General features: G+C 51.6%; 18 protein-coding genes across 18 annotated transcripts; 9 read left to right on the top strand and 9 right to left on the bottom strand.

Annotated features, from left to right (window-relative positions):
• Positions 1–292: 292 nt before the first annotated feature.
• T310_1996 (uncharacterized protein) lies at positions 293–1,795 on the top strand (the record flags this gene model as incomplete). The annotated part of the gene is made up of 4 exons (XM_013475113.1): positions 293–568; positions 610–996; positions 1,258–1,367; positions 1,477–1,795. 4 exons carry the CDS (start codon positions 293–295, stop codon positions 1,793–1,795), a joined length of 1,092 nt encoding a protein of 363 aa, XP_013330567.1.
• Positions 1,796–2,516: 721 nt separating this feature from the next.
• T310_1997 (PUA RNA binding domain protein) lies at positions 2,517–3,246 on the bottom strand (the record flags this gene model as incomplete). The annotated part of the gene is made up of 3 exons (XM_013475114.1): positions 2,517–2,880; positions 2,973–3,113; positions 3,233–3,246. The coding sequence occupies 3 exons, from the start codon at positions 3,244–3,246 to the stop codon at positions 2,517–2,519; spliced, it is 519 nt and encodes a 172-aa protein (XP_013330568.1).
• Positions 3,247–3,933: 687 nt separating this feature from the next.
• On the bottom strand, positions 3,934–5,537 carry T310_1998 (GTP-binding protein YchF; the record flags this gene model as incomplete). Its single annotated transcript, XM_013475115.1, has 4 exons — positions 3,934–4,103; positions 4,164–4,542; positions 4,781–5,338; positions 5,463–5,537. 4 exons carry the CDS (start codon positions 5,535–5,537, stop codon positions 3,934–3,936), a joined length of 1,182 nt encoding a protein of 393 aa, XP_013330569.1.
• A 1,782-nt stretch (positions 5,538–7,319) lies between these two features.
• On the top strand, positions 7,320–8,980 carry T310_1999 (Uncharacterized protein; the record flags this gene model as incomplete). Its single annotated transcript, XM_013475116.1, has 3 exons — positions 7,320–7,518; positions 7,578–7,760; positions 7,821–8,980. The coding sequence occupies 3 exons, from the start codon at positions 7,320–7,322 to the stop codon at positions 8,978–8,980; spliced, it is 1,542 nt and encodes a 513-aa protein (XP_013330570.1).
• A 466-nt stretch (positions 8,981–9,446) lies between these two features.
• T310_2000 (Thioesterase domain protein) lies at positions 9,447–10,676 on the top strand (the record flags this gene model as incomplete). The annotated part of the gene is made up of 1 exon (XM_013475117.1): positions 9,447–10,676. The coding sequence occupies one exon, from the start codon at positions 9,447–9,449 to the stop codon at positions 10,674–10,676; it is 1,230 nt and encodes a 409-aa protein (XP_013330571.1).
• A 681-nt stretch (positions 10,677–11,357) lies between these two features.
• T310_2001 (Histone transcription regulator Hir1) lies at positions 11,358–17,432 on the bottom strand (the record flags this gene model as incomplete). The annotated part of the gene is made up of 12 exons (XM_013475118.1): positions 11,358–12,689; positions 12,879–12,956; positions 13,008–13,119; positions 13,150–13,248; positions 13,319–13,356; positions 13,462–13,478; positions 13,558–13,566; positions 13,631–13,645; positions 13,982–16,765; positions 16,828–17,049; positions 17,215–17,289; positions 17,396–17,432. The coding sequence occupies 12 exons, from the start codon at positions 17,430–17,432 to the stop codon at positions 11,358–11,360; spliced, it is 4,818 nt and encodes a 1,605-aa protein (XP_013330572.1).
• Positions 17,433–18,227: 795 nt separating this feature from the next.
• T310_2002 (Stomatin family protein) lies at positions 18,228–19,707 on the bottom strand (the record flags this gene model as incomplete). The annotated part of the gene is made up of 2 exons (XM_013475119.1): positions 18,228–19,059; positions 19,196–19,707. 2 exons carry the CDS (start codon positions 19,705–19,707, stop codon positions 18,228–18,230), a joined length of 1,344 nt encoding a protein of 447 aa, XP_013330573.1.
• A 1,457-nt stretch (positions 19,708–21,164) lies between these two features.
• T310_2003 (uncharacterized protein) lies at positions 21,165–24,638 on the bottom strand (the record flags this gene model as incomplete). The annotated part of the gene is made up of 5 exons (XM_013475120.1): positions 21,165–21,738; positions 21,791–22,076; positions 22,122–22,522; positions 22,575–23,826; positions 23,882–24,638. 5 exons carry the CDS (start codon positions 24,636–24,638, stop codon positions 21,165–21,167), a joined length of 3,270 nt encoding a protein of 1,089 aa, XP_013330574.1.
• Positions 24,639–24,991: 353 nt separating this feature from the next.
• T310_2004 (uncharacterized protein) lies at positions 24,992–26,516 on the top strand (the record flags this gene model as incomplete). Its single annotated transcript, XM_013475121.1, has 7 exons — positions 24,992–25,063; positions 25,128–25,403; positions 25,527–25,585; positions 25,801–25,950; positions 25,996–26,124; positions 26,253–26,334; positions 26,439–26,516. 7 exons carry the CDS (start codon positions 24,992–24,994, stop codon positions 26,514–26,516), a joined length of 846 nt encoding a protein of 281 aa, XP_013330575.1.
• A 1,088-nt stretch (positions 26,517–27,604) lies between these two features.
• On the bottom strand, positions 27,605–31,227 carry T310_2005 (UPF0171 domain protein; the record flags this gene model as incomplete). Its single annotated transcript, XM_013475122.1, has 7 exons — positions 27,605–28,989; positions 29,051–30,200; positions 30,299–30,314; positions 30,475–30,588; positions 30,796–30,910; positions 31,046–31,080; positions 31,178–31,227. 7 exons carry the CDS (start codon positions 31,225–31,227, stop codon positions 27,605–27,607), a joined length of 2,865 nt encoding a protein of 954 aa, XP_013330576.1.
• An 827-nt stretch (positions 31,228–32,054) lies between these two features.
• On the top strand, positions 32,055–32,773 carry T310_2006 (DUF636 domain protein; the record flags this gene model as incomplete). Its single annotated transcript, XM_013475123.1, has 3 exons — positions 32,055–32,062; positions 32,143–32,322; positions 32,470–32,773. The coding sequence occupies 3 exons, from the start codon at positions 32,055–32,057 to the stop codon at positions 32,771–32,773; spliced, it is 492 nt and encodes a 163-aa protein (XP_013330577.1).
• Positions 32,774–35,166: 2,393 nt separating this feature from the next.
• On the top strand, positions 35,167–36,415 carry T310_2007 (uncharacterized protein; the record flags this gene model as incomplete). The annotated part of the gene is made up of 2 exons (XM_013475124.1): positions 35,167–35,662; positions 35,736–36,415. 2 exons carry the CDS (start codon positions 35,167–35,169, stop codon positions 36,413–36,415), a joined length of 1,176 nt encoding a protein of 391 aa, XP_013330578.1.
• Positions 36,416–36,727: 312 nt separating this feature from the next.
• T310_2008 (uncharacterized protein) lies at positions 36,728–37,491 on the bottom strand (the record flags this gene model as incomplete). The annotated part of the gene is made up of 2 exons (XM_013475125.1): positions 36,728–36,815; positions 37,004–37,491. The coding sequence occupies 2 exons, from the start codon at positions 37,489–37,491 to the stop codon at positions 36,728–36,730; spliced, it is 576 nt and encodes a 191-aa protein (XP_013330579.1).
• Positions 37,492–38,280: 789 nt separating this feature from the next.
• On the top strand, positions 38,281–42,939 carry T310_2009 (PAP2 domain protein; the record flags this gene model as incomplete). Its single annotated transcript, XM_013475126.1, has 11 exons — positions 38,281–39,074; positions 39,271–39,399; positions 39,483–39,635; positions 39,697–39,970; positions 40,046–40,373; positions 40,745–40,870; positions 40,996–41,055; positions 41,151–41,237; positions 41,590–41,743; positions 41,777–42,291; positions 42,365–42,939. The coding sequence occupies 11 exons, from the start codon at positions 38,281–38,283 to the stop codon at positions 42,937–42,939; spliced, it is 3,195 nt and encodes a 1,064-aa protein (XP_013330580.1).
• Positions 42,940–43,526: 587 nt separating this feature from the next.
• Positions 43,527–44,445, bottom strand: T310_2010 (uncharacterized protein; the record flags this gene model as incomplete). The annotated part of the gene is made up of 2 exons (XM_013475127.1): positions 43,527–44,016; positions 44,096–44,445. 2 exons carry the CDS (start codon positions 44,443–44,445, stop codon positions 43,527–43,529), a joined length of 840 nt encoding a protein of 279 aa, XP_013330581.1.
• Positions 44,446–45,151: 706 nt separating this feature from the next.
• Positions 45,152–45,811, bottom strand: T310_2011 (Ankyrin repeat protein; the record flags this gene model as incomplete). Its single annotated transcript, XM_013475128.1, has 1 exon — positions 45,152–45,811. One exon carries the CDS (start codon positions 45,809–45,811, stop codon positions 45,152–45,154), a length of 660 nt encoding a protein of 219 aa, XP_013330582.1.
• Positions 45,812–46,286: 475 nt separating this feature from the next.
• On the top strand, positions 46,287–49,288 carry T310_2012 (RNA ligase (ATP); the record flags this gene model as incomplete). The annotated part of the gene is made up of 3 exons (XM_013475129.1): positions 46,287–48,763; positions 48,978–49,119; positions 49,226–49,288. 3 exons carry the CDS (start codon positions 46,287–46,289, stop codon positions 49,286–49,288), a joined length of 2,682 nt encoding a protein of 893 aa, XP_013330583.1.
• A 5,810-nt stretch (positions 49,289–55,098) lies between these two features.
• T310_2013 (HLH transcription factor (GlcD gamma)) lies at positions 55,099–58,186 on the top strand (the record flags this gene model as incomplete). The annotated part of the gene is made up of 3 exons (XM_013475130.1): positions 55,099–56,039; positions 56,125–56,182; positions 56,507–58,186. The coding sequence occupies 3 exons, from the start codon at positions 55,099–55,101 to the stop codon at positions 58,184–58,186; spliced, it is 2,679 nt and encodes an 892-aa protein (XP_013330584.1).
• Between the last annotated feature and the right edge of the window lie 586 nt (positions 58,187–58,772).

A 58,772-nucleotide genomic window follows, 5' to 3' on the forward strand; every position in this document is an offset into this window, starting at 1 on the left:
TTCCATGGGGCCTGCATTGGTCCGAGCCCTTGCCCGGGGGTTCCATACAGGGCTATGTGCTTGAAATCCGCCTAGTAGTAGGCACCTTCCCTCGATAATCTGGTCCCAATTGGCATCTTCAATGGCACATCTGCGCCTGGGGTTTTCCCCTTGCCAGCAATGTTCAACGCCAAGCCAGTTATCATAGCAGTTTACTACCCGGGTCCTCCGAATCCTTTCCCGGGCCCTACCTAGCTCCCAGACATCTAATGCCATTAGATATGGGTGATCTAGGAGGTCAGTACGGGCCTCTATGGCCATCTTATTAAGTAGGTCCCTACAGACAGCAATAACCACCCGTGAGTCCCTGTATGCCTCCAAGCAGGCCCTGCGCGAGGATGAACTGGTAGTATTCCTTGCAGAGGCTGGTCATCATGACGGAGAAGACGTAGACGATGGCGGCCGGCGGGATGACGACGCCGCCATAGCGATCGAACAGCGGGCCGCCAAACAGGCTGCCGATGAAGATGAAGAAGAGTTGCAGCGAGCCGATCCATGCGATGCTGGAGTCGCTGTGGTTCTTGAGCTGGTGTGTCTCGTAGTACGACTGGTAGACCCTGCTGTCGTCAGCATCGCATCTCATCTCATTTTCAAGGCTTCTCAGCAGACAAACCCAAAAGAATTGATGTAGCCAAACGTGCAGAACATGGCCCCGGCATGGCCTGCCGCCACCGACCAGGCGCGAAGGCCGCCCTCAGGGAAGTCGAGCGGAGCAGCCTTTTCGAGACTGCTGTCGGAAGGGACCTTCTCGGTGTCTGCCGACACTCGGGGGGTGCTTTCGCCGTGAAGCAGCCCAGCTGGCTGACTGGGATGGGCGTCAGTGTACGATTCAGAAGCCATGGCAGTCTCGTATTGAAGAATGCTCGAGTGGACAAGCTGGTGAAGACCCCCGACGAGGACGCTCGCAGGCGGTTTTTAGGGCTAATTTCCTTCCCGGGATATCGGTCTATTCGGGGGGTAAGTTCGGGCAGAACAGGTTGTCTGATTGGTGGGAAGTTCGGTGATAAACAGAGCTGTGATTGGCCCGGAGATCGACACAGGACCTAGCCATCTCCGCGATGGGCTGCACGATGCCCGATCTCCGGACATGACAAGACCGAGGACGCGGGTTTTCCCAACTAGATCTAAGTCAGCCCTAAACCTTCAATTGCACCGTCAAGGATAGGTTGATTCGGGGTTCATACTAGGGCACTCCCAGGACTTGCGACAAACAAGCAGAACTGGACTTTCCAGGATGTGAGAAGAGGACTGCAGAATCCAGTGACTGGAATTGAATATCGAATAAAAATTGCAACCGAACCCAATGCCATTTTCAAATCTGGACCCTGGTATGAATGTGCAGGATAGTACGAGGCCATCCTGTTGATTCTCATTCTTTCGAAGAAGAAATTTTTTGTTTATCGTTTTCTCTCTCTCTCTCTCTCTTTCGAACTGTAGGTATGTACTTAAGCAGGCAGAAGATTCTCTGCTTCACGCTAGCTGGGCTGTGATCATCACTATTATTGTATTCAGTATTAGATTATCAGTCTTTTGCGTTTGCGAGGAGGCAGGCCGATGGACTCAGGGCCTCCTGCAGGTCCACGAGCGCCAAGCATTGTTGCGGCGGAAGTCAGTCGGGACTCAATTTGCATCTGATAGAGAGACGCCGTGGCATGATAATGAAATGAGCTCGCAGTCTCGCGTGTTTGTTATTGCTAGACCACCTGACTTGGCTAAAAGAATACCTGACATTCGCTCTGCTACTACAAGCACATAATCTCTGCAGTCTGTAAGCCTTTCCCTACCGACTAGAGCATAGAAAATCTCCTTTTGTATGTACGCCGTCTACCGGTTCAGGGATAGTGATCTGCCGCGTATCAATTTCTGCTGTACTGTGTCTTAAGATATCTAGTCCAATAATCATCACAATGTATCCTGGAATAAGAAGAGCCAAAGAGGATTGGATTGCTCTAACGCTGATAGGTATATATTCCTCGCCAGGGGAAGAGGACAGACACCTAGTGCATGCAATGGTAGAATGCAAGAGCAGTTAAGAGGCCATGGCAAGGAATACTCAACACGCAAAGTAATTATAAAATTCAGAGATTAGGACTGGCCATGTTAGAGGATAAGGAAATAGAGAGGATGCAAGGGAGCCATTTTTGCTGTACTTCCATCGTGGGTCAAGATGAGGTGGGGCAGGGTGAGCAGGACAGCAATAGAATGCACTTGGACGCTCAAGTGATTATGGCTTAGCAGGTAAGGGAAGTGCTCAGTCATATGTACCGTACTGTAGGATCCTTAGAGCAGCAAAACATTGCTGAGCTGGGTGCAAAAAGTGGCCGCAATACCCTTCCTGGCATCGTTTTCATCGTCAACTCACATCCTCTATATAAATTAGAAGGTATATATACTGTGCATGCTTAGAAATGGAAGAAGAATAAAAAGTAATTCCGGTATTGTTATTCAATCAATCTAGATGTAACCTCCACAACCCATCACCCAGGTAATGCCCTTCGTCCATGACCACTCCCTTCTTCTTCTCCTTCATCTCCTCCGTGCCCATCTTCAGCGGTCCCACAAGGCAGATCGTCCTCTTTCCCCTCAGCCCCGACGGCCACCACCTGGCCCGCTTCCAGCGCGTGTTCCTTGTCGGGCAGCCACCCTCCGGGGGACGTCAGGCCGGGCGCCATCAGCGCCGCACCGGAAAGGACGAAGCGGATGGCGCCTCTGTCGACGCGGAGTCGGGGAAGGGCATCAGGGAAGGCGTGGAGAAGTCGGAGGTGGGGGATCAGAGGGCCGTCGAACGGTTGGAAGAAGAGCGGGTTGGTGTCGATTGTGTAGAGGGTGGCGCGATCGGGGCTGTTTCGCATATAATATTAGCATATCATCCGGACATTGAATGGAATCCGCGATGTGAGTGGGTGTGGATTGAGGATCGCCATCGTACGTACAGCTTCACAGCGTCCAGCTGCGCCTTTTTGGGAATGATCTCATCGATGTACGGCTCGAAACCCGGATACGTCTCGACGAGCTTGCTGCGGAGACTTCGTTGGACGGACGACTTGACCTTCGATCGCGCACCGGCTTGTATGCTGGTAATCTCGCGTGTTAGATGGAATCGACGCGGCTGAGCTTAGAAAACTTGAAATCTCGAGAGAAAGAAAAACAACGAGAGAATGCTAGAGAAAATACACTTAAGACCATCACTCACTCTTTTTTGAACATTTTTGCTTGTCAAATCTGAACGTTTGTTTATATCCGAAGAAATATTGCAGCTCTAGCTCCGGTACAGTATAGAATTGATCTCACTCCGAGACGCAACAGACGAATTCCGGTTCCTGTTGGAGAGGTCGCGCGGGGAGGTGGGAGGTGATGCAATGCAGGCGATTAGATGCAGCTATGTAGCTCTCTCCTAACCTAAAGAAAAGATATGACAAAGGGTATCATCACAAATTGTTAGATATTGTAGCAAGATGCAATGAGAAGAAAATAAGTCTATGATATGCAGCGACAGTATCTCTGCAAACTCCGTGACGCCGGATGGCTTTGGCAATGAGGGGCATGTGACAAGAGGCAGCCTGCGCACTTGGCTCGTTTCGGTCAACGCGGGGAAGGGCTAGGGCTGCACGTGTCCGCTAGTACAGAGATGGAAATACAGTGCTCCCATCATCCATCTAGTTGACACCAACAGGATATGCATCTAATCACAAGTACACAAATTACAAATCTCTTAGACAAACTCACTCAGGATTACAATAGGCAGTGGCCAGATCATGAACATTATTAGGACAATCGGTCTATCTACCTTCCATTCATCACAGCTATGGCATTAAATTCATTACACCATAGACTATAGTCTAAAGGATATAAGACATCCTCATTGGGATCAGGGTGAAATGCCTGACATGTCATTTAATGCTTGGCAGCCCCTGCCTTGATCAGGAGGATATCGCCGTCCTCCACAACATAATCCTTGCCCTTGGTCATGACTTTTCCTGCAGCCCTGACTGCATTTTCGTCACCGTACTCCTTGAGCGTATTATAGTTGTAGACGATGGCCTGAATGAACGTCTTCTCGAAATCTATAGAATGGGGTTAGCCCATACACCACGGAGAAATAGCCAAAAGACATTGCTACTCACCCGAATGGATGACACCAGCCGCTTGTGGTGCTTTAGTACCCTTCCGGATCGTCCATTGTCGGACTTCATCGGAACCAGTGGTGAAGAAGCTGTACAGGTTCAGAGCTTGACGCATGGTCACAATGACCTTAGGCAGAGCCGACTTGGTTCCCAGTCTCTTGCACTCCTCTTCAGCCTCAGCCTCAGACATCTTTGTCAACCGTTCCTCGAAGGAAACGGAGATGGGGATGACAGGGTCACCCGGTGAGTGCTCCTTGATCCACTCAACAACCTTGGGCAGATACTTGTTCTTCTGACGAATATAGTCCTTCTCGCTGAGGTTAATCAGGTATACGACGGGCTTGGCCGTCAAGAGGAACAAAGGATTGATCACTTCAACCTATTGAACGGATCATTGTCAGCGTGGAGCCACTCTCACCGACTCACGTTGAAAGAAGACTGGTAACAGGATTAAAAGGGTTCAGGCGGGACTTGATCTCAATACGACCTCAACGTTGGAATTTAAACGAGGCCGTTCGACGAGCTGGGATTATATCGAGCAATTGCTCTTGTTCATCATGGAATGCAGCAAATTGAAGAGGAAAAAAAAATAATAAAAGAAACAATCGTCAACATACCTCCTTCGGGTTCCAGTCACCTTGCCGGACATCCTTGCCGTCCTTCAGCCACTGGAGAACCTTGGCCACGGTGGCCTCATCCTCTCTCAGCTTCTTCATTTCCAAGGTCTGACCTCCCCTCTTGGTCTGCTTTTGGAGATTCTCCAATGCTTTCTCCACGAACTCAATGTCCTTGAGGCGCAGCTCCTCGCTGATGATGTTGAGGTCACGAACCGGGTCGACATCACCCTCGACGTGAATGATCTCCGCATCATCGAAGCATCGCACGACCTCGAAGATGGCGTCGACCGCGCGGATGTGAGACAAGAAAGCATTGCCCAAACCAGCACCGGTGGAGGCGCCACGCGTCAGACCAGCAATATCATAGACCGTCAGGTTAGCAGGCACCTGCGACCTGGGCTTGTAGTGTTCGCATAGCCAGTCGAACCGCGCATCGGGGACAATGACACGGGCTTCTTCCGGTTCGATGGTCGCGTATGGAAAGTTGGCAGGGTTACCCAGCGAGGATTTCGTAATGGCCTGGAAGAGGGTTGATTTTCCCACGTTTGCCAGACCGACCTGATCATCAAAGTCAATAAAGATGAAGAGAGGGGGGGAAAAAATTTTAACGAGGCTTAAGACACTCGCAAAGACACTAGGTGCAGTATAAAAGAAAGGCGGGGAATGGCAAGTCCTCACATACGATACCACTCTTCAAGTTGTTTCCCGGGCGCCCCAGGAGGACCTTCTCCTGCTGAACCTCCTTCTTAGGCGGCATCTTCTTACTTTTCTTTTTGCTGGCGTAAGTGCGGGCGACAAGGGAAGAGGTTAGAGAGAGGGGGGGCGCGGTCTGCCTGGTGCAATGTCTAAGGTGGGGGGCAAATGCAGAGCCAGCTGCAAATCGATCAAAACGGAGGGAGAAAGAAAAGAAAAAAAGCGCGGGGGAGGTGAGGGACGCCGTGGTGGCGGTTGGCCGGCGGGCCGTCAGAATCACGGGCACAGAACGAGCGGCTTGGGTAGGGACAAAGACTGGCAGGCCGAGTGAGGGGCAGCTTGGGCGGCTCTGCCTGACAGCTGTTCCTTGGGCGGGGATTCTGAATCGACGTTCGTGGCACAGAAGTGTGTGTGTCGGGTGTGGACGAATGAACAGGTTGCTTTGCCGCGCTTAGAGTTTTTCCTTCGGTGATGGTCACGTGTTGGAATGCCCTAGCCCTGATTTCCAAGACGGGACAAAACATATCCAGCTTGGTCAGAGCCAACCAGATAGTTAATCGCTGTTGCAACAGCCGGGTAATGATTTACCCGAATTGGCTGAAGACTTAGCCATTCCAGCTGTCACAGGGACCTCCTTATTGTTGAGGAAATGTAAAAAGAAAAAAGAAAAGAGAAATTGAACTCGAATAATAAGGGTGCGAATGAGTCATTGTCGCGATAGTCAACGAGTTGGTAAAAGAAAAATAGCTAGATTTTCTCAACCCGTCAAATCCCTAAGGAGCTTGTAGGTCTCGTGGGCTTATAAGCTCTATAACAAGCTTTGTAAATTAAGACAAGTAGAATTGCATCATGTTCGAGAGCAGGATCAGGAAGTCGACGCTGTTCGACACTCTTAAAGCTGTCCAGTCAAGTAAATGACAGAACCGATCTGGTAAGGTTCTTGCGGGAATAATACCCCGTGCAATCAACCCTAGCACAGCGTAATCAGAACGATATAATTCGCTCGGGGGTTCCCCGATCGGCTCTCCAGGTTTACCCCACCTGCGGGTGGCAAAGTTCTACTTGCGCGTCACACAGGAAGGAGCGATGGAAGCCAACTGGCAGCTGCGGAGAGATCGCGTGGGTGCCTTACCCAACTAAGAAGGCGCTCACGACAACCTGAAGTTGGAAGGCAGTGCAGCTCAACCTAAGTTACGGAATCTCGTCAAAAGGACTCATCGTTCTGCTTTCATCCCTTGCAGCAGTGGTCCGCTTCTGATGGTGTCGGCGTCCTCGATCTGGGCAGTCGTGGTCCAAGACCGAACGCACCGGCTCCTTCCTTGAAGCTACAGGAACCGTTTTCACTCCCATTCCAGCCAGCCTCAGCAGCAACAGCAACATGCCTGTGGGCGCGACATCATTGGCGGGAAATTCCGAAGACAGCCTGCATGCCATGGATATATTTGCAGAACACGCACGCTAACCATGGGCATTCCAGTGCGAAATGCCCGCTATCTCCACCAAGCTAGCTCTCTGTCAGCTCGCTGCGCGGGTCCCCCAGATTCAGAAAGGCCTGGAGCTGGCTCGGCCGCCGCCAGATGGGCCATCGTCCGTCGTTTCGGCCATTTTCCGTGGTGTTGGTTGGAGCCATGAGGACCGGGGCAGACTGAGTCTGGGGTTATTTCCGGGCCTTTAAAAGGAAGCCTCCGCCACCTGCCGCATCTGCGGTCTGTTTGTCATGCTTTTTGACTGGCGTCGGGATATTATCTCGGCGGCTTCAATTCAGATACGATCCAAATCGCTGAGCGGCAGAGGCGTGCTTGGCATCGCTTGCTTGGCAGAAGCTTAGCTTTCCCCAGGCTACGCCATGGCCCTCGCCAAGCTCCGGGGCAGGTCGCTGTCCCTCGTCATCGGCATTGTCGGCGCATTGGCCTTTATGCTCCAGGGCTACGATCAGGCTGTCGCCAATGGGCTGCTGACTGTCGATTCCTTCATCCAAACGTTCCCCCAGACAGACACTGTCAACACGAGCGGAGCCCAAAAATCCCACAATGCCACCATCCAAGGTCGGTGATGCAGATCAGTCCCACCTCATCAATAGGATATTATCTGACAATCAGTTCAGGGACGACCGTCGCCATCTACGAGGTGGGCTGCGCTCTCGGCGCGCTTGCTTGCGCCATCCTGGGTGACAAGCTCGGCAGACGCAAGACCATCTTCCTTGCCGGATGTATAGTTCTCGTTGGAGTGGCCATTCAGGCGAGCCCTTTCTCCCTGGGCCAGCTCATCGCGGGGAGAGTCATCACCGGTAAGGACGGGAATGCAGACTCATGCGAATCCTTCAACTAATTGCTTGCCCAATATGCAGGTCTAGGAGTTGGTGGATTCACAGCCACGGTGCCCATGTACATCTCTGAGGTGTCGAGAGCAGAGGCTCGTGGTCGTATGGTCCTTCTGGAGGGTTGGTTCGCCATCGGGGGTATTGTTATCGCAACCTGGCTGGAGTTTGGCCTCTACTACGTGAGAAACAGCTCGGTCAGCTGGCGTTTTCCGATTGCGTTTCAAGCTGTGTTTGCCCTCGTCGTCGTGTCTTGTATCATGCTCCTGCCAGAATCGCCCCGTTGGCTGGTCCGCCGTGACCGGCTGGAAGAAGCCTCGAAAGTATTGGGGCGGCTGGATGATGTGCCGGTGGAGTCGGAGACCGTCGCACAAAATATGGAGATTATCCGACACGCGCTGATGACGGATGAGCGCCCTGGCGGAGGTGCGTCGAGCTCGCCCTTTGCGCTGACGGAGAACCGCCATTTGCACAGGACGATCCTAGCGGTGGGCATCAATATCCTCGCGCAGATGACAGGAGTCAATATCATCACCTTCTACTCAGACACCATCTTCCAGGGCGACCTGCATTACTCGGGTACCATTTCCCGTATCATCTCAGGCTGCCTGCAGATCTGGCAGTTCTTCGCCGCCGGATTGGCCGTTCTCCTGATCGACCGATTTGGTCGTCGGCGCCTGCTCATAACTGCGGCGGCAGGGATGGCCATCGCCCAGGCTTGTCTGGCTGGTCTGTCGTCCGACCTGACCAACAAGGGAGCGGCGGGGGCGTCGCTGTTCTTTTATTTCATGGCGCTCTTCTGTTTCCCGATCGGACTGTTCCTGGTCCCGTTCATGTACGCGGCCGAGATCGCGCCTCTGCGCATCCGTGCCAAGGTCACCGCCATGTCGGCATCGGCCAACTGGCTCTTCAACTTCCTCCTGGCAGAGGTGACGCCGGTGGGGTTCGCCAATATCGGGTGGCGGTACTACATCGTGTATGCGTGCATTAGCACATTTGCCTGTCTCAGCGTCACCCTCTTTTACCCCGAGACCAAAGGTCGCACGCTGGAGGAGATTGACGAGATCTTCATCCAGTCGCACTCGGTGTTCGACCCGGTGCGGATCGCGAGGGAGATGCCGTTTCAGACGGATATTTTGGCTCAGGTGGAGGACCCTGAAAAGGGTGTGAAAGAGAGGGAAAATGTGTAGCCAGTTACCACTGTAACATTCTAGCACTTGGTGAGCTTAAATGATGATAGATTTATGATGAGTAGACCCGTCGATTTATTAATGGTTCTTTGCCATGCACTTAATTACCAATCATAGGCATCTTAACTAAGTAACCTCTGATCCCCACCTTTAGATTGAACCAATTTTAAACTCTTTTATATATCTACCGGATATCTTTGGCGCGGTTTAATACCCCGGATTTATTGGTAATTCGAACTTCAGCCACTATCAATCGGGAATAATTCACACGAGTTCTCCCTGTCGTTTCCTATATATTCTCTGAAATATAAATACTATACTGGCTTGCTTTTGAAAAAAAAATTATCTCTTCTCTTTGATTTAAAAGAAAAAGAGAGATAGCCTTGTGGAGATTATATATTCCTTAGTACATACATATATAATTTACATTATTGTCTATATTCAAGACCTTCCTCCTACGACAGCCATGGCCGCTACAGCAGAAGCTGCTAACAATAACAATATCAATATCAATATTAATAACCCCCATCTCTACGAAGGAGAGAGACTGGAGACCATCGCCGGATACCCGACTCTGTTCAAGTTCCTCCCTGCTCGCGACCATTCAGCCAGCAACAACAAGAATAGACCTCCTCTGATGGTCTTCATCCCCGGCGCCTCTCATCTCGCCCGGATCGCCTACGGCGGACACAAGGGCTACGACCCCAGAAACTTCCTCGCCTACTGGCTCAACGCCGCTGGGTACGACGTCCTGGCCATCTCGTACCCGCTGGAGACAACCATCATGGCCCCGCATCATCCCGACTTCCGCGTCCCCGCCTGGGGCCAGCAAGCGGCGATGACGACGCGGAAGGTCGTCGACGAGAATGCCCTGTCCGGCGAAGTGGTCCTCCTCGGATGGAGCATGGGCGGCAAGATCCTCAAGCCGTTTATGGCGTCTGCGCGCGAGTGCGGGTTGCGTGTGAAGCTGTTTGTTGCGCTGGCGGCCACGCCGGGTGGGATTACGGGCTTGCGCGCGTATCCCGCTGGCATTCGGCGCACGGCGGCTGGGTATGCGACCTGTGCGGGGTTTGCGGAGGCGTTTCTGAGGCAGATCCATGAGCAGCAGAGACAAGAGGGTGAGAATGCGCCCGCCATCATCGACGACGACGTCTTCCTTAGGGAGTATTTCGGCCATACCCCCGTGCGTCTGACCTCATGGGGGTTGACCTATCCGGACAGCAGCAACGGTAAGAACAATAACAACAATAATATTGACGACTCAGGCTTCATCCCCGATGAATGGGAAGCTCTGCGCGACGCAGGTCCCACCGATCAAGATATCAGGGGATATCCCTTCATCGGATCGATTCGACCGACGTCCATGCTGGACACGCGGCATACCCTCTGCGACAGCGCCAACTGGGGGATGAACCTGACGCTGAAGCTCACCGCGGACGTGACGAAGGCGCTTAGCAGTAGCCATCGTAGCTCCTCATCCTCATCTCAGGATGAAAAAGAGCATTGGTGGAACAAACTTACAGACCTGGTCTACTCTGCTCCGGCGCAGATGACGACAGAAACGGTCAAGGGGACGCATTTCTTTTTTCTTGGAAAGACGGGCGCAAGAGCGACGGCTGAAGCGATTGTGCGGTTGATTGAGAAGATGGAGCGGATTCAGAGGGAGATGGTGGAGTTATTGGCGAAGTTGAGCTGAAAGAAATTTTCTATATAGAGAGAGATATACACATGAATGTACTGTACTGTATATATAATATATGAATGGAAGGTATATCCAGGAAGATGATTTTATAATCTATAAAGAACTTCCATACGTCAGGAAAGGAGAATAGACCAAGGATTTCCTTGAATTACGACATTTCTTTTCATCAATAATAAGATATTTAGAATTAGTTCGACTTCGTTAAAGTGACAATGACCTTCCCCCCCCCCCCCCCCCCCACCCCTTCGCTCGCCGTAGAAAGGATCTAATAATATAACCTACTGCGTAAACCGTAATGAATTAAGAATCCATAACCCGGACCAGACGCCCATGCGAAATCAAATGTTCACCCCCCATTTCTTTCTTTTTTGTTTTATCCTCGAACGCCAGCCTCCATATCTAGGTACCTAGCCATGTAATCCGTCCTTTTCTCCCCCATAACCTGATCGATACGCAGTTGCAGATAGATAGGTAATTGCTTCTGTATGCTCCGCCCTAACCCTAATGTAGCTTCCGATTCCGACGCGAAAAGAAAAAGGGTGAATATGCCGATTGATAATATGCTGTGAGCAACATTCTCAATCTGAGTCTGGAGATTCGATCGTTAGTATGCACATATGTAAACCTCGATGCTGTCAGGGAGGCAAGGGTTGTGGTCACAGGAACAGGCTTACTTCAGTTCACTTCGATAGGTATCCCACCGGTCTCTTCTCGAAAATGCAGTTCTGCATCCACATCTGGATTTGGATCTGAGTGTGGATTCGGATGCGCATGTGTATCGATCAGAGAAGCAGTAACAGTAGCCGCAGCTGCAGCGGCATTTTCTTGAGGAGATGATGATGATTTGTGAGGGCCAGCTTCTGGTTCTTCCGCTTCGACATGGGTCTCATGTTCTTGTCCTTGTCCACCCTGATCTGTATCTGTGTTTGTATCTTTGTACACGACGGAATGGAATTGTCCTTTATGATCATCGTCATTTCGGTCATTTCGACCAGCTAAAGATTTTCCGTTCTTTTTGACAGTTGGCAAGATACATTTGCAGGAGCAGGGTTCATGTGCGGTGGCATTAGATGAGGTTATAGCTGCAGTTGCTTCGAAGTCTGGGTGTTGTCCAATGTCGTCAATGAGAGTGGTAGCTGCTCGAATCGTCACCTCAAAACGCAGAACATGCTCGTCTTTATCCGGGATCATGTTCTTGTCTGGGATCATGCTGTCATCTGAAGAGTTGTCATGCTGACTGCTTGATGAGTATTCAGGGCTTGACGATGGCAACGGTTGCGATTCCAGAAGACGGTCATCTCTCTTGTCCTCTGTCGCTGTTGAAGACATCGCAGGAGTGTCGTCATGATCCTGGAGAAGAAGCCAGTCAAAGGAATCAAGCCGATTTCCCTCGTCATATGCACAACGAGCATGAACAGCTGATCCCTGATACAGGTCTCCTTCCTTGCTGAACAAGTTGCCAACTAGCATTGAGAACAGCAGAGTCAAGACAACAAAGACACTGACGACAGCCACCATTCTGGTCCGTGAGTACTGATCCACAGGTGGAGCGTACTTTGGTGCCTTGCACGATGTTTCATGGTGATGATTATCGTTGTCCTCATTGTCGTCCTCCTTGTTATCGTCATCCTTGTTGCCATAGTCATGCGCAGTTTCAGCTTCGACACTTGATCCAGAACAGCCTTCTACAGGCCCTTCACCTTCATCTTCATCTTCAGGAAGAGAAGGCCTATACATGAGAAACTCACGCTGACCCACCTCCAGACGAGTGGATCGAGATCGAGAACCTGAACGAGACGGATAGGTAAACCATTCTTTCGGATATGGGCTTCCATCACTGAGAGTTGGCCAGGGCAGCTGCAGGAAATCTGCCGAGAAATCCAAACTCTGCAGCACAGACGCTGCAAAGCGACGCGTCTGATGCCACAGGGACACGACCATGGTGGATGGATGATAGGTGGGCTGGTTAGACAGATACCATGCAGCTAGCTGTAGCTGTAGAAGTAGCTGTAGCTTGCGTGCAGACTTGTTATTGTGTAGAGGATGATGAAGGTAGGTTTCAGAATGATACTAGTAATGAGAGATGAGTTTGAGTGAGCGAGTGATGAGTGAGTGAAAGAAAGAAAGCACAAGAACAGAAAAAGAAGCAGAAATATTTGCTTGACAAAGACATCAACCAAATAAATCACTACTAACTAGGTCACTGGACGGGACATTCCAAATAAAGTCACACTTCCTGCCGCCATCGACCAGCATAATAATAGTAAATGGTATCTGAAAGAAATCTCATGTCTTCTATCATCTAATCACATCAGCCTTACTTACCTGTTTGAATAAAGGCGCTTGTGGTAAACATGCACAGGGAAATTCAGACTCAGTTTCAGACTCAGGCTTAGTCTGATTGACAGGAAGAAATTCACCTAACCAGGTAGCATAGCTACAGTAACATGTACTATATCAGACAGACAAAATCTCACAAAGAATCAATTCCTCAAAATAATCAATCAAGGGGGAGGGAGGCAAAAATCCTTCGTCTTTAACCACGCTATGGCTTCCCTGCGGCTGACTGGTTTTTTATTCAAATTTTTTTCTTTATATAAACCAACTTGCTTTGTTCTATTTACGTAGTTAGTTACTTTTGTGGGATGTCTTCTCTATCTATTTCCGGAAGTAACTACTACCATATAAAAATTTTCCTTTTTATATAAATAAGTACAGAAGAATTCTTTGACTTGGACTCTACATCTTGATCCTTTACGTCTGAGAAGCTCGTTCTTACATCTGTCTGGCCCTGGCCTATACGGTGAATGCACTGTATTGCAAGATGTCCACCCGCCAAAGGTGTAGTACATATTGCATAGCAAGGATAACATACCAAACCATGCTAAATTACATAAGATAGCGTGGGATATGAACTGCTGCTGCTGCTGCTCTCTGCTATATCATACCTGCCTGAACCCCGGCTGCAGAGCAATAATAATAATAGTATAAAATAAAACTACAGTAGCAAGAAGACCCAGACCCAGCCCAAGCCTGTTCCTCTTCCCTTCCCTTTCCTTCCCCAAATACATTGCCGAATAAACGCCCAGAAATCGAAATTTGAAAAGACATACTATATGGACCATCAAGTCTCCATGGCTTCTCCCTCGCCCTCTTCTCCGTCTACAACACCCAGGAGTTTGGCATAAGGTACTGTCACACGTTGGAGATCCCGATATTTGCCTGTGATGGCAGATTAGCAAGGACAATTCTGGCAGTCGACAACATTTCTGAGAGTAAGAAAAAAGGAGAGCACTTACCAAGAGCGACGATAACCTCTTTCAATAGAACACTACGTGGCCAGCCACAAAGAGTATCCGACTCCAGCCAATTCCTGCCCTCCTTCTCATTGGGTTGAAGTTTTCGTGCTGGGCCAGCCTCGTTCTCATCCTCAAAGATTCCACCGACCAGCGACTTTAGCAATTCCTCAACCTTCCCCCGTAGACCTTCCGCTCCGATGCGTTTGGCATACATGGAAAGGTATAACCGGAATTCTTCCTTGGCGCCGAGGGACAGTGCTGCGGCCACCCGGTTCTCGAGATGAGCAATCGACACGCTGGATTCGAAAGTCTCGTATCCTTCGCGCGAAAGCAGCATTTTGATGAGGCGTTGCAGGAAATATGCTCGTCCACGAAGCAGCGTCTCGCTGGTGGTGTTCTTCTCCAGGAACGGTATGATACCGGCAGAGACATTCTTCGACTCGTCGCCCTTCTGGGTCTCCATTGTTTGAAGGTTCCCCACCGAAGCATCGGTCGTGTTCCAGTATTGACTGCCCACAGCCCACCACGCTTCTGAGATTCGTTGCCATGTGTACATGGCCTGGGAGTATGCATAGCCTTCACCATTAGAAAGAGCTACCACGATCCTCCCTTCTGAGTTCAGACGGGCACCAGTGATGGACGGTGCGGCAGTTGGTTGGGACGTTTGCGCATGTATTGCAGCGTCTAAAACCGGCTGAAGAGAGACGGGCGGATGAGGCGAAGAGAGCGTCTTCACGTTCCACACATAGCACATGCCAACAGCCGAAATGCACAAAATCCACGGCCCATTACTCTCTAGTATGACAGGCTGGGCTTCGAGAACCAGCGCGCTAACTAGACGACGCCCGGCAGGTGTCCAAATATATACTGAACCGTCCTCGCAAGCTGCAGCCCACATCCCATTGTTTCCAGTTACAAGGAGGACCGTCCTTGGAAGGAAATCCTGCCACAAAGGTTGGTCGCCACGACTCAATGTGATCCGGGCTGGTTCTCGATCGGCCGCCCTTCCAGTTAGAGTTGCAGCCGGTGGGTTTCGTGCTTCGAAAACAACATCTGCTCGCGACTTGCTCGCGTCGCCCGATGAGCTGGGCGGCTCGGTGGGATTCCCACTTTTATCAATGGCGTGCACTATCACATTGCGAACCTTTGGCACAGCCAGTCGAAGCTGGCTAATCGCCATACACGGGTTCGTGACGGCTGGACGGATGAATTCTGGGGTCGGTTGCTGGCCAGTGACTGGCGGCAGCGTTGGAGCAGGCAATAAGCCATCCGCGGTGTTCGCAAGTATGGGCGTCGCGCCATTCTGGCTCGCCATTGCTATCCGTTTCTCAACATGTCCCTCCTCATCTCCCTCAATCTGCGCTAGTTTGCGTTTGTTGCCGAACAGCATTGCCGCAAGGCCACCCTTGGGCAGGCCGTCGAACGGCTTCGAAAGATCGAGGACCGACTGAGGCGCATCAGGCTTAGCACCTTGATTCACTGTGGCTGACGCCATCAGTCGAGACTGCGGAAGAGACGATTCGGCACCGCCAGCTCCTGAGACCAGAAGAGGAGCGATACGTTTCTTGCCATCCTTGGTATAGGTTGGGCGTTGTTTCAATCTTTCCAGTTTTGCCTGGTAAGGATCAGGCTTGTCCTTATCCTTCTCCTGCTCCGACGGTGTCGCGGCCGTGGTGCCGTTTGTCTGAGTTTTCTGTGTATCGGAGACTGCGGCTGTACTAGCAGCCGCAGCAGCAGTGGTTGCGCCGTTGGTAGCAAGCGGTGCTGCAGAGGTTCCATTGACGGGCTGATCGGTCGAAACATGGCCATCTCCCATCAAGGCGCCCATTCTACCCTCCACGCCTTTGATCTCCCCGGCCTTGCTTTTCTCTTCAAGCAGCAGCCCGTCGGGGGTTTCTGCAATGCCAGCACCTCTCCTGTTCGTCCCAAATTTCGTCAAAGATCTTTCATTTTCCTCCATCGACATCGGGTAACCCAGCTCGTCCTCTTCGAACCGGATCGCGAGAATGGTTCCATCCAAAGCCGTCGCGAAAAGACATTTACCATCCGGACTCCAGGCCAGGTCAGAAATTGACTTGGCAGAAATGTCCTGGGTGACAACGATGGGCCGTGGATTGCTCGTGATCCAGACGCTGAGCGACTTGTCCCCTCCTGCACATGCGATGACCGTGACAAGGTTGTGCGTTGTATGACCCTGGCTATCAATCGCAGGCTTATTACTGATGGGCTGCGAAGAATACAGCCTGGGAGAGAACGCGCACACTTCTACCGGAGCTTCGTGTCCTATAAGGTTGATGTCGCTGTCCCACGATCCACGGTTGATGATCGCAACTGAACTCACGGGTCCGTTGACGGCATTTGCAGCAGCGATATGCATACCATCTGGGGACCAGGAGCATCGACGGAAATAGGCCGTCAATGGAGAGCTCACAAACGGAGCGGAAATCGTCTGTTCCAAGACGAAATTGTTCATCTGGTCGTGGGCTGTCGAGTTGGGAGTGGGAGAGGTAAAGCGGAATATTCGGACCGTCCGGTCGTCACTGGCGGTAGCAAAATATTTATTGGCCGGATCGAATGTGATTCCCTTGACATGACTCTGATGGTTGGATAGTGTCTTCAGTTTCTCGAAAGTATGGCCTGACCAGACGACTACTTTCGAATCCAGTCCGACAGAGACAAGGATCGACGAGTCATATGACCATCCCAGATCTTGGACGTCGTTATCGTGTCCTATTAATCTCCGTATTGTGCGCCAGTTCTCGACAGGGGGTGCTTCATTCGATCCTAAATAGCACAAGCACGTCATCAGCCATGTCCTTTTTTCCCACCCCAGGAGCTCTACATACCGAAGGTGGACGCATGAGACGGCGGATTAGCCTCTAGGACGTAAACACAAACGATTTTGTCATCTGCGCCCGAGGCAAGGTACCTCCCATTCGGCGAGAAGCGGACAGCATGGATGGTCCCTGAATGATTGCTCATCGAAGCGAGCTGCTTGGGCTTGTTGGCGTACGCCGGATCCGCCGCATTGTAAATAGCTTCGGTCGACCATATCCGGACGTATCCATCTGTATAGCAATATCACACGTAGAGCAACCGTCAGAAAACTATTCACATAACCTTTGTCGTTCGGATCGTCACCGCGCAGGTGAAAAAGATCACGCAGCGCATGGAAGCAAACACGACCGCTAAAACTCGGTCGGACAGGTTGCGAGAAATGCGACCCAACTCACCTCCAGCAGCAGTTACCAAACGACTTCCATCCGGCGAAACATCGCAGCTATAGACCTCAAAATCCTTTCGCTCACCTAGAGATGATAAGAGAGCAGTGTTAGTAGGCGCATGGACCATAAAAAAACAGCGCAGGAACCATCATCCCCCAACGTCACAAATCCAAGATCCCGTAAGACGTACCTCCATGCGTCAACCAGACAGGCTTGATTATATGCATCGCGACCGCTTTGTGTCTGCTGTCGTCCGCTCGATCTGTCGTTCGGGTGAAGGGCCGCGCTTCAAATCACTGCTGAGCACTACTGTAGGAAACCGAATAACGGCGTGAGTCGAGCATCGCAAAACACCCCGCACGACGCTCAAGATTTCGAGAGTTTCAAGATGGGAGTTTCTTCGACAGCGAAGCCGACGAGAACAGAGGGAAAAACTTTCGCTGTCAGAAGGCGACTAGCAGTGGCTGCGCGGAGATGCTTGATCCAGGGCGCGCTTCCAGTTCTCTCAAAAAGTCGCGATCTCCACGTTCGGCGCGGCAGTCGAATGGTCCGAGCTCCTGCGCCAGATGGCGTTTATTGTCCAATAGTAAGTGGCCCGCCAGCAGCGGCCAGCTAGAACTCGACTGATCGATAAAGTACTCGACAACTACGTCCACATTTAAGATCTTTCTCACAATCAAATAGTCGCACGAACGACGACGAACCCAGATGGCAATGCAATATTCTACAAGAGCCACAGTGTAATTTTTTTCGACTTCCTCCTTAGGTCTTCGAACTATGTACACCTCACTTAAGGAACCATTTTTGATAGCGTACAGACTCAACCAAGGGCCCAAAGCCTCTTCTGAGTTACCCGCTCAAACTCCGACTCCTAGAAAGATGCCAAGAAGCAATGAAGGGGAATAATAGTTAAACAGACATAAGATCTGAGAGGCGCTAGGCTGGGAGAAAAAAAGTTGGATGAAAGGCTTCGTATCATACATATGTCGAGTCAAAAATGTCAGACTGGGACTGCCCTTTGTTCACCTCTTCTGCCGGCTGGCCTCCTCGAAACCATCCAAAACACTCTTTGTGACTTCGCTCTGGCCTTGCTCTTGTTCCTTTTCGGGCGTCTGTTCCACCTTCTGGACGTCGGCCTTTACCTCTGCGTCCTGCTTGACTTTACGGGAAGGCTCTACCTCCGGCGGCTGCTGAACCCCCAGAGCCTTCGCAGCCAGGGCCTTTGCCTGGCTTTCGTTGACTTTCCCGTAGACGGACAGCGCGCTCGCGATCATGCCCCCAATATCGCCAACATTTCCAGGGACCACGACAGCAGTGCCTTCCCGGGCGAGATTGCCAAAGGCCTCAACGTATTTCTCCGCCACACTGAGACTCACAGCATTCTGGGCGTTCTCCTGGCCTTCGCGGATCGCTTTCGCCACAGCTTCGATTCCCCGAGCCGTCGCTTGAGCCTTCAGCAAGATCGCTTCAGCCTCACCTGCAGCCCGATTGATCTGTTCGGCCCGCAAAGCCTCCGAAGCAAGGATAACAGACTGCTTGCGACCTTCAGCGATATTGATCGCGCTTTGTCGCTGACCTTCAGATTCCAGAATCTCAGCGCGCTTGGATCGCTCTGCCGTGACCTGGCGGTGCATTGCAGCCACGACCCCTTCAGGTGCATGGATATCCCTGATCTCGTATCGCAGACACACAACACCCCAGTCCTGCGCGGCTTCGTTGATGGCCTGCGTAATGTTCGTATTTAAGGTAGCGCGTTCCTTAAGAACATGGTCCAGCGTAAGCTGACCGATTTCGGATCGCATGGTCGTCTGCGCGAGCTGAGAAATGGCATACTCCGCATCTTCAACTCCGTAACTGCACGAATATTTCGACCTTTGTCAGCTTCCAGAAGAGAATAGACCCGCATTTCATTCACAATCGAAGTAATACAACACAACGGCCACCAGATCATGTCCATCGTGCCGCCCATGTCTTCAATTGACTAACATACCTAGCTTTGTACGCATCAAAAACCCTTGTATACAGCACTCCATCCAGCTCCAACGTGACGTTATCCGCCGTGATGGCATTCTGACTGGGGATCTCGATGGCCGACTCCTTCAAGCTCTTGACGTACGCAATGCGGTCAATAAAAGGAATCAGAATGGCCAGACCGGGCTCGAGGATGCGATGGAACTTGCCCATCCGCTCAACAATCCATGCCGTCTGCTGGGGGACAAAGCGGATGATCGTGTTTGCGGGGAGCGAGCTCCGCTGCGAGAAGTACGACTGGGGGGCACCGGAGTGAGAAGAGCCGCCCGAAGAGAAGCTCAACAGGGAGGATTCCGGAGCCAGGGCGCGGGAGGAACTCGACAGGTTTCTTCGTCGCAAGGAGCTGGGACTCTGCGAGATCGTAGGCACGAGATGCCTGTTTCTGGTCGTCCTGGCGGCCTGGACAAGCATTCTGGAGCCATTGTTGGAGGGCCGAAGCAGCCGTGAGGCAGACCTGGAGGTCACCTCCATGGTGAAGGGAAACAGAGGCGGTTTTCAGATCCTAATGGGAAAACGTGTTGCTACAGAAAGATATCCTGCGCTGATTGTCCTCACTAGCTTGCTTACCAAGTCTCGGCCTTGGCACCTTCGCCGATTGTACGGACACGGATAAACTAACACCCGCTTCCGGCTGCGGCCGCGGTCAGCACACGACTCTTTAATGAGAAAACTACCCAACTCCGTAATTTGTAGAGAATCTCTGAAAGGGGCTGAATGATGAATAATACCGGCAGAAGTGCTTTGTAGATAACGTGGGACCTGTATCCTCTCATACTCTAGAGAGAGTAAAGGGCAGTAGTATTCACCTTCAGCAGAGCAGACCCTACTCTACACAGAGACGAACAATAATACTCAATCACAAACAGGAGTCTCATTTTCGTTCTTATCCACTACCAATGCAACCAGTTCCGAAATCTTACAAATCAACGATGCGTGGTCCTAAGCCGACGCAGCCTGAGAGACGCAGAAAAACAAAAATAGGACGAGACAACCATGAGATGCCAGCAACATAAACCTCCTACACTCAGTCCATCCCACCATCCACCCAGAACCTCCTGAAAGCTGAGAGAGAGAAAAAATTCATACGCGAATGGTCGACAAAGCAAAAGCCGGGAGAACAGTTGCGTAATCGGTCACCAGGAATCCCTGGTTGCTTTGCACGATCCATTTCGCCACATTATGCAGCCGTTGAGCAGTAAAACTCGGACGTGAGGAAAGGGTGGAAAAAGAAGAAAAGGAGAGGGGAAGAAAAAACAATAAGTGAAGAAGGATAATAAGAGTAACAGGATCACATGCTATGCAAAACAAGAGAGAAGAACACAATACACAGAAGATACATCGGACAATAGAGACAACAGAAAGGGAGAAAGAAGACGTGAAAATTGCCCGCTGAAACGGTAGTCAACCACGGTCTTCTGAAAGATGAATGAAGATGTTGCCTCGGTTATCCTCTGGCGCAGAATGTTGGATCGAAACACAGTCGAATTCGTCTTTTTATTCTCTTTTTTTTCGCGGAAGCCGATTCCGCTTGACCCTTTTTTTTCTTTCTTTTCATGCGTATGCCCGCTAAGAATCCGAACAGGAACAAACCGAGGAATTGCTGGATGAAAAAAAATTCTATCGTCGTGGGAAACTTTTTTTTCCTGGCCCGGTGCTGCCGCACAAGCAAGTATCGAAATGGGGGGATACTGCCCATTGAGAAAATGAACAAAATGCCCGGACGCCGGTAGCTGTGAACCTCCCATGACTGAAAATGACAATGAAAAGATGCAACAAAAAGGTTGGCGACAATCTCCATTTGCAGTGCCATGTGAATATATTTTTTCTCACACTCGATGATTTCGCGGATATTTGACGTGAAACTCAAAAAGAACAGGGATAAGAGGTCATGAAAAGGGCAGAAAAAAGATTTAGGGTTTTCCACAGGATCATTTGTCGAGTTCAGCTTTCAGATTCTCCGATATAATTTGGTCGATCTTCTTGCGGCTGTTTAAGTTGAACGCACCGTTTCGCCAGGCCGAGCGGAGTTTATGGAAAAGGGGTCTCCCATTAGTCGTAGATTCGGTCTCGACAAGGTCGACCAAATCCTTGGCAACCTGATCAGGGAGCACCCTGCTGCTCATCAACATGGAATCGTAGAACTGAACGAGACAATTAAATCCGGTTGTGGCACTGCCCTTCCGATGATCATCAAGTGCTAGATTCTTAAATTCATCGTACATCTTCGCGTTGAAATTGTTGACTAAAAAGTGCGACCAAAAGTGATAGAGCACGTCCATATCATGCTCCCCATCATTTATCGTATGATCACGCTTCTCGAGAGCTTGTTTTCGGAAAACGCTATAAGACACGTGGACAATGTCCGAGGAAGGAATTTCAGCTGGGTTGTCTTTCTCTTTGATCCAGAATGCCGGCACCTGGGATCTGGGTTCAAAAACGTCATTACCCTTTCTTAGTGACTTTGGCACATCATTATTCTGTCGTGATTTATTCTCTTCAGCGCTACAAAAAAGTTTAGTCCTCATCAGTACAAGAGAGAGAAGGCAATACATACCTGAGGGAACCGGCTGAAGCCCCGCCGTTGGTAGGCAAATTGGAGTTGTCATCGGAAGTCACTGGCCCGCCCGCTGTTTTGGAACCGTCAACAGAACCGTTGGCAAAAGAACGGGGGGGATGGTTGAGAAGATGTTGTTGTGGCGGGCTACAAGACCCTGGCTTACGCACCACGATTACCAAATTCTCAACCTGGTCGTCGGGGAAGACGTTGTGTTCATTGGGTTTCCCTACATTTGCACCTTCGTTTTGAACGCCAGCCGGCACAAAGGGTGTGAATTCGGGAGCTGTCGAGGACAGAGTTGTCCGGGGAACGTTATGCTCTGTCGTACCGTTTGGCACTGCATTCGCGGGCGTCTGCGACGCATCCTGCACAGATCCATTCGGCTGGTTATACGACGCATTGTCATCACGCTTTTCGGCATCTGCAGACGAATTCGTCTTGGGCGGCGGAGGGCCGTCATTCCGTGCTGACGGGTCGCGTTGCTCCATACTAAGAACCCACTGTTCCCATTTCTCTCTGGGACGCAGACGATCAACGCCGTCTTCGCCATACTGATATTCAGCATTTCTCAATTGGCGGGCACAATGACGTAGGAGTTCAAAATCTTCCGTGAGATTCTTGATCCTCTTGAAGTTGGCGATGAAACTCAAGGGCACAAAGCCTTGAGAGTCCATGTGCTTGCGCAAATACAAGTCTTTGCAGAGATTATCCACCGAGAAGTAGTATTCACTGCTGTGGTTTAGTATACGCTTTGGGGGGATGAGAGGTGAAAGACACTTACAGTTGCATCTGGATCATGCCCATAAGCGAGAACGGCTCCATGTATGGCTGGTATGGGATTGCAGTCATGGGGACTCCAGGATGCATCGGCGGGTAGGCATACATGGAGTTAATGTCAGGCATGGGGTAGACACCATACAATCCAGCGGAATTGGGTAGCGAAGGGGACCGCAACGACAATCGGTGGTTCGTGTTATGGGGCTGCGAGCCGTTCTGGAACCCTTGATGCTGCGAACGGCGGTCACCAAATGACTTGGGCGGAATGAAGGAGTTCTGAGAAAGCTGCGGGTTAGAGAAGTGTGGATTCTGGGAACCACCACCATAGTGGCCGCCTCTCCCCCGGTAACCGCCGCGACCTCTCTCAGGGCGGGAGTCGCCACGCTCCCTTGGGTGTTCTCTATCTCGTTGGTACTCTCCCTTGTCTTTGTTGAAATCTCTGTGCTCACGCCAGCCGCTAGAATCGCGGTGGAAATCTGCAGAGCGTGGAGGATTGTCAAAACGGCGTTCGTGATTAGAATTGAAACGAGAACCACCGTGACCATCAGCGGGCGCATTTCCTGATTTCGAGTTATGATCTCCGCCCTTGTGGGTAGGGGCGGATTCCTGGCTTTTGCCCGAATACCGGTTTTCGCGATGAGGCTTCGCAGCAGCGTCCCCAGTAGTGGTCTGAGGTCCATTTGTAGTGGCATGAGAATCTTCGGCTGCCTTTGCCCGAGTATCACCTCGCGAACGGTCTGGAGCTTGCGAAGATCGCCGCTGATCATTGTTCGCACCAGTGTCAACACTGGTAGGCCTTCTAGACTGAGCAGGCAGAGAATTGGCCCGCGCAGGATTAGACTCATGCCTTCCTCTATCTGGCAAAGATGTCTGCTTGTTTGCTGGGCCTTGGGTTGTCTGTCCGGACGTAGCCTTATTATCGGCTCCATTGTTGTTGGTGCTAGTGTTGTGAGCACCACCACGGCCGCCGTCCCTCCCGCCGCGAGAGGGTCGCCCGCCTCTGCGAGCGGCAGATGGGAGGGGAGTATTGAAGACAGCAGTAGGCACATATGGCACCGGTGTCCATTTCTCTTTGCCATGCGCTCTGATGACAGGGCTCTTCTCAGCCTTTTCGCTCTTCTCTTGAGCTCTCCTCTTCTCTTCGCCTTGCGCAGTCTGTGGGGTGGGCCACGCAGACGCATCACCAACCGGTGGAAGCGTAGCCTCTGCAGACTCCTCGTTTGGACGCGTAAAGCGGCCGCCGGATTTCCTCGAACCTATAATTATCAGTAAACAGGTCATTCCACTTGACAGGATCTGATTGGCTTTTACCTTCTTCTCGTCCCTTTGCATTATCGGCCTTTCTGCGGTCCTTTCCTTCGGCTTGGCCATCGCCCACTTTCTTCTTGGCACCAGGCTTAGATGAATCCTGACCGTCTCCAGGTGTCTGTGTGCCAGCGGTGGCAGGCTTCGCAGGAGCGAGCTTGGAGGCATTGGCAGCAGCATTTTTGAGGGCAGCAGCATTCGCTTTAGCCTTGGCCTCTTGGGCTTCTTTCCGCTGTTGCCACACATTCACCGCAGGAATGGGGGCCGCCTTCAGCTCCTTAGTAGGAGCACTCTTCTCCGGTGCAGAATTGGAGGATTCCTCTTTCTTTGCCTCTCCCGCAGCGTTTTGCTTTTCAGCAGGAGCTGAAGCCTGCGACTGCTTGTCCCACGTAGGTTCAGAGGTCCCATTCGGGATTGCCGAAATGTCGTCCTCCTTTGGCAGCGTGGAGGTCGACGCAGTTCCAAAACTGGGGGATGAAGTGCCGGAGACCACATTTTTGGAGGAGCCCGTAGTAGCCGATTTCGACTCGGGATCAGGTCCCGATTCACTCTTATCCACCTCCCTAAGGGCCTCATTCTGAGTTGAAGATGGTTTTGCGCTCCCACCAGCAGCCTGGCTGTTGGTAGACTCCTCCCGATTCGAAGACGTCCCTGCCTGCTCTGTAGATGGCTTCGCTTGCTGCTGGGAGGCGGTAGACAGGCCCTTTGCAGCCTGGGCATAGGAGAAAGCGGGCATCTCTGGCTTACTGGTCGTAGCCGCCATCGTGACGGGATTTCACCGTGAAAAGGCAGCCAGACACACGTGTTCCACAGCTAAAGACAGCGGGAATCGTTCGCAGAGAGAACTTCTTCCGCCCGCTGGCGACCCCCACCAATCTGACAGCTCCACCGATGCTCAGAAGAAAAGCAGAGACTTCTTTTCACTGTATTCCCGGTTGTTCAGACCAACGAATCCAACCAGAAAAAGTGAATCCCAGATGACAGAGTTTGTATTCGACGCGGCAACAGATATCCGAACCCTGCGAGTCGAGAACCTAACAATCGTGTCGCATCGGTACAAAAATATCGAACCTATCCTGGCAACAGCTGAGGGGGCGACTGTGGGTGCAGAGCACGATGCTGTTGTTTGTTGTCGATGGACGACGTTCCCTTTCCTGCAGAGACGAGGCACTCAACACCAAAGGGCAAGTGAGTTAACGCCGGTTGTAGGGAAACCAATCCCCCGCCCCTCTAGACAGTACTGCGATTGTAGCTGCAATTTAACAAGAAGCTAAAATCCAGGAAGGGACGTGAGAGGGGTCCGCAAAGGCAGATCAGACGCACACCTGTGGACGATGGTGGACGTTTGATGCTGGTCGAGCGTCGACGGTCGGTATTCCTTTTCCGCCCTTGTGAGGCAAAAGTGAGGACGCGGTTTGCACGTGGCGATGCTGGCAGCGAACTGTCTGACGCGCGAACTGAAGGCGTCCCTGGCCGTGTTCTGTCCAGGAGCAGGCAGAGACAGCGATCTCAGAGGGCACCCTCAAAGGTAGGACAGACAGGAATCGTCAGGCGCAAGTGAAGACGCCGACGCGGTAGCAGGTGGTGTGCGGGAATTTAGAGCGATGGGAGAGGGAAATGGGCGAGCTGAGCACAAGCCTCTGCCGCACAGAAACACGGGCAGCAGAGAGATAGGACAGCCGAAGAGAAAGGAGTGAGAGAGGACACCAGGTAGGTGTGAGAGGTTCGGAGAGAGGGAGACTGTGGAGGGAGAGTAAATGAGTTGAGGATTGTGGAATCCGCACAAGTAAAAAAAAAAGTCTTCCTGCTTCCCGTTTAACTAAGCTAGCAAAAGCGGTTTTCTCTTGGGTTGCCGAACGCCCGCGGTGTCTCCCGCTGCTCGGTGCGCTGTGGGTAACGAGTGACCAGTGCTAGGTAACAGCTAGGTCATCCAGCACGCGGGCGGCGGCGGATACGCTGTCACTGTACGCCGTACGGGCAAAAATACAGCGCATTACGCCGGCTTCTGCGGTCCTGGCGAGGTATTGGTGCCTTAATTACCAGTATTCGCAGTTTCATGGTACTGCGGATGAAATGTATTACATACCACAGCTCTCCATTCTCTGCTGAATAGGTGCTAGGATAAATCAATTGGCTATGAGATCTTCTCTGCGACTTCGACAAGCAATCAATTTATTTTCCTTCCAGACAAACTCGAGTTACAGTTACTATGGGATGAAACCGGCCGCGTGTGCTGCCGGAGCTAGTAGGTATGTCCAGTACGCCAGTACAACCGGATGGATGGCATATGCCATGCAAAAAAAATATCAACCACGACCACAGGGCACGATTATCTCTGATTTGATCTTTAGCTGCCACTGATATCATATTTCGACAGATCACCATCAATATTTATAATGACTCGTTTCTCTGCTGCCTGGTCATCTGTCGCTGCAGACGTAATCAATATTGGAAGCCTGGTAAGGCCAACCCCGCCACGAGCAAAGCAGCACAAGCGTGGGATACGAACAATGAACTAGAATGCTACATGGGCATTGGCAGTTTACTACTAACTACTAGCTAGCTAGTAGTAGCATTGATTAACCCCTCATCCCCTCATTCAGTATTAGTAGTACATACAGACGTACTGTACACGGGATGAACCCCGCTCCTACAGAAAACAAAGAAAAAAATTTCATAATATCCCGCAAAGTCCAGGAATATCCATTTCTCCGGATGCTTTGCGGGAGTGAAAAATGGAAAAAAAAACTAGGCAGGTCACATTATTGGAAGAATAATTAAAACGAAAAGAGAGAAAAGAAAGAGAAAATGCGGCATGCGCGGTTCCGGCCGACCAGGGCAGGATTAGGCAGTCTTCGGAATTCTTTCAGTGGGGTCGCCCGAAGAAAAATCGAGGAGGGCCTTCTCTCTTAATTAGCAATTAATAATAATGATGAGGTTTTTCCGATATTAAATTACGACGGGATATTTTCCCTCTTTTTATCCCCTAGAACCACGAGGCTCTTGAACTGGAATTGGAATTGAAATTGAGATTCAAAAGAACCCTGTCAGACACTACCTAAATGCGCCAGAGCAGGGTGTCAGAGTCAGCCTGCATTCTACGGAGTACTCCGTACCTTTTCTCTTTCCTAGCGCACGCGCCTTTCAAGTTTCAGCCCGACCCCGGCCCCGTGTCATGTGTTATCGAGCAGGGGTTCAGTCCAGTAGTACTACTACTAAGAATAACTAGGAGAAATGCTACTCTGGCCCAAAGAGGCGTCCTATGCTGCCTTTCCGCCCCATCGATTGACCTGTCAGATATAGGGGCTATTGCCCAGAGAGGAGCGAACAGAACGGTGCATGATGGTCCATATAGTCCCGAAGACTATATGTCAGTGGCGTAATGGTTTGTTCGCTGGCTAGTGATCACGGGGCCTTTGATTCTTAGGGCTCAGGGCACAGTGACACGGCCAGGCAACACGGCCGGATCGAGACACGTCCGATCCGTGTGCGCGGAAGATGGGCCTGAAACGAGCTAGATCATTCTGGACGACCGGCTATCCATGACTTGCAGATAGACCGCTAGTAGATAACGAGTAATGATTACCACTGCTTCCAGATCGATACCTCGGCTACGCATGGATACATGCGGATTCTATCTTAATGCTCGCGGGGTATTGTATGAACCATCAAAAAAATAAAATAACTTTTCCCTCGTGCAGAATAAATCGCTGTAAGCCCTCATTGCCCTTACCAATGCCTTACGGTCACCAGCACCTGTTCTCTCGGGTCCAACTCCATCCCGACAGTTTTCCCCAGCCCCATTCGCATGAGGACCTGCCAGACAACCTTGCGCTTCAAGCCCTCGCGGACCGCGATCTTTTCGAGCGCATCGTGTCCATTGAAGTACTTGACGAATTTTGGCCAGTACTTCTTCAGTGAATCGTGGAGGCCAGAGTCTTCGGCCTCGTTTCCAGGACCGCTATGAGCAGATTCCGAGGTTTTGCCGGTTTCTGACCCTGGTCGATCGGGGAAGCGCGACATAATCTCATCCAGCCATCGGGACTCCAGGGGCGAAGCGCGATGCGGAAATAGAATGAGAGACGACATGTTGAGATGAGAGTTCCGGTCCATGTAAGAATCCGACAGATGGTATTGATCGTCGGAATCGCGACGGCCAGGGATCGGCGTGAGCTGGTCACTTCCCTGGCTGCCCAAGGACGAAGAAGACGAGCTCCCATCGTCGCCATCGTCGTCCCTCTCTTCTCGTCCCTCGTTTGATGAAGACGACATTGGTCTACCAGACGAGATGTACTTCTCCATCTGCTCTCTTCGCAGAGCCTGTTCCACCGCAATTTTAATTTCTGGAGTCACCTTGACCCTCGCAAACGTGCGAAGCTGGGTCACCCATCCGCCTCTCAGAAGCCACGCAAGGACGGCAAAATACGTCTCTTTGTGCTCCTTACTGGGGATGAAACTCGCATACGGGCGCGGAGTACCACTTAGCGCAGATAGCATCTTTGGCAGACTCGGAAGCGTGGGGAACGCTGCTGCGTAGGCTTCTGTCGCCGCAGACAGCTTGCTGAGATCGCAGTTTGGCGATACAATGTACGTATCGCGTTGGTGTAGCGGAGGTATCACGCGGGCACGTCTCCAATATACCAGATGGCTGGCCAGCAGCTGGATATTGGAGAGTGAAATACCTGAAATGGCAGAAATCTGAGCAAAAGATTTATTGGGCTTCGTACAGCGAATGTAGTGTGCGAGAGCAGGACCCAGGGCACCGCCAGAGGCTTCCACGTCTTTCAAAATTGTCGCTTCGTTGTCCAACAGGAGCAAACCAAAGTGCTTAGCCAAGACTTGATTGGGAGTTTCTAACCCGCTGGCTGCTGCATCATCCGCTGGACTGAGATTGTCCGCTGTCGTGAGCCAAAGGCCTGGATACGAAGGCTCCGTAGGGGATGGTAGGTGCGATATCGAGGTCAGCGGGGGGATTTGAAGAGAAATAGACACTTCCGGACTGAGCGAGACAGAGGCAATTTTGGAGGCCGATATGCTTGTGAAAATCGTGTAGATAGCTCTGGCGAGAGACGAATTCGCAATAAGCTCCGAGTAGAGACTATGGACAGACATCTCTGGTGACGTGGTAAGTCATTTTCATGTTGATTTGTCCGACAAGAATAAAAAAAGACGTACCTTTCTCTCGTGCTTTCTCCTTGATCTGTAAGATATTCTGGGCTTCCTTCCATACGTAATCTGTACGGGCTTGCTCCCATTTCAAGGCCTTGCCAAACTTTTTGATCACGTTTTCGTACATTTCTCTGATATTTATTGAGTATTCGAGAATCGGGGGATCCAGCACAAAGACAACATTGAACATCGTCATGGAGTCCTTGTCGGTATCAGAAGGTTCACTTGGCCCTCTGTTCGCACCGGCTCCAACATCGCCATTTGATTTCCCATCACCAGGCGCTCCTAACCTGGCCCCTGAAACATTCTCGTAGTCGTCATCGTCCTGAGCGGCCTCCGCATCGTCGCCCTGGCTATCTCCAAGGCGTTCTTCGTGTCCAAGCTCGCTTCCTTCCCATTCCCTTGGTTTCTTCTTTCTCCTCTTCTTTTGTTTCCTCCAAGTGCCATCATCACGCACAAACACGGGCCAGCCGACAAAAGCCAGGTCGTTGATGCCGACCTCGAAGCGCCTTTTATGCCAGGCGCGCGTCGGACTGAGCAGTTTCTCCCAGACGTCGGAGGGCAGCCCAAAGACCGAGTCCCAGGACGGACGAGAATTCCCTGCGGAGCCATTCCCATGTCCGTTGGCAGTCAAACCCGGACTGTCTTCCGGGTCAGAATTACCTCCCCGTTTCTTTGTCCGGCCGGAACTCAGGGACGGTGGCCGCTGTGACTCTCCGCCCACTGACGATGTCGTTCCGGAGACGTTATCCTCATTGCCCGAGTTGTTCTGCCGTCCTCCAGTCACACCACCTGCGAGATTGACTGGTTCGTCGTCTTCGTCAGAACTGGATTCGCTCTCTTCGCTCGAAGCGGAGTCGGTGCTTCTCGTTGCACGTCGGGCGTTGGCCCCGACGGCATTTTCGCTGAGCGGGTTGGGCGGGTAGTGGAAAACGAATCTGGGCCCCGCGCGAGAACTGACGATCAGGATGATGGCGACGAGACAAGGCTCCGGAGGGCGTGCGACCGAAGACATTGAAGTGAGATGAGCATGGTATCCGGAGAATTCTACGATGGTCAAAATATGCGGAGAGGAAGGTGCTACTAAGCGGCTGGAACCTGCAGGTCCAGATAAGCTAGCGCAGCTTCCCCGCGTTGAGCTTGCAGAGCTTGAGATCTGCGACCCGCAATACAGACGCAAAACAGAACAGCTTGAGAATTGTAGGAAAAGGGAAGATTATTACAGTGATTAGTTAGGAAAGACAAAATTCTAACACAATTGCAATTGTAGCTATATTTATTCATTTAATTCCCACTAGATACAGTACAAGCAGCAAAGCGGAGAAAAAAGACTCCCAACCAACGCCGACCATGCCTAGTAATTGCACGCATGCAAGAATCATCTGCCAATAGTATCACCTTAAATCCAGTATTCCACACTGTCTATCTACCCCTGCGACTTGGTCTCGTTCCCTTCGGGCCCTTTCGATGATGCTGCGGTTCCTTGCCTGTCTGATTCAAACTCCAGCCCAAGATTCTTGAACTCGTCGGGAGCCATTAGATTCCTACGCAGTTGACAAGTTAGCATCTGGGATGTTCTTTTAGGTTGTGTCATTCACAGGCTGACTATACGAGGGAGACGGTGGTGGGGACATCGGAGATTGATGGCTACTATGATTTTCTTTCCGATTCTCCCACTCCGCGACCACAGGGACCAGGGGGCAGGGGGAAATGAAAAGAGAGAGAATATGAACAGGGGGCAAAACACGTACTTCTCCATCCGACAACTCAAGTATCCCTTGGCCAACTTGCGACACTCTTCATCGTTGACGCCTTTTCGGGACTTCAAGCACTTCAGATAGTCGCCAATGAGGTGTTTGCACTCTCCTAGATTTCAAGTCGAGAAAATTAGAAATCTCTCAAACAAACGAGAGCAGCATATTATATCTCGATGAAGAGAAAATGGCGGTGGCAGCAAATCTGGGCGCAATTCGGGAGAGCAAACAGAATCAAATCGCATACCATCGTGATCAAGAGGGAAGCTACCGCGCTCAGGCCTGTTTAGATACGGAAAAAAGAAAGTAAAAAAAATCAGTTTCTATGTATTCTCTCTGGGAATAGTATCCCAGACCGAATAGTCCAGGCGCAACTTACGGGGTAGGCTTATAATTGATCGCAGCACCGCCTGGACTTCCGAAACTCATGGCCGCAGAGGACACACGCCAATGAACAGGGGCAAAGACGATCGCAATATTCAATGACAAGAGAGAAATACAACACTGATATCAGCTCAGAAACTCGCCGTCATCAGTGCGAGCTAATTGCTTAAACAACACCCATTCGTTTGCGCTTTGGTCCTCTGGCGTCGAAAACCGGCGGACAGCGGACGGACGTGATCCCGAGAAGCAAACAGTGCAAACCAGTCAAACAGCCCTGCTTCTCATTAGCTTACCTAACAGGTACTAGCTCCACTGCATCACCAGCAGCCGATGAGGTCACCCGCTCTGTTATCGTTCAGCTCCTCCGCCTGGTCTCACTGTCCATGCATTCATGACTGGCAGAGCACGTTTGCCATAGTTGCCGATTGGCTGATTGTGAATTCATGGGGTAAATCCTGTCGAGCAGCAGTGCATCCCTCGCATTCGATGCAAACAAACGACAGCAAATGAAATTGCTAGGCGGGGGAGAATCCTGCAGCGTGTGGACAATGTAGCTATATACAGGGCAGTAGGGCCAACCATACCAAGAGAATTTTGCATGGTCTAGTATCGGAACTGTGCACTCAGTGACTATCCGGACTGGAAGGCCCATTATCAGCTTCGAGCAGGGAGTTCCTGTGTTCGGATAGACACCGTAGAGTAGAGAGATATATGACGTCTCTACCCCTCCCTCTCCTTCCCGATATACCGATAAACTCCAATATTTTATTTCTTCAAGGCACATCTGCCTATAAGGATACTCTATACTCCATAGAAACTACGCGTAAAAGTCCTGCGCAAGTAAAGCATTGGCACCTCACATTCGTTCAAAAATGCCGATGTTAGTCCCCCCAATGTGCTAGCACTTTATTCATCGTAAATGAGAGACTATCGGACTAACCAGGTTAACTACTACGACAGGAAACTCGAAGGAAGCTGCCAGTGCGGCGGCGTCGAATTCGAACTCGAGTCCCACACGCCTGTGCCTTATCAGCTGTGCGCGTGCAGCATCTGTCGCAAAGTCGGTGGCTACAACGGGTGTGTGAATCTGGGCGGTATTGCCGACTCGCTCAAGATCAAGAAGGGGAAAGAGCTTATCAAGTGAGTATAGTGTTAATTATTACAATCCGGTCACGCCCCCAGAAAACCCACCTCTTCTAAATTATCTGCCTGGGTTTCTGTGGCGGGTCGGCGGTAAAAAAAAAATATTTTGATACGGAAGTCAGAGAGCTCATCAAAACTTGGTAGGAAATACACTGCCATCAAAGACCGCGGCAAGCCCAACCAGCAGCGGTGTTCCTCCGAAAGGAACTTTTGCTCCAACTGCAGCACCATGCTCTGGCTGTGGGATCACCACTGGCCCGAACTGATCCATCCGTTTTCGTCCGCCATCGACACCGAGCTCCCGGTGCCGGATGAGATGGTTTGCATCATGGCAGACTCCAAGCCCGCCTATGTGCGCTGGCCCGAGGGGAAGAAGAGTGTGCATGAGACGTACAACGAGGACAGTTTGGAAGAGTGGCATAAGAAGCATAATCTCTTTGTCAAATAAATTCTCGAATTACGAGGAAATACAGGAGTTAGGTTACAGTAATCAAGACCAAACTATTGCAGAATTCTAGATTGTCCATGACTCTTTATGACACAATATAGACAAGTGTAGTATCAATGAATTCAAACATTCTCATTGTTCCTAGTCTAAACCTGCGTGCTAATTCTAACAAGGACCCGTTAGCTCGGTATTCCTCATCGCGAAGTAAACAACACTGGGAGAGTGTTTCAACATCAGTTCCCCAAGGTGAATCAAGATTTTCTTCAACGTCAACACTCGGCAAGAACACAGCGAATTAAGAGTTCATCAGGAAGAAGACAGAAACACAAAGACTATGGAAGTGGGTGCACTTACATTATGAATAGATAATCAACTACAGCGGCTCTACGTTGTTGGCTCCTAGTATCGTTTCAGAGTCAGTCCAAGCGTTGAACAGGTATGTGTTCAGTGGTGCAATATTCAAGAACTCAAGGCATGTCATCTATATCAGGCTTTGAGCCTACGAGTTAGCCAACGGCACCGAGTTGACGGCAGCAATTCCACTTCCACGTACCTCATTAAATCAGAATTTTCAGTGTTGATTGTTCATCCTGGATGCAATGCATCCAGTCAAACAGTGTGAATAACGGTCATCATGTAATGGATGACAGCCAGATAAGGTGATATGCAATGGCGACGAAATGAAATGTGAAAAATTACCTAATCATTCCCCAGTCAGCAAATCTGATCCCCCGTCCGATGGATTGAAAATGCAGCATTGAAATGCGAGAATTAATCAGCTGACGAATTCTCAACAAGTTCTCCACCTCCCCGCATCCGCAAAGTTTGTACGGCTTTGCTTGTAATGGATGAGGGCAGATGAATACATTCTGTCCGCCCGTTCGTTCAAATTTTCCTCATGCTAGGAAAAGGGGAGGGGTCCGGTTGAAAGAGATAGTGCATTACCTGCAGATGACCAGTTAGCTCCAGTACAGACAACAAACTGTGAACGTAGATAATCGAATGTAGCCAACGCAGTGTCAGACAAGGCTGAAACTTGATTAATGACAGATTCCACATGGAACATTAAGTTTGAGGAATGCCTTTTGCATGTCATGGTGGTCATCACAAAGTGGAAGGGCAATGGTGAAGGCTTGAGAGCATACCTTTGAAGACTGTTTACTGGGCGGATTTAGTAGACACTAAGAGTACAGCAAACCTGCTAAGCAAATCCAGTCAGTAGCCGTTGAGGCGCGAAAAGCATGCACAGAGAGGACTATTGAACTGCATCAGGGTAATTCTAGAGCATTTTCCTTGGATGTCCTTCATAGCCATAGGATTTGGATTGTTCGAAGAAATTCATCACTTGAGCGAAGGACGTGGGGAAAAATTGAAGTCTGACATACCTCTTGTTTAGCTACGGAATATCGATAGGGTAGGTAACAAAAGGACTAATACAGTTAAAAGAAAAGGAAAGGAAAAAAGAAAAAGAAAGGAAGGATGAGAGCATCATCAACTCTCAATTCACATTTGTGTGGATGTCTGGTGGGAAAAAGATGGAGTGCGGGAAGCTACACAAATTTTATACGCGTATTTTTTCGCACTACGGGGGGCGCTTTCTACCACTCACGAAGTGAGACAGCCAATCTACAAAATGGGATTAGCGCCTGAAGCTTTATCATTCCTTATACTCCGTAGGTATCTTGATCCAGATACTTGAGGGTGTTCATTATATAAATACTGGAATCTGCATCTGGCAACATTTTGATAGAGAATTCTATAGTAATGTCCTATTTATTAGGACCATTCTTTCTATTACTGCTTTATGTGAATGTTGTACAGTACAACACAACCCTCGATCGACTTGCAAAATGCTGTACGCTTATTCGAGCTGCCCAGTTGCACAGCCTTCAGTCAAAGCCAGAAATTCCGCGGGGCTATGGCGGGGGAGCCGGCAGCAGATTGAGTGACATGACCCTGCTTGTTCTCCCACCACATAGTGTCGTTAGCCTTGGGAAGAAGAGAAAAGGATTGTCATGAGTCCAAGAGCATATCAGTCCTGCGGCCTTTGGTAGGCACGGCAGCTGTTGTACTACCAGGGTATGTATTATATATCAGAGGGATCGAAACTGCCTACGCAAGTCCTCTCTGGTGGTATACGGGGTTACGGACACTGCTCTGGATCATACTACAAGCTGGAATGTAAGGCCCTACGTCGTAGGGAATTGCATATTGGCGTGTCAGCCTTGTTCGCGGGGCAATTTAGGCTTTAGCTTCTCGCATGCCATACTGACCTACATATATATCGTGCTGCGTATATTCTTTGATTCGGTTTTGCCTTTCACCACGGACGGTTGACATCCGGTACCTGACTTTCAACAGAATTCTTCAACAGAATTTCTTCGAACGAAACGATGTGGAGGGGATTGATGACGGCCCGGCTAACCAGACCTTGGTCCCAGCCGACGACACCTCCAAGGCACCTCGGTGACGATGGAGAGACGGGCTTTAACACAGGTCTCTTTCCGACTATTCCAGGAGCATATCCAGATGAAATCTACGAGCTTGCTGCAACAGAATGCTTGGAAGAGGTCCACGAGTTACCGGACACATCTGTATCAGAAATGCCTGATACCTCATCACCAAGCCCGAGGATACCAGTTCATCCTCAGCCTTGTTTCGAAAGTTGCCCATTCCTAGACGACGATTCTGATATAACGCGTCCGAAACAAGAAAAGTCCAGCAAGGTCATTCCTGAGCCCGCCGCTGACAGATTACAAGATTCCATGTCCATCTCACCTTCAAAGCCAACTTTAATTGCTGTTTTTGGGATGCCTGGAACAGGAAAGTCTTCCTTTATCGGGAAGGTGACTGGAACAGAGGTCAAAATTGGCCATGGACTACATTCCTGTAGGTACCACCGTACTTTTGACATGTCCCTGTGCTTGAGACATTTGACTGAACGGTTCCTTACCCATGGCAGGTACGTTTGAGATCCAAGAAGTGCCATGTCGAATTGGCGACCGTGACGTTACCCTGGTAGACACACCGGGCTTTGGTGATACGGAACGTTCCGAGGCGGAGATATTACAGCGGATAGCATCTTGGTTGATGGACAGGTACGAAGAAAACACATATCTGACTGGAGTGATCTATCTTCATCGGATCTCGGATCCTCGAATGACCGAATCATCACTGAGAAACCTGACTATGCTGCGCAAGTTGTGCGGCACGCGGCATCTGTCTCATGTCATTCTGGCAACGACCATGTGGGATAAAGTCAGCGAGGAGGAGGGATCCCGTAGAGAAGCCGAATTGGTCGCGGAGGGGAAGTGGTGGGGAGATATGCAGCAGCGAGGCGCCATTGTTCGACGATATGACAATACAAAGAAGGGTGCAACTGCCTTGGTGAAGGAGCTAATAGGAATACAGCCCTTTTTGCTGGAGATCCAGAGAGAGATAGGGGTTGAAAAGAAGAGTCTGATCGACACGGCGGCTGGAAAGTCCGTTCTAAAGACTCTGAACGATATTCAAAAGCAGCATGAAGAGGACCTCAGACTGGTCAAAGAGGAGATGCAGCTAGCCTTGCAAAAGAGTGAGCAGTCTCGTAACCTATTTATTTTATCATTCCCCTGGCTGGAGAGGGAAAATGAGATACGCTGACAAGCGCTATTATGCAGATGACGCCGAGTGGCAGAGGCGAATTGCTGCAATGCAAAAACTTGAGAGGAAGATCAAAAAGCATGAGCGGGATAGGAAGGTTCTTCGTACACCGATCAGTAAGGGGGCCTTGTGGCTGCTGACCTGAAATGCGGAAGACAATGGACCAAAGATCGGGGCCACACTGCTCATGCGCCCAGTGCGGGCATTATCAAGTGATGCTTTTCTGGGGGTAACCCTTCTTTATTTTTCCCCTTTGATAGGGACTCAATAGTCCCTTTGCATTTTCCGCAGTACCAGTAAGTTTCCTGGACATTATGCGGAATTGCGAGTGCCAGTTGAAGGTGGAATTAGAGATGCTCTTCCAAAAGAATGAATCAATATCTGTCGAGGCAAATGAAGACTGAAATGAATGTAGTATTACCATCAAATCATATTGGGCAAATATCCAAGTCCAACTGCAGACTCAGGCACTGACCACCCGGAATGTATAGGAGATGTGAAAGGCCAAAAAAAAGAAGCTCATCGACATCCATGAATTGATGTAGTTACTTCCCTGTCCGACCAAGGATCGGGTCCCGATGAACGAACCGGCCGTTCTGCTTTATCTGATCATAAAAATTGCGAGCCCAATACAGATGCTTGCTGTCGCCCAGCTCTGTAAACAGCTTCAGCGACATCTCCTGGTCGGCCAAATTCTCCGAATGGTTGAAAGGGGAGTACATGTAGCGTCGCTGGATCGTGGGCAGGTGTTTGTCCCAGCCTTTGTCGACGGCGTACCGGGCCACCGCGATAGCCTTGCTGTCCGTGGCGTAGGCCTGGGGGGTACCGCGGAAGATGTTTCGGGGAACCTGGTCCAGGAGGATGATCAGGGCCAGGGCGCCTTCGCCGTCGCCCGCTTGGATCCAATCGTCGTATTTCCCGTTCTTGGCTGCCTCGTAGTCATTGGCGAAGACACGGCGCAGATGCTCGTCGTCGGCTGGGCTGCCGTACCAGAAGGATTTCTCTTTCAGGTAGTCTCGGGAGCCTTTGCGTCCGAACCAGAAGTCTAAGACTCGCTTGTATCCCTGTGCAGACATATTGATCTGATCTCTGGTGGAGAGGTATTACGAAACAGGCCTTGTTTTTTCAGTGATTGCAGCAGTGTCTGTATCTTCGCCATTTCTGGAATTCTCATGCCAGAAGAGCAGAGGAGGACGATGACGTCGGTTGGCTGCGAGTGATCTGGACTAAGCGAGTCTGATTGGCCGCTGATTAGCGGCGGAGACGGGCAGAATCCCTCAGGCTAGTCTGGTTAAGGTTTAGCGTGAATATATCCAACAGGTCGTTCCTTCCTTTCTGGGTAGGTGCTAACTGTACAAACACTTCCAAGGAAACTGCTTTTAGCTTTGTTTTCTCATCTACTGGAAGGTGTTATTGATGCAGCCATGATGAACCGCTATGCATGCTACTATGCGAATGATCTCGCCGTTATGGGCAGGAGACTTGACTCCGATGACAGTTCTCCATGCATAAGCGGGGTTTCCAGCCTATCTGTTCAAGTGACATCAGGACCTACCTAAGTTCTCTTAGGTACCTAGCTTGCATGACTGTCCAAACCGGGATAATGCTTTACCACTGCATGTCTGGGTATGTGACTATTACTGCATGATGCCGGATTGAGAAGAACCGTTGGCAGCATATGCTTTCCAAAGCATTGTCCTTGTCCAGACTGGACATACTTAAATTGGCTGGGCTGTCTTGTCTCCAGCTGCTTGACCAGTTGGATTATCGCATGAACTGCAAAAATACAGCAAATTTCTTTCTGATTGACATAGCAGGACTGACGCTAGTTTCTCCACTCGAACCAGTGCATATATACGATCATCATGGCAGACTTCAATATTCGAGGGAAACGGATCATTGTGACCGGTGGATCCCGTGGCATAGGGGCTGCCGCCACGCGCTTCCTCGCCAGCCAGGGTGCTCGTGTGGTTATCTTCGACATTAGAGATGACCTTGGAAAGGCTGTTGCCGAAGATGCATCCGCCAGATTTTCCACCCAGGTCAGCTACCTGCCCGTCGACGTTTCCAAGAGAAAAGAGACCGTGGATGGTGTCGATGCTGCGGTGAAGATTCTGGGCGGCTTGGACGGTTTGATTAGTGCAGCTGGGATTTTACGTCCATGTCCGGCAGAGAACATCAGCGAAGCAGATCTGGACCAGATATTGGATGTCAATCTCAAAGGAACCATCTACATGAACCAAGCAGTCTTCCCTTACCTCAGAGACAACAACAACAACGCCGGAGGCACCATTGTCAACATCGGGTCCGACGCGGGTTTGGATCCCGTTGTTAACCAGGCACATTACGCCGCGTCCAAGGGAGGCGTGCATAGCTACACTCGCACAGTCGCATACGAGTGGGCGAAATATAAGATCCGTGTCAATGCAGTCGTGCCGGCGATGCGCACAGACATGGTCAATGACTTGTTGCAAGTGGTCCCCGAGGAGAAGCGCAAGGAGGCGCTCGAAGAGCTTGAGAAGTGGCTAGCAACCAAGATACCTCTCGGTGGCAGGCTCGGTGATCCCGATCTGGACTTGGCTCCTGTCCTGGCTTTCCTTGTGTCGGACTCTTCTCGTTTCGTTACCGGTCAGCTGGTTCCCGTCAACGGGGGTATGGGGTACGTGCGTTGAAGCGATGGATTCCCTGCCATGGGTACAGGAATAAGCTGTCAACAAACATGGCAGTTAGCATCAGGTTACTTTCACAACAACATATCTGATCTGACCTTAACACATACGTCCCGGATAAAAAGCTTATTAATAAGTTGCATGTGTACCCTGAATCGAATGTGTCTCACGAAGACGTCATAACAGTGGCTTTCCAATTGCTGAACCGCATGGGTCCTCATCACAATGCGTCAATTTGACGTCGATCGAACTATCACAATGGATTCAATTAAAATTAGGGCAGGGCAGATATAAGATCATGATCCATGATCCCTTGTGCGTTCTAACATCGATACTCAAAGAAAAAACCCCCCTGACTCGTTGGTTCTATTCTAAATCAAGTTTCGATAAATACCTAGTCCCATCATGGCCAACCTAACGAGAATTAAGCTTAATACCGGAGTTGAAATTCAGGCTCTCGGTTTTGGCACCTGGCAAGACGAGCACGCCCAAGAAGAAGCCGTTCTAGAAGCGATCAAAGCGGGATATCGCCACATCGATACGGCTAGAGTGTGAGTGAGAAGCAGAGGACCCTTGATGTAGGAATATATATGCTCATTTTTTTGGATGAAGATATGGAACCGAGAAAGCGGTTGGAAAAGCCCTCGTAAGAGCCATTAAAGAGTTAGGGGTGCCTCGCCATGAGCTCTTCGTGACAACCAAGCTGTGGAACAACAAGCACCATCCGGATGACGTTGAGCAAGGCCTCCAGGATTCGCTCAATGATCTGCAACTGGACTATATCGACCTCTTCCTGATGCATTATCCAATAGCCTGGAAGCGCGGAGATGCTTTCTTCCCCGTGGAGAATGGGAGACCGGCTTTGATAGACATTGACTACGTGGACGTACGTTGAATCGAGTTATGCGTGATCGCCTGATATCTATATACTCGAATCAAGTCGATTCTAACCGGTTGGCAGACGTACAAAGCCATGGAAAAGCTGCTCGAGACCGGAAAGGCCAAAGCCATTGGAGTCTCCAACTTCTCCAAGGCAGAGATGGAGCGGTTGCTCCAGAACACGACGGTGGTGCCAGCGACGCATCAGTTCGAACTGCACCCATGGTTGCAGCAGAAATCCTTCGTTGAATGGCACCGGTCCAAGGGGATCCATGTCACCCAGTACTCGCCGTTCGGCAACCAGAACGCGTTCTACCGCGGACCCCAGCACATCGGCAAGCTCATTGATGATCCTGTACTGAACGAAATCGGCAAGAAGTACGGGAAGAATGGCGCACAAGTCGCTCTTGGTAAGTAGTGCCCTGTCTTGGCAAGTCAATCACCGGCTTACGGTGCCTCTTGTTCCAGCGTGGGGGATAACCCAAGGCCACTCGGTGCTTTGCAAGTCCAAGACGCCATCGAGGATCCGAAGCAACCTGGAGGGGGATTTCAGACTCAGTCCGGAAGACATGAAGAAGATCGAATCCATTGACAAGAAGCTGCGGTTCAACGACAGCAGCACGGACTTTGGCTACAATCTCTTTGCAGATCTGGATGGGAAAGGGGAGGTATTTGCTATGTAGCATACGGATTTCCCTTTTTGTCTGAATGGAGAAGTTCAGCTGTCAGCTGACGCTAGGGGGTAATTTCCTTTCGTAACCAACAAGACATCATGATGTAGAGAGCAAAGCCACATGGCTGAGGATTGCAAACACATCATCCGATGCTCAGGTGTGGATGTCATTCAGTAATCATTCAGCAATCATGGTGGCTCATGAGACCGGACAGCAGGTCGCGTGTTCAGACAGTACGTCACGAGTCTTGTAGGGGAATTCCTAAGGAACGCGACGAGAGCTATAATTGGAATGAGCAGAATAGAATTCGATCGTCAACTCAGCCACATTCTTATCGCCGAGCTATCTCGGTACCTAGGTAGGAAACTCGAGCTGGAAGAACAAATGACTGCAGCCCGATTTCTAATCGCCTGCGGACGTAAGTCATCGTGGCTGGCTTTTACTTTATTTAATTCAGCTCAATCCGAGGCCGATTTAAGATCCCGACAAGCTTCGCGCGTCTTGCCCAAACAGGGCTAAGCCTGGCGCATGGATCCCCCGCGGTTCTCGATTCTTCTCGCCCGGGATCCAGTCGCCTTTCGCAGGACTGGCGGCGTCCACGTAAGGCGGCCCCTGCTGAGTCCGTGACCATGGGTCATGGCGCGTAGTTTTATTAGTAGCAGGAGGAGCTGTTACACCGAGTGTAGCACAGTAGCAACAATATTTTGCTTCCAGGTTCCTGCTTTTTTGTCCGACGAGGAACGAGAGTGGTGGTGGGACGGACTGTGTTGCTATTGTTGTTCTTCTCTGCACATGATCTATTCCCTTCTGTAGAACTCATCCTCAACACCCTCGCCTTTCTCCCGTCTGCTCTGGAGTACTGCGGTCTCGTCCTGCGATCTTGAACCAGGCGCCTTCTGTCATTCGTTCTTCACGCTTTTCTGCTGTCTAATATGTAAATCTGTCTCTTCAGCATTGAACAAAACACGACGGCTTCGCGAAAATGAGCTCTTCTGTGGCCCTGCGCGACGCCGCAGTTCGCATCTCGAAGCTGCTGGTGCTGTCGTACATTATCGATTGGATCCTCATCATGTGCGTATACCCAGCAACTCGTTTTTCCCTGTCAGGTTCAATTGACTAAAAGTTCAATCTTCCTGCAGTGGTGTCGCTGCAATAGGAGCCGGGTTCAGCAAGGTCCAGGGCAACCAGAACCCGTTTTCCCTCACCGACTTGAGCATCTCCTATCCGTACGATCTCCATGAAACCGTGTCGACTTCCACCTTGGTGCTGGTCTCCCTGGTGGCTCCCGCAGCGCTCGTGGTGATCCTCACCTTCTTCTTCGTCCCCAGTCCCACCGCCCTCAGGGGCGCGCCCTGGGCGCTCATCTGGCGGCGCAAGATCTGGGAATGGAACGCAGGCTGGATGGGACTGGGCGTCGCTCTGGCCGGGGTGTTCGTCGCGACTGAAGGGCTGAAGGATCTGATGGGAAAGCCCAGACCAGATTTCCTCGCGCGCTGCGACCCGGATGTATCGAAGATTGCGACCTACGCTGTCAGCGGACTGGGAAAGCAGGTCGCGGGCGCTCCAACGCTGGTGACCTGGGAGATCTGCCGGAATCAAGGTTATGATGTCAAGGTCGACGGGTTTGCAAGCTTCCCCAGTGGCCATTCCTCGTGTAAGTATACCTGCGGTCTCTTATATCCTTCCTCTACGTATATTATTATCTGATACTGACGGATCTCAAACAGTCTCTTTTGCCGGCATGACCTACCTGACTCTGTGGCTTTGCGCCAAATTCTCCATCTCTTTCCCATATCTAGGTCCTCGTCCATATGCTTCCAGCTTGCCTGCTGCCGCCATCGCCTCAGGGGCTGACCATGAGGACACGAATTTCGAAAATTCCAAACGGGTTCCGGAGCAGCCCACCTCGTCGTCACCACCATCGTCATCGTCATCGCCCTCAGCCATCTCCCTACGGAGCCAAGGCGCTGCTCCCCCAGTCTATCTCCAGATCATTGCATTCGTGCCGTTGTGCGTCGCAGCCTTCATCGCCTCTTCCCGCTGGTTCAACCACCGCCACCACGGATTCGACATCCTTTTCGGTTGTGCGCTGGGTATCCTGTTCGGCTGGGTCGGCTTCCGTCTGTACCACGTACCGATCCAACGCAGTGACGGCTGGGCGTGGGCCGCCAGGAGCCGTGGACACGCGTTCATCAGGGGGATCAGCTTCACCGATCTGGTCAGCGCAGAAGGCTGGGCCAGCAACACGCCAGCTTCAAGGGTACAAGTCCATGGTGACGATGGTCTTCGTCAGGACGTTTGACCTAGAGCGTTGATGGACGTAGGCCTGGGTTGGTCTTGATGTGATGGCGAGTTTGACTTCTTTTGGAAGTCTCATTATCGGCAGCTTTTATAAGCTTATATCTTGTTATGGATCTGATTAGTGATAATATAATAGGGCATATACGTCCATGAGGGAAGGGAAGAGTGAAAGAAACACAAAAAGGGGTAATTACAAAACTACCTATTTTGATATTATGATCGCATTCAACTCAAGAATTTGTATTTAATAAGATAATGAGATGAGACAAGACAGATACCACGCATATCTATATTTTATTATATTAGCTATATACAAAAGTCAAACCAGGTTGAACCGCAGACGTAGGTATCTCAGTGACCTGAATGAAAAAAAAAAATGAGATAGACCTTCTCCAATCCGGAACGCCGTTGCTCGTGCATCCTTCAGAGAACATAGAACAAACCAATATATTGTAATGCCCACTTTAGCGTAAAATAGCATGGCAATTCAGCGCCGTGCTATATGAAATGCGAAAAAAAAAAAGAAAAAAAGAGACAGAAAGGGTGGATTCTGCAAAACACGCAGGTGGCCACGACAGACAAGCACTGCTATCTCCAACCACCAACCCTCCCCTCGTCCCATCTCGCCCTGGCCTCTCTCCGCGCCTCGAGCTTCGCAGCCTCCGTTCGGACCCTCCGGACCCAATCCGCCACTTCGCGATCACTCGCCCGCCCCTGCTGATGGTCTCCTTCCAGGAAACTCTCCTCGACAGCATGACAGACGGCCTCCTGCTCCGCGACTGCAGCGGAGAGACGCTGATACAGCGCCTTCGGTGACCACGGCGCCAGCGCAGCATCCATTTCGGCCTGCTTTTTGCGCCAGGACACCTCGAGAGACTGGTGCGTCAGGAGGAGCGACTCCGTCGACGCGCGCAGGTTCGCGACGCGCGACTCGAGGTCCAGCACGTGCCGGGCGAGAGCCTTGTTCGATTCGAGAAGGGACTGCAGATGCTGCTGCCAGGCGGCGTAGGATGGGTGGAGGGTCGACAGGGCGGAAATGAGGGACGGGTTCGACAAGACGGATTGTAACTCGACGGTTCTGTTTTCGTGTTCAGTAACATATTAGCCATTGTGAAGTCCAGAGAACGTGAAGGAAAGAAGGAAAACAGGGTCCATACGATTTATCCTTCACGATATCCGGCAGCCATTCGTCCTCGATGCTTGGAGGCTCAGGCAGTGGGGCTTGCTGGCCATCGGGGCTGTAGTATGAAGGATTCTGATTCTTCTCCGCATCAGTCACCGCATTCGCTCCGGAAGACTGGTCTCGCAGGTCGGACTGATATTCCTGAGACTGTGTTGGCTGAGGTCGTGGCAGTGGAGTGCCCCCTCGGCTGGCTTCATGACTGCTGGGTTTCGGTGGAGGCGGCGGAGGAGTATCGGAGTCGAGGACAGGACTCCGGATCGGCGCAGCTCCAGCTCCCAAATACGTCGACGGGCGAGGGGAATATGAATTCGGGGCTGACGCCATGGTCGACAGAAGAAATCCCCGCCCTGGCCAGCGCGGAGGTGAAACGTAGGCTACGATCGTAAGTTGTGGGGTATACAATCGCCGCTGCTGTTGAGGGGATTCTGCCGCGCAACACCGCCTATCTATATAGAATTCATTTGATTGACAAGCATACAAGCATGTGCTTTATAGCAAGAACATGGTACGTACGAAGATAGCACTGGGACTTCCTCGACGCTGCCGAGACCATATTGGATAACCAAGGCACTGTATGCTAAAGCACAGACGTCTACGAGGTGTATCATGTGTCTTTGATTGCATTAGAATGTCTTCACCTGCTCATCATGCTCTCAGGTAAGGAATGTCGAGGCTGGAATACTGTACATCCCTGGGCGGATAGAGTGTCTAGAAGACATTCCAATCCTGCTAGAAAGTGTCATGAGTACATGTATCTATGACCTTTGCAGGTCATCAAGGAAGCACCGTTCAACATGGCAAAATTGCCTCCAACATTCCTATCCGAAGTCCGCAGGACTATATAGTGTGCTAGTCCCTTCCTGGACGTTATCGAGACCACTTGCTGAGGTCTCCGAAAGAGACCAACCTTTCGTTCGGTGCTGGAAGACGGTGGACTGATCTCCAGCAAAAGACGTCACGTCACATCTTTCGTCCTGAATAGCACTACTGTGCAGAGAGCGGTTCGAATATCTGATTTCCAGCAGATCCATCACTCTATTCTCCGACGGACATCTCTCTCCTGTGTCTCAGCACCGATACCCCTGATGGCATCTGCGACCAGCGCCCGGAGTTCGCTTTGTCCCGCTTCGCTGTGGAAATCCTCCCTAGCAGCCAGTTCATCAATCCTCCTCTTGAACTCAGGGTCGACCTCGCCAATGCCTTCGCTCGCTTCCTGTTCCGTCATAGTCCCAATGTTCACACTGATATTCGGGGGCAGAGGTGGAGGCGCGTCTATGTCTCTGATGGGCTGTTCGACTGTTTCGGACGCAGACGCTCCAGTCACTTCCCTGAGATAGGCCGCGACCGCTGGAAAGGAGCCATCGCTTTCGATGGTCTCCTGCGCCGTCAATCCTTCGTCATTTTTCCTTTTGGCATCGATGCCCAGCTCCTCCACCAGGCACTTTGCGATTTCCAGACTTTCGGCCACGAATAGGCAGGTTTCGCCGTCTTCATCGGTCAAGTTCACGTCGACGTTGAACTCTTTCACGAGGGCGCGGAGGAGGTCAATATGCCCGTACGAGGCGGCGGCGTGGAGAAGGGAGTACCCATGCTCGTCCTGGCAGGACGCCTGAGAGGGGTTTGCGCGAAGAAACGTCAGAAGGGCCGACGGGTTGTCTGCCGCGAGGATGTATGGGTTTGGTTGAGTCATTGTTGCGAGAATTGGAAGCAGGCCTTTCAGCTGCGACTGTTTGGCCTGTGTGAGTCAGGTACAAAGCAGCTGGATGCGGCTCAGGCGTGCTAAATCTTCATCCAGCCAGTAGGCCGCCTAACGCGGCGTTGGCGGGGTGTCGGCGGGACACAAAAAAAAAGCTCCGCAGTCACGGCGTGCCTGACCCAATAGTGGCGGGGAACCTGGGTGCCTGTACAATGAATAATAATTACTCGTATTTGACTCGGAACAAAAAATCATAGGTGAATCAGCTGGAGACCACGGTCTTGGTCTGTGTGTCAGAGTATAAAAGCAGGCGAGATCCATGGTTGCTTCCGTATCTGGGTGCGCCTGCTCAGAAGTTTTACATCATCGCCTTCGCTTTTCCGCATCTCCTCCCTCCACCCGTTTCTCCCAGCCTTCATCGTCCTGAAACCCCATAAGTCCTCATAATATCAACCACAGTCTTGCCACGATGGTGCAGCAAGATCCTCACGAAGTCCGTCAACTCGTCAACAGTCTAGAAGCTGCCAGCCAAAAAGGTGGCGGGAAGCCGGGCAAGAAGAGCTTCCGCTGTAAGAAATCCACCTTCGCTGTGGCTGGCTCAGATAACATCTATGTGGACTCATGGCGGTTCATGGACTGGGAGTATAAAAGGGATGACCTCCCAACTTATGCCCGTGGACTGTTTACTACCGTAACAAAGGATGGGACGCCCGAGATTGCCATCCGTGGCTATGATAAGTTCTTCAACGTCGACGAGGTCAGCGAGACCAAGTGGCGCAACATCGAAGCCAACACGCGCGGCCCCTATGAACTCAGCGTCAAAGAGAATGGCTGTATTATCTTCATGTCCGGTCTCGAAGACGGAACTCTGCTGGTCTGCAGCAAGCACTCCACCGGAGGGCGACAGGATACCCCTCTGAGCCATGCACAAGCCGGAGAGCGATGGGTCGAAAGGCATCTGAACGCAATCGGCAAGACGGTGAAGGAGCTGGCGAAGGAGCTACGGAGCATGAATGCTACAGCCGTCGGAGAGCTCTGTGACGATTCGTTTGAAGAGCACGTGCTCGCCTACGACGAGAATGCCGCCGGGATTTATCTTCACGGAATCAACTATAATGTGCCGGAATTCGCGACCTTGCCGAGCGCAGAGGTTCACAAGTTTGCCGACGCTTGGGGTTTTAAGAAGGCGCAGTATGTCGTCCTGGATGACCTGGAATCGGTGAAGCAGTTCTTGGAGAAATGCGCCGAAACTGGATCATGGAATGGCCGAGAAACGGAAGGGTTCGTCATCCGGTGCAAGATGAAGGGGCCAGACAAGACATATCGGGACTGGTTTTTCAAATACAAGTTCGAGGAGCCCTATCTGATGTACAGACAATGGCGGGAAGCGACGAAAGCAGTGATCGCCGGGAGACTGCCCAAGATCAAGAAACACAAGAAAATCACCGAGGAATACTTGCTGTATGCGCGGAGACAACTGGCCAAGGACCCGAAGATTGGCAAGCTTTACAATCAGAACCATGGAATCATCGCTATGCGAGAAGGGTTCTTGCGGGAGCGAGGTCTGAAAGGGTCCGACATCATCGCATTGGAGAACGAAGGCAAACTGGAGGGGGGAGATGCCCGCAAAGCAGTCACTCGGAACGTGATTTTGGTTCCCATTGCTTCCATCGGATGTGGAAAGACAACTGTCTCTCTCGCGTTAGCGAAGCTGTTCGGCTGGGGCCATATCCAAAATGACAACTTGGCGAAGCAGAAGAATCGGCCGAAGAAGTTTGCTCTAGAGGTGACCAATTCTCTTGGAGAGAAGCCAGTGGTGATAGCGGATCGAAACAACCATCAGCGGCGTGAAAGAAAACAGCTCATGGATGATGTCATGCCTGTCGTTCCTGAGGCACGATTTGTGGCTCTCCAATACGTGCACGAGCCTAAAGGAGTGCTGCTAGATGACATCAGGGAGATCACAAGGAAGCGGGTCCTGGATAGGGGTGACAACCACCAGACTATCCGGGCTGGCACTAAGAGCTCCGAAGAGATTATCGGGATCATGGAAGGCTTCCTAGAGAGATTTGAAGCCATCGATACAGAACGAGATCCAGACGACAATTTCGATGAAGTGATCGATCTGGAGGTTGGGGCTTCATCCCGCGAAAATCTCGAGATTATTGTTAAAAAATTGCACTCGTGTTATCCGAAAATCGTCGAGCGCATTCCTACTTCTGAAGACATGGACGCTGCCATAGAATCGGCGTTGCACGACTACCACGTCGACATGGATCTGAGTTGGCCCTCTGGCAAGCAGAATACAAAGGAGAAGAAGAATCAGCAGAAGAATGGCTCACCTGGCCCGCAGACCCAGGATCCAGAGACGCTGGTGAAGAAGATCGAGTACATCGGCATTACATTGCCAACGTCTCAGGTAAACGATATTCTTACCTCTCTTTTCCCGCCATCTACGCCACCCACCCGGGCGAAACTGTATCACCATCTCGTCAATACACGACGTGTGCAGCCCTCATTTCATGTCACCTTGATCCATCGCGCTCTCCGCGAAGAATGCCCCGACATCTGGAAGCAGTACACGGATCTGTACGTGCAACGAATGCGGGAGAAGGACCCATCCGATCAAACAACGACGCCGCCACTGGCTTCTGCCCGCGTGCGGGTTGAGCGTCTGGTCTGGGACGAGAGGATCATGGCGTTTGTGGTGCGGATCATGCCTGGTCCTGACAGTCCGGACGGGGCTGCCCCGTGGCCGTGTGCCAACGCTATCCCTCACATCACCGTCGGCACGGCGTCACCAGAAATCAAGCCCAAGGAAAGCAACGACCTGTTGCGGCGGTGGTTGGAAGACGGATCGGGAGACGGAACTGGCATCTGGGAGTCGGAGGTTCCGGGCGTGAAAGTGCTAGAGGGTACTATTACACCGGTGATGAGCCGGGGGAAGTAAGAAGTAGTAACCATAGGTAGAGCATTTTACCCTAATCGAGAGATAATGAGGAGGAACTACTTCCTTCCCATGTATGTACGACGAAAATTAAAAATTAAAAAAAAAGAAAAACATTGCAGATGAGAACTGTGTGGACATAAGTAACGTATCCATCTCAAGAAAAAAAAAAGTCACTCTCACTCTGTAGCAAATATCTACCTAATTATCTAGGTATCAATCAATCAATCAAGAATCAAAAAAATCAATTCAATTAGTTAGTCAGTCTATTGAGGATGCAGATGCAGCTGGTATTTCTTTTCCCCTCTTTTCCACATATATATCTACTATATTTATTTGTATTATCTCAATGTATGTATGTACTTGCTGTATTGTACTCTGCTGTGCTGTACTATACTGTACTGTCTTTCGTATACATACGTACGGAGTATATATATATGTACTGTATATTTATTTTATAGGACTTTTCTACTATCTGGAAATTCGAGTGTACAGGCCCAATGCATCCCAAAAATGATGTGTGACTACCCCTTCAACTGTTCATCCAAGCAGTGACTCGTTGGGCGCCGAATCGTCCCACGTACTGTAGGCCGGTGCTGCCCATGGGGAAGTAGCTGACGAGGTACCAGATGAGGGCGACGAGTTGGAAGATGGAGGAGATCAGGGTCAGGAGGAGAGAGCGGAGCTGCGCGGATGCAGATGATGGTTAGCAAATATTTCTCTCCTAGGCTGTAAGAAAAAAATCTTGGCTGTCTGCACCGTAGTGCAACACAGGGGAGATATAATGAAGTGGATGGAAGAGAATGGAAAGATGCACTGCAACCCCCGGTTTACGATTAAGAAACCTGACCAGGGATAGAGTAGCTGCATGTTGCTGAAGTAGGCTCTGCAGCGTGTGGTAGGTGGAGCTAAAGGCCGGATGAGGCGCTAAAGACCGAAGTGTAGGGTCAGGTGGAAGGCTAAGATATCCGCAAAGATAGCTGGATATGCGCGGATCGTATAGAAAATGCGTGCGTGGGTTGCGATGGAAAATGTTGGCAAAAAAAAAAAGATATTCAAAGCACTTACCCCGATGGCAAAGTATAGCGTCAATGCAATAGATCCAAAATAGGAGGCAGTAAATGGGAGTCGCGGCGGCGACAGTAGGTGTCGAGCATAGGTGAAAGGCCCCATGAGGACGGCCCATGATGCCAAAAACAGGATTGAGCCCACTGACCATCTAGAACCGTTACGTCAGCTCTCAGCCTTGGTGGATGAATGGGAAGTGGAATCCAGGCAGGATGACGAAGGTGCATGGAATGGAAGAAGATATCGTGAATGGGTTGCCTGCGGACATGTGTTCCAAGCCACACAAGTCGGGCGTGAGAAAGCATCGACCAGCGATGGTGGCTACCAGAAGAACATGACGCAAAAGGCTGCATGCATGTACGGGAGACGCAGAGACAAAAAGACTGGCAGGGATTCAAACAAGATCGACGAAGCCGAACACTTACAAGATGGCGAATTTTCGGGGCCTCAGCGTCAAGGCAGGGAATAGGATAAAGCACATCAAGAAACAGACAGCCGCTCCAACATTACATCCGGCGAAGATAAGCATCCGATCCCATCGGCTCACTGTAGAGGCAAAGCACAATTAGCAACTGCGCCGGATTCTCCTACTGGAGCGACAAGCATCTGGCTGTTGTCAAAAAGGCCGGATAATGCTCCTCTAATGCGTGTGAAAGCCCGCAAGACGCAGGAACTGGTGGGTTGTCACCCGAGCTGCAGCGGACCAACCCACTTCTCCGAAGCGTCTCAACCGACTAGGTCACGAGCCCGGGTGGGGGAAGACGGGGGAAAGGCGATGAACTCACAGGAAAAGAAGCTCTCCTCTTCCTCCCGTCTAGTCGCAGCAGCGGGAGTCTCGTGAGTGGGTAGTCGCACATATCCTTCGCCACTGCCAAAAGGGTTCAAAGACCGTAATCTCGAGAGAATTGGTGTCGACGAATTGGTCCGCACTGGGATATCTGGGTCCCTCCGCGACCAGCCCAGCGAATTCATCGATTCGCGAAAAGAGCGGGATGCCATGCTTGTTGGCCGTCGATCGCCTTCCTCCTGCTGGTCGATGTTATCTGGGAGCGTCTGTTGATATCGAGAGAGGGCGCGGATCGACCCTTAGCCAGGCCTCGCCGGAGTCGCGAATGTGAGATGACGCTAAGAGAAGAATGAAGCGAGACCGAGCAAGGCAATGGTACAGAGTACAGCGGAAGCCAAGTCTGCCGGGAGCAGATGATCTACAGTCAACGGTAGTGGGTGTGTACTAGTGGCAATGATCAAGGCAAGCGGACCAGGTGACAGTGCCCAAGGCGATTAGCTCCCCGACAACGTTTGGGGAGAGATGAAGCTCTCCAGCCCAGGAGAGTGGTATCAGTCTGTAGAGGGGAGGGGCCACTGCCGACTGTCCAGGGCTCTAACGCGAGATACGAGGGGAAAGGGGATTGGACGGCTGAATCATGCGGAGGAAGATACGAGGCCTGGCAAGCACCACGTCGGAAGCACGCGATGCGGGCAGGAAATGGCTGATCGACGCAGGGAGCTAGCTTTGCAGCGATAGCGACGGAGCAGTCTGTCGAGCGATATCTGCCTGGGGAGGTGCGACGCGGGCCGATCGGTGGCAGAAGCCGAGAACTGGAATGGAATCCAGAGAAGTTGGCAGGAGGAGGTGGGGAAGGAGGGCTCGCAGGCCTGACTGCTAAGGCGGGCTCTGTCAGATGACACGTCCATCAAGACCGGAAAACAGCAGGCGCATGGAGGTGTCTCACGGCTAGACCAGATATCGGACGCGGATGGAAGCTGCGACTCTTAGCCGGTCGCGAGGAGGGCGACTACCTTAGGTAAGCGCGAGGTTGCGGAGGGCAGGAAGGAGGGCACTCCGGGGAGGACGATAAGATAGAAGGAAGGAGGTGGAGGTGGAGCAGAGCAACAGCGTCGGGGAGGCAGGCACGCTTGGGAAGAGGAAGGAGCGTTGGAGGTTCGGACGCGAGGTCAGTGGTTGCTCCGAATCGGGTTAGCCTCCCGGCGACGGGGAGGACGGCGGCTCAGGCGGGGCTGTGGTTGGCCAGCCGCGGCAGCCTCCACGATGGCTGGCTTTGCTCTGTATTAGCTCTCTCGGCAGGATCCATGGATGGCGACATTCATCTCAGCCTGCGAGCACGACTGACAGCGGCAGGGCGCCCCCTAGGCCAGCCGTCCGCATCGGCATCGCGCCCGTGTGGGCAGTCTGCAGCCTGTACTCCGGACTGGCTGGATCTCAACTCCGTCCCCTTCGGGCTCTGATAAAGGCAATCAACGGCATATCAGTGGCCAGCCCAGCAGGATGGGACTCCCTGCAGTCTGCAGAGCAAGCCAGCTTAACTGCAGACTAGGCCGCAGCCCCGAATTTAGGACTGCAGCAGTGGCCCACAAGGCACCATGGCATGATGGGGGCGCATTGGCGCCTTTTCTCCACGCTACACCGTCTCTGCGTCAGCGTCTTGACAGCAGCGATCTGAGGAAGCAGCCTCCCTAGTGCCCGCAGTACCACCGTTTCCGCAGCGTATCTCGACGATCCGTTTAGCCCAGTCGATCCTCCACCCTGCCCGCTCGTTAGTCTGCCCTCTGCAGAACTTAAGCCTGTCCCGCACCACCGCAGGAATGGCCGACTTTAGCAGCTAAGCAACTACCTAAGCAGCCTTGGAATGGGAGCATCGCCACGGCCTGGCAAGCGTTATTGGTCCCATCCAGAGGACGTGAGTCTTCACCAGACAAGGAAGAACTTCCCCTATAGTTCATCGCAATGCTTCCAATTGGTCTGATGAGCTTACAGCATGCCCTTGATCAAGCATCTTCCTTCTTACCCCTTTGAGAGAGAAGGTAGGGTTTGGCCTTGTAGGCTGGGGAGAGATAAGCAGCGAAATGCCGATGGGCTGGACCCCAGGGATTCGTGCGGATTTACAGTTGATTCCCCCTGCGGGTTACTCTGTATGACTGGGATTGCAATTATCCTGTGCCCCGTGCAACCCTTGTCGGCGACGGGGACTGTATTCCCGGCCTTAGATCATTTGCAATCCCTGTCTCACAACAGAACGTCATGCCTGTCCAGCTAGTTTCCCCTCCTCACCCACCCCTCCACTAGCGTGTCTCCGGCATTCCATGGTGAGCCATTACCCGGAATAATGAATTGATTGAGGACTCTTCCAACTCGACGGGGTCTGAGGTGGGATTCACCTCAACTCTGTGTGAGCCTGATTGTTCCCCTTGCGTACAGCCTCAGTTCTATTCGCACGATCGAGACCCACAAAGGCTGATTGATAATATCCACTTCGCTGCTGGCCGAATCTTCGCGGGACGGAAGGCTTTCAACTCAAATCCAACCCTTCTCGGTGGTAGGACCAGTAGGACCTCTCTGTGTAGATGTATGCGCTGCTTCGCGAACCTGCGGTTCGTCAGTCGCAAGCCGCATTCCATTATCGATAAATCGTCGCCAAAGGCGGCATCCAGATCGCGGGTCGTGCCGGACGAAGCACGTTGTCTCGGACTGCCTTTGCTCGTGGCTGCCACTCAGCATCCCCAAGCCCTCGCACCCATCAAGGAGGGTTCGAAAGTCCCCCTTTCTGGGATTTTTGGTGTGGTGATCGCAGTCCGGGACATGCTTCCAGTCCCGATCCTTATATGCAACTCTCTTCGCTGCAGAAGCCGCAGCGGTGGACCGTGAGAGAAGCTTAGGTGCAGATGTCAGAGGCCCATGTGCCGCAGCTATGGCCAGTTCAAATCCGTTCCCGCTGCAGTGTCTGGGTGGCTTTGCCTGCAGCCCAGTCGATACCCAGGTAATTCGATCGATGGCAGCCTGCAGGTTTCCTTGATGGAGGGGGCCAAAGCTCCCATCGTCTCTCTCCTCCACCAGTCGTAGCAGGCGGTCGAATGTAGTGGCCTGCATGATTACTATTACTATTATTATGATTATGGTTTCTGCGCCTGTCGTAACTGATGAGGTACACCACCCACACCAACACCACACATGCCATTTCGGTGCCCTGTTTCGCAAAGAATTTCCAGCAAGTCGATCTGGAATCGCTCTGCACGCCACCGGACTTGCTTTTCCTCGATTTTCTGAATCATCCCACCCTCCCCGATGGTGCCCTCCATCCGATTCTCACGCTGCCGGGTCACTCCCAGGTATGTTTGCCGTCACTGGCCGGGCCATCTGATACATTCTACACGGAGTCGCCCTACCCTGACTGCTATTGCGCCTCCGCGTGAGTCATGCAGGCTTCGGCTGCCCGGTTTGGAGGTCCGTTGATGACCAAGCGGCCTGTTCATGGGATACCGGCAGGATAAGGAAATCCATCGGGCTGTGCGACATGCCCCCCTCCCAGAGCCCTTTAGGAACAACTCCCGTAGGCTTCCTCACCTTTCTGAACGTTTCGACCCGCCTCGCCACCCCTCCAAGGTGCGAGAACCAGAAACAAGAGCCGCGACGCTCGAAAAAACAAGCAGAAACCGGGAATCCACCGCCGACGTAATCGGTCGTCAGGGTGAAGCCTTGCTAGTGCCGGATCGACGCCCTGCATGACCTCTCCTGTCACATATCAAATGAGAGCTGCAGGAGAGCGCCGCCGCAGCGCATCTTTAAAGGCGTCGGTTTCCCTCTCGCCGTGCCGGACCCTGCAGAAGAGCTTCCCCTAACTACGTGTTCGCTCTGTATTCGCAGTCTCTCCATCTTCGTCCTGCCCTTGGCCCCTTGCTCTCGATCGATCGGATCTAATCGAGCGCTGTCATCTGTGACCGCGGTAAACTGTCCAGTCTCGACGAGCGTTTGCGCGCCTCCTTCCGCGGTGCAGATTTCGAAACGGCCCTCCGCGCTGTACCTTGCGTACGGGTGTGTTTCGGCTGCACCTCCTGCAGCTTCGATCCTTTGCATCTCGATCTTCAGCCGCAAGCAGCCCGTGGGGGGTTTCATCGCTTCGCTCTTCCCCATTCGAACGTGTTGCTCCATTGCACGCGCGCCTCCTGTCTCGCCCTTCGTACGCCCACTCTGGAGCAGTCGAGCCACCAGAGCCGCACGGGGAGCCACGTGTGGTTGGAGATCCTACCTTACCCCGGACCTAGGCCAGCGTGCCAAGGACCTCGATCGCAGTATTACCTCGCGCAGGTATGCAACTCCTCCTCCACTTCCTCTCCATCACTCAGCTCATAGATAAATAGGGAACAATCATCCGTCGTTGATTTGCCTCGTGTGCCCACTGTACTCTCTCACTCGGGCATTCTCCGCTAAGTAAGTACATACGGTGCGCATCGTCAGTGTCGTCTTGTATCAATGCCCTTGTTTCTGCGCCTCATTATCGTTCTTATCGTCTCCGCGCTACCCGCCCGTCTGTCCTGTTCGGGCAATCTGCTTGGCTGCAGTCCAGTCAGCACACTCTCTGTCCCTGTCTGTTCTATATATACCTTGATCTACCTGCTTGGGAGCTGGACCCCACCAGCTATCGCAAGGGATGTCCGTGCACCGCGAGAGCTCGCTGGCAGCTCTGGGGGGCAATCTCGGCAGTCGGCTGCGCTGGGCACCGCCATTGGTGGCAAGCGCGCTGCTTGGATGCTCGCTGGGGCCTGCTGGGCGGTGAAGGTCGCAGCTTCCCTGGTTGAGTCCAACTCCGAAGGCTCGGTCGCTGCTGCCGCCCAAGCGCCTGCCCTGCCCGCCCGCAGCTCACCGCCCTCGCTTCCCGTTCCAACAAAACTGCTCCCCTCCCCCGTCTTCCCCAGCCTGACTGCCCTCGGCCTGAAGAATGCCATCCTCCGCCCCGAAGTTGCCTGTTCCCTTCCTTCTTGCCTGTCCTGTCGGCCTGGATCTTGTCGTGATTGCCCTCTGGGCGGCTTGACTCCAGGGCTTCATCCTATCACCTGCTGCATCCGCCTCTCAGCGGTTCGGCAGTCATTGCACCATTCACATTCTGCCTTGTCCATCCCGCTTTTTCTCCCCTTGTGTCTCTCATCTCGAATCTGCGTTCTTCACGAGCCATATATTGGAAATCTAACATCTAATCGCCTTCCTGATTCTGCAGCCGCAAGTTCTCCGTATCTCACTTTTTTCCCGCTGGCGCCACATAAAGCCTGCCGGGCGACCAAACACCCGCACCTCCGTCTCGCTAAGTCATCCCGTCTTACCCGCTGCGTCATCTGCGACTTCCCGCGATTCCCAGTTGTCAACCAGCAGACAAGCGAGGCTCGCTCTGTCTGTACGGTTCTCGATTCCCAACTGAGGTACGTGATGCCTGCGCATGCCGCGGCATCAGAGAATTGCCCCTCTTGATCATTCCCTCCGACCCTCATCTCAAGTTCTATGCAGCCCACCTCCACTTGCTTGGCACACTCGTGGAGAACAGGCTCCCAAGGGTCTACCAACTGTTCGTGGTAGTGCCGCATGAACTGTCCTGGTCTTCCCTGGATGTTGGGTTGTTTGGCCTCCGCATGTCTGCCAATTGAGACTAACTCTAGGATCTACTTGATCAGATTTATTCCTGACCCCACCTTTCCTGACTGCGCGACCGCCTCATAGCTCTCCGGACACTCGCCTTACCCGTCTTTTATTATCAACAGATCTCAGTGTCGACTGAACGCTCCACCTGACCTGGATGATTTCCGGCTTCGCCATATGTGACCTGTCCATCGAACCAGTCATTTCAAAACTTCAATCGATTGCTTTATGCCGCCTTTTTATTAACAACTAGTGCTCCCGAGGGTATATTCTAGCCAAGAGATCTTCCTTGCTCGCTCCGCAGAGAGTTGGCCTTCTAAGTCGGGATATGGCGGAGGCCAGTTTTGTGAAGAGTGAACCACAAGACCAGAACGGAAATTCAAACCATTTCGCAATGTCTCAATCTGGATACACAATGTCGAACCAACAGTTTGACTCCAACTTTGGAAACGGGAATGGGAACGAAGGCGTGGATCCCTCCAACCTGACCATGCAAAATGGCATGTTCATGCCCTACTCCTTTGGCTCGCAGCAAAATCTGTCTACAAGCTTCAACCTGGGAAATTCCGGAATTGGTACGGATGAGCTTCTCGATCTCGACCTCAACGGACAGAACGGGATGCAGCACAACGATGGGATGGGCTTCGTCCAGGACCAGCATCAAAACCCGGTCTTGTCCATGAGCCATCAGAGTCAGATGACGCAAATGTATTCTCATACCCCCGATGGCGCACCCATTCAGAGTCCTTTCATCAACGGGAGCTTCAATTACGATCAATTCCAACCCATGAATCCGCAGTCTCAAAGTACTCCGTCGCAGCTGCAGAACGCAAATAACCACTTTGACCAGAATTTCCTAAATACCAACAAGGCTCGGTCGAGTCTGCAGGTTCTGGATCGTTCGTCTTCTGATGGCCGTACCCCGATGACTCCTAAGACTCCCGGCCTTGGTGGTCTGACCCTGGGCACTCCGGAGTCAGGGAGCTTTCCTTCCCAGCCGATCCGCGCGACCAATCTGCAGCATCGTCATCAGAAGACCCTATCCAACCAATGGGATGGTACTCCAGGAAGCGCACACTCGTTTGTCGAGTCCCCAATCTCATCCCCAGGCCATCATTCCCACCACGCGGGCATCTCCGAGATCCTAAAGTCCGGCAAGCATGCTTCACTGCCTGCCAAGGTGGATGCCCAGACTGCCCAGGCTCTTGAATCCCAGGAAGCCAAGCGGCGGCGGCGGCGGGCTTCCCACAACATGGTAGAGCGCCGACGGCGCGACAACATTAACGAGAGAATTCAGGACTTGTCGCATCTCGTCCCGCAGCATCGGCTGGAAGATGACAAGGTGCGGAAACAGCTCATGAACAACTCGGCCCTGGGTTCGGCCACCAGCTTGAGCCCACCGAATGCGACCTCTCTCCTTGCCGGAGGCAGCGGCCGTCGAGCCACGGCTGGCAACATCACCATGGGTCTTCCCATTGAGGAGAAAGAGAAAGGACCCAACAAGGGCGATATCTTGAACGGCGCAGTCGGCTGGATGAGGGACCTCATGTGGGCCCTCCATACGAAGATTCAACAGGAATCTGAGTTGGCTGAGTTGATCACGAGCCTCGGTGGGACTTGGCCCTTTGAACAGACGGAAGAAGAGAAGAGAATGCGCACGGAGCTGCTCGATGCCATGGAAAAGAATGATCCAAGTACCTTCCAGTATAGTCGAGGTCCAGGGAGTGGCCTTCGAGTCCCGAAGCACACGAACTTGGCAGGCGAGCCCCTCCAAAATACCGAAACCACGAGTCCAAGTCTGAGTCCTGGATTCAACAGTGGCGGGAGCGGTACCAACAGTGGTGGAGGCGGTCAGTCTCAGTTCTGGAGCGGCTCTGGTAACGTTGACATGAGCTTGAAGGAAGAAGATGAATACTCGATGGAGATGAATTAGACGCAAGACGAGTCCTGAGGATCTCGTTTCGGCTCCCAATCCATGTCATGAAGAGGTTGCATAAATGGCGTCAAGTGGAGGGGAAGGATCACGGGCGTAGACGGGATTTCTTTTAATTGATTGATTTCTATCCATCTCTGCATGTGCTGATCTTTTGCGATCGTTACGTTTGTTTCTATTGGCGTGAGATCCGTCTGTTTGCCAGTTTCTGCTTCCTGGTAACTGTTGTCATTTTCGATGTCCTTGGTCATTGTTTTTTTTTCTTTGGGTTCTGCCTCGTGTGAATTCTTGCGTCTTATCTCCTGGAGTTCATATGGATGTAATATGTGGGGTGGCCGGAAGGTTCATGGATCGTCATTGACAGCTTTTCTCGTGGGATATATATCATTGGCCTCATTTGTTTTTTCTTTTTGACATCTCGAAGAGCCCTCCGCTCTCTTGATGACAGTCCGTCATGATGAATGTGGGTATCGTTGGAAAGGTTCGTATGTGGCGATGCGTCGGCGGACTGCTTTCCCTGTTGCCTTTTCATATCTGCGCATTATTATCGATACCCCCGATTTCCTATTTACTTCCCCCCCCCCCC

This window comes from Rasamsonia emersonii, assembly GCF_000968595.1.
Source record: "Rasamsonia emersonii CBS 393.64 chromosome Unknown ctg1118621760010, whole genome shotgun sequence".
Classification (NCBI taxonomy): domain Eukaryota; kingdom Fungi; phylum Ascomycota; class Eurotiomycetes; order Eurotiales; family Trichocomaceae; genus Rasamsonia; species Rasamsonia emersonii.